At 24.8% G+C, this 72,089-nt stretch overlaps 3 pseudogenes; 1 reads left to right on the plus strand and 2 right to left on the minus strand.

The window, feature by feature from the left end:
• Window positions 1-26,687: 26,687 nt before the first annotated feature.
• Window positions 26,688-27,866, plus strand: LOC124931158 (annotated as a pseudogene).
• Window positions 27,867-32,208: 4,342 nt separating this feature from the next.
• LOC124931168 lies at window positions 32,209-42,590 on the minus strand (annotated as a pseudogene).
• Window positions 42,591-65,372: 22,782 nt separating this feature from the next.
• On the minus strand, window positions 65,373-68,905 carry LOC124931178 (annotated as a pseudogene).
• Between the last annotated feature and the right edge of the window lie 3,184 nt (window positions 68,906-72,089).

Below are 72,089 nucleotides of genomic sequence, written 5' to 3' on the forward strand. Positions count from 1 at the left end.
AACAAGAATTCCAATTTTTTAATTTTGGTAAAAAAAAAAAACCAATATCATATCTTTAATATCAAAATTTATAAATTAAAATTTAATTTTCACATAAAATTATATTATTCATTTTTATTTTCTATAAAAACGTTTTTCTAAAATAAAATATAATTTAAATTTAAATTTAATTATTACTTTAATTTTGTTAAATTATATTTATTTACATATTCATTCTTTGTTTTAATAAAATATAATTTAAATTTTAAAATACATAAAATATTATTTTATTATATTTATTTAATTTTTATATTAAAAGTATTTTTAAAATTTATATCATCTAAACTTTGAAAAAAAAAATTATCACTATTTTTTTTATCAAATATAATTCAAATATTTTTAAAATAATTATAATTATTTTTATATAAATGTAATTTCTCTATAAAAAATTATAATTTTAGTTTAAATTTGTATTAAAATTGTATTTTTTTCTATTTAATCAAATATAATTTAAATTTTACATTAAATTTATTTTTATTAAATTTGTATTAAACTTATTAAAATTGTATACATATTCTATATAATCAAATATAATTTAAATTTTACATTTTAAACTTATTTTCATTAAATTTAAATTTATATTAAATTTTGAATATTTTATTTAATAAATTAAAATTTATATAAAAATAAAATAATTACTTTAATTAATATTATGTTCAATTATTTTTTATATATAATACTAATTTCTTAATAACAAAATATAATTTTAGATTAAATTTAAAATACATAAAATAATATTTTTTTTCATAAAATACTTAAAATTTTGAATCTGGAAACGATATAATATAGTCGCTCGATATGGATAAGGGACAACTTAGGCTTCAAATATAGTTGTCGTCAAGCGCTACGTAAAGAGTGATTTTTTTGCCTGCAAACTTTCCGGTTCCGCTCGTGGATATCTCGGTCAACATCGTCGTGGACACAAAATTAATCGTCTTCAATATAGTAGAACCTGGTTATTCATAGTCATTCCGTCATATTCAAGGACTAGTCTTGATCCAAGATAATTTCATTATCTAATTCAAATTCATATATTTCTTAACATGACAAATTGATGTTCTAAAGGTTCTCAATTCTCAAAGTTGTGGATGTCGAACTATCATAGTGATGCTGTATTGCTTATGACTTAAAAAAAATCCTAAAATCCTAAATGAATTTTTTTTTACCGAAAGTGTTATTTCCTTATTTTACCTTTCATTAGACCACTACTATAAATTATGAGTAACCTTATCTTGTTTAAGAAATACAAAATATTTGTTTCTCATATATATATATATATTTATTGTTGTTAATGTCATCACATATGAATCATAGTAGACAAATAAATATTTTACAATTCATGTCCTATATTCTCTTAGGATATTTATAGGTAAATAATAATAGAATAGGAAAAACATCACTTGATGTCGATCCAATAAAATTTGATGATGCATTATGCAATTTATTGATTATCAATATTTTCTTCACTGATTTCAACTTTCTGATTCTGAATTTTGATTTCATTTGTAGCCAATGATTCAAGATTTGAAGAATGTATTATATATGGTGTAAAGAGGATGATTGTAAATTTTATTCCACTCATTCTTGGGAAAGCTAAAGGTATAAATGATTATAGTCTATTTTTAGATGAAACTTTATTTTTTTGATGCCTTAATTTTAAACCCCTGTTTACATTAATAAGTGTGACTTTGTCTTTTGTTTTTTATCTTGTTTTGTAATTGGCCTTATTTCGGTAATGCTGAAGGAATCGATCTTTTACAGAAATTTGAAGATCTTGGGTCGACGAAAGGAGTTGTCGATATTTGTCAAGAATTTGGTTTCACCTCTATAGTCTGAATTCAAAATGAATTTATTTAGGTATAATTATAATTCTTTCCGCTTTCTTTCTTAATCTATTATATATAATTGTTTGAATAACATTACAAACACATATTTTTATTACAGTATATTATTCATCTTAGAGATCGACATTCATGAGTTCAAGTAAGTTTTTTTTTTCTTACTTAACTTTATATTATCTTTCTATATAAGATGCAATACGTTTTTAGATAGATGATAAATTTATTTTTATGTACGTTAGATTGTGCAAATTATAAGAATTCCAACTTGTTAAGTTTGTAAAAAAAAATAAACAATATCATATCATTAATATCAAAATTTAGAAATTAAAATCTAATTTTCACAATAAACTTTTATTATTTATTTTTATTTTTTATAAAAACGTTTTATTAAAAACAATATAATTCAAATTTATATTTTGTATTAAATTTATTAAATTAAATGTATTTACATATTTCTTATTTTCTTTAATAAAATATAATTTAAATTTTAAAATATATAAATTTTTATTTTATTATATTTACCTAATTTTTATATTAAAATTATTTTTAAAATTTATATCAACTAATTTTTTTTAAAATTTTTTTATTACTTTTTTTAATCAAATATAATTCAAATATTTTTGAAATAATTATAATTATTTTTATATAAATTTAATTTCTCTATAACAAATTATAATTTTGGTTTAAGTTTTAAATACATAAAATATTATTTTTTTTACATATATATTTCTTATAATAAAATTAATATATATATTTAAATATTCTTATAAGGTTTAAATTTACCTTTTAAATTAAATTTTATATTCTATTGTTAATTGTTTTATATTTAGTATTAAATTATTTTCATTAAATTTATTAAGATTTCATTTTTTTAATCAAATATTATTTAAATCTAAGTTTTTAATTAAACTTATTTTCATAAAATTTAAATTTGCATTTAAATTATTAAAAACTTATTTTGCATTATATTTTATATGTTTTTCTACTTAATAAAATATAATAAAAATTTAAAATACCTTAAATTTAAATCAAATTTGTTACTTTAAATTTTTTTATTTTTAACATAATTATTATTTATTTTATATAAATATGATTTTCCTATAAAAAAATATATTTTAATTTAATTTTTAAATAAATGAAAATTATTTTTTAATTTTTTACTATTAAGTATATTATTTATTTTGTTTAAATAAACTTATAATATTTATAATATTTTTAAGTTTTGAATTAAGCTTATATTAATCATTAATTAATAAAACAATATATATTTTAAATTAAACATTAAATTTAATTTTTAATTAAAAAACTCTTATTTAATTTTAATTATTTTAACATAATAATTTTTTTATATAATTATAATTTATCTATAAAAAATATTTATTAGTTTTTTAATTAAATATTTTTTATATATAGAATATATATATTATAATATTCTTTATAACTAATTTTAAACTATGAATTAAAGTCGTATTTACATTAAATTTGTATTAAAATTATATTTTGTCTATTTAATCAAATATAATTTAAATTTTAAACTTATTTTTAATAAATTTAAATTTATATTAAATTTTGTATTTTTTTATTTAATAAAACAATTTCTTTAATTAATTTTTATATATAATAATAATTTTTTCGTAACAAAATATTATTTTAGATTAAATTTTAAATACATAAAATAATATTTATTTTTTTTACGTAAAATACTTAAAATTTTGAAAACGAAGTAATATAGTACCTCGATATGGTTAAGGGACAATTTAGGCTTCAAAAAGTAGTTGTCGTGAAGCTCTACGTAAAGAGTGATTTCTTCGCCTGCAAACATTCTGGTTCCGCGCGTGAATATCTCGGTCAACATCGTTGCGGACACAAAGTTAATCGTCTTCAAAGTAGTAAAACCTTGTTATTCATAGTCATTCCTTCATATTCAAGGACTAGTCTGTATCCAAGGTAGTTTTATTATCTAATTCAAACTCTACTGACTATTTGTGGTTATATCATATGTTTCTTAACATGACATAATGATGTTCTAAAAGGTTCTCAATTCTGAAAGGCGTGGATGTCGAACTATCATGGTGATGGAGTATTGGCTATGTTTTTCTAAAGTATCTTAAATGACAAAATTATTTTTTTTTACCAAAGGTGTTATTTCCTTATTTTGCCTTTATTCGAACACTACTATAAATTATGAGTAATCTTATCTTGTGTAAAGAATACAAAATATTTTTTTCTCTTTTGTTAATGTTATCACATATGTATCATAATCAAATATTTTTCAATTCATGTCATATATTCTCTTATGATATTTGTAGGTAAATAATGATGGGATAGGAAGAACATTACTTGATGCTGATGCAATGAAAGTTGTTGCTGCGGTATGCAATTTTTTGATAATCAAAATTTTATTCACTAATTTCAACTTTGTGATTCTGAATTTTGATTTCATATGTAGCTGGAGGACAAACAATGATTCAAGACTTATGAATTGGTTGAAGAATGTATTATATATGGTGTAAAGAGGATGATTGGAAATATTATTCCACCTTGAATCTTAAACCCTTGTTTACATTGATAAGTGTGACTTTGTCTTTTGTGTTTTTTCTTGTTTTGTAATTGGCCTTATTTCAGTGATGCTGAAGGAATCGATCTTTTTCAGGAATTTGAAGACTTTGGATCGACGACGAAAGGAGTTTCGATATTTGTCAAGAATTTGGTTTCACCTCTCTCTAGTCTGAATTCCAAAATGAATTTATTTAGATATAATTATATTTATTTCCTTTTTATTTCTTAATCTATTATATATAATTGATTGAATAAAATTATACCCATCTATTTTTATTGCAGTATATTATTCATCTTAGAAATCGACTTTCATGAGAGTAAGTTTTCTTTTCTTACTTAAATTTATATTATCTTTCTATATAAGATGCATGATACATTTTTAGATGGATGATAAATTTATTTTGATGTAGATTAGATTGTGCAAATTATAAGAATTCCAATTTGTTAAGTTGGTAAAAAAATAAACCAATATCATATTTTTTATATCAAAATTTATAAATTAAAATTTAATTTTCACAATAAACTTATAAAGTTATATTATTTATTTTTATTTTCTATAAAAATATTTTTTCTAAAATAAAATATAATTTAAATTTAAATTTTGTATTAATTTTATTAATTATTTCTTTGTATTTAATAAAATATAATTTAAATTTTAATATATATAAAATTTTATTTTATTATGTTTGTCTAATTTTTATATTAAATATATTTTTAAAATTTTTATAAATTAAACTTTTCAAAAAAAAAAATTATTACTTTTATTTTTAATCAAATATAATTCAAATATTTTTCAAATAATTATTATTTTATATAAATGTAATTTCTCTACAACAATTTATAATTTTAGTTTAAATTTTAAATACATAAAATATTATTTATTTTTCTTACTTATATATTTCTTATAATAAAATTAATATATATTTTTAAATATTCTTATAATGTATATCAATAATTTTACCTTTTGAATTAAATTTTATATTCATCTTTTATAAATAAGCTATTATATTTAGTATTAAATTATTTTCATTAAATAATATTTTTATTAAATTTGTTAAGATTTAATTTTATTTAATCAAAATATAATTAAAATTAAAAATAAATAAAATTTAAATCAAAATTATTACTTTAAATTTTATGATTTTTACATAATTATTATTTATTTTATATAAAATATGATTTCTCTATAACAAAAAGTATTTTAATTTAATTTTTAAATACATGAAAAGTATTTTTTATTTATTTTTAATTATACTTATAATATTTTTAATTTATTTTATGTTTTGAATTAAACTTATATTAATAATTAATTCATAAAAAAATATATTTTTCATTAAATATTAAATTAAATTTTTAATTAAAAAACTCTTATTTAGTTTTTATTATTTTAACATAATTATTTTTTATATACATAATTTATCAATAACAAATATAATTTAATTTGTAATTATATAATTCTTATATTTAGAATATTTTTTATTTGATATTATTTATAACTAATTTTAAACTATAAATTAAAGCATATTTACATTAAATTTGTATTAAAATTATTAAAATTTTATTTTTTCTATTTAATCAAATTTAATTTAAATTTTACATTAAAATTATTTAAATTTAAATTTGCATTAAACTTATTAAAATTGTATATATTTTATTTAATCAAATATAATTTAAATTTTACATTTTAAACTTATTTTCATTAAATTTAAATTTGTATTAAATAATATTTATTTTTTACATAAAATACTTAAAATTTTGAATCTAACTGGAAACAAAGTAATACAGTAGCTCGATATTGTTAAGGGACAACTTAGGCTTCAAAAAATAGTTATTGTCAAGCTCTACGCAAAGAGTGATCTCTTTGCCTGTAAATTTTTTCGGTTCCGCACGTTGATATCTTGGTCAACATCGTCGCAGACACAAAGTTAATCGTCTTCAATGTAGTAGAACCTTATTATTCATAGTCATTCCGTCATATTCAAGGACCAGTCTGGATCCAAGATAATTTAATTATCTAATTCAAATTCTACTAACTATTTGTGGTTATATCATATGTTTTTTAACATGACATGTTTATGTTCTAAAAGGTTCTCAATTCTCATAGTCATGGATGTCGAACTATCATGGTGATGGAGTATTGCTTGTGGCTTTCAAAAGAATCCTAAACGACAAAATGAAAAAAAAATACCGAAGATATTATTTCCTTATTTTACTTTTCAAAAGAATCCTAAACGACAAAATGATTTTTTTTTTACCAAAGGTGTAATTTCATTGTTTTACCTTTCATTCGACCACTTATATAAATTATGAGTAACCTTATCTTGTTTAAGGAATACAACAAATAATATATATATATATGGTTGTTAATGTCATCACATATGGATCATAGTACACAAACAAATATCTTACAATTCATGTCATATATTCTCTTATGATATTTGTAGGTAAATAGTGATGAGATAGGAATAACATCACTTAATGTCGATGCGAAAGTTGCTGGTGCGGTATGCAATTTATTGATAATTAAAATATTCTTTATATTCTGAATTTTGATTTCATCTGGAGGATTCCAAGCCAATGATTCAAGATTTATGAATTGGTTAAAGAATTATTATATATATGGTGTAAAGATGATGATTGTAGATTTTATTCCACTTATTCTTGGGAAAGCTAAAGGTATAAATGATTCTAGTCTATTTTTAGATGAAACTTTATTTTTTGATGCTTGAATTTTAAACCCCTGTTTACATTAATAAGTGGGACTTTGTCTTTTGTGTTTGTTCTTGGTTTGTAATTGACCTTATTTCGGTAATGCTAAAGGAATCGATCTTGTACAGGAATTTGAAGATCTTGGATCGACGAAAGGAGTTGTCGATATTTGTCAAGAATTTGGTTTCACCTCTATAGTATGAATTCCAAAATGAATTTATTTAGGTATAATTATAATTCTTTTCACTATTTTTCTTAATCTATTATACATAATTGTTTCAATAACATTACACATATATTTTTATTGCAGTATATTATTCATTTTAGAGATCGACCTTCATGAGTTCAAGTAAGTTATTTTTCTTATTTAACTTTATATTATCTTTCTATATAAGATGTATGTATGATATGATTTTAGATAGATGATAGATTTATTTTGATCTAGGTTAGATTGTGCAAATTATAAGAATTCCAACTTGTTAAGTTTGTAAAAAAATAAACAATATCATATCATTAATATGAAAATTTATAAATTAAAATTTAATTTTCACAATAAACTTATAAAATTAAATTATTTATTTTTATTTTCTATAAAACATTTTTATAAAAACAATATAATTCAAATTTAAATTTTGCATTAAATTTATTAAATTAAATTTATTTACATATTACTTCTTTGCTTTAATAAAATATAATTTAAAATTTAAAATATATAAAATATATAAAATTTTATTTTATTATATTTACCTAATTTTTATATTAAAATTATTTTTAAAATTTATATCAACTAAATTTTTTTTTAAAGATTTTTTATTACTTTTCATTTTAATCAAATATAATTCAAATATTTTTGAAATAATTATAATTCTTTTTATACAAATGTAATTTCTCTATAACAAATTATAATTTTAGTTTAAATTTTAAATACATAAAATATTATTTATTTTTTTAAATATATATTTCTTATAATAAAATTAATATATATATATATATTTAAATATTCTTATAAGGTTTAAATTTACCTTTTGAATTAAATTTTATATTCTATTGTTAATTTTATAAATAAGTTATTTATATTTAGTATTAAATTATTTTCATTAAATTTATTAAGATTTCATTTTTTTAATCGAATATTATTTAAATCTAATTTTTTAATTAAACTTATTTTCATAAAATTTAAATTTGCATTTAAATTATTAAAAACTTATTTTGCATTATATTTAATATGTTTTTCTACTTAATCAAATATAATAAAAATTTAAAATACCTAAAATTTAAATCCAAAATTTTACTTTAGAATATATATTTTTTAATATTCTTTATAACTAATTTTAAACTATGAATTAAAGTCGTATTTATATTAAAATTATATTTGTTCTATTTAATCATATAATTTAAATTATATAATTTAAATTGTAAATTTTAAACTTATTTTAATTATATTTAAATTTGTATTAAATTTTGTATTTTTTTTATTTAATAAAACAATTTATTTAATTATTTTTTATATATAATAATAATTTTTTCTTAACAAAATATAATTTTAGATTAAATTTTAAATACATAAAATAATATTTATTTTTTTACATAAAATACTTAAAATTTTGAATCTACCTAGAAACGAAGTAATATAGTAGCTCGGTATGGTTAAGGGATAATTTAGGCTTCAAAAAGTAGTTGTCGTGAAGCTCTACGTAAGGAGTGATTTCTTCTCCTGCAAACTTTTCGGTTCCGCGCGTGGATATCTCAGTCAACATCGTTGCGGACACAAAGTTAATCGTCTTCAAAGTAGTAGAACCTCGTTATTCATAGTCATTCCTTCATATTCAAGGACCAGTCTGTATCCAAGGTAATTTTATTATCTAATTCAAATTCTACCGACTATTTGTGGTTATATCATATGTTTCTTAACCTGACATATTGATGTTCTAAAAGGTTCTCAATTCTCAAAGGCGTGGATGTCGAACTATCATGGTGATGGAGTATTGTCTATGGCTTTCAAAAGTATCTTAAACGATAAAATAATTTTTTTTACCGAAGGTGTTATTTCTTTAACTTTATTCGACCACCACTATAAATTATGTGTAATCTTATCTTGTTTAAGGAATACAAAATAATTTTTCTCATATATATATATATTGTTGTTAATGTCATTACATATGTATCATAGTAGATAAACTAATATCTTACCATTCATGTCATATATTCTCTTATAATATTTGTAGGTAAATATTGATGGGATAGGAAGAACATAACTTAATCGCATTCACACCCAACAGTTTGAGATTGGGTTGAAGGATATAAGTTATCTTCACCAATAAGCGTAGATCTGTCTTCTGTTTCTTCATTAATCCTCTTGCTTTTATTCTCTGCTTCTGCTGCTACTGGAGGAAGAAGAAAGTCGCTGCCGCCTCTGGAGATGAAGTCGTTGTTGTCTTGTTCAACCGTTGTCGGTGTCGCGTTTGTCGTGACCATTGAAAATCAAAGTCGTCGACGTGCCGCTATCGTGCCGTTGCCGTGCCGCTACCGTGCCGCTGCCATGTCGCTGCCGTGCCGCTGTTGTGCCACTGCTGAGAAGACGAAGCAACAAATCCCTGAGCGGGGTGGGTAAGTCAAAACTTTCTTTAAGTTTCACAAGGTATCATAGCTTGAACCCTCCTATTAATTTCTTCCAATTGATTGTTGATTGCTTTTAATTTGTTTGATAGCATGTCTGGTGTTAATCAATATGGTATGGTTCTGTTTGATGGAAAAACTGATTTTAGGGAAGTCATGCATGTGAGGGGTAGATCTCAAGGTAGGTCTAGTGCCCAAAAGTGTTATAATTGCCATGAGTCTGGTCATTTTATCAAGGACTGTCCTAAGCCTAAGAGAAATCAGCATGTTGAAAATGCTAATGTGTCTGTTTGTGAGGGCAATATGGGTGATATTTTTATGATTAATAATCTATGTGATTATGCTAGCTTGAACTCTGTGTTATCTGATTCTTTGTACAAATCTGATTGGCTAGTTGACTCTAGTTGTACTTTTCATGTGACTCCATTTAGAGATTTGTTTTCTAACTGTAAAGAGATTGAACATGGTTTTGTGTCTATGGCAAATTCAAAAAATTGCAAGGTGTTAGGAATAGGTGATGTATGTCTTAGGTTCTCTTGTGGTTCTGTGTTTACTTTAAAGAATGTGAGGCATGTTCCTGATTTGCGTTATAATTTGTTGTTTTGTGCATCTCTTGAGAATGATGGTTTGGAGGGAAAGTGGGGGAAATTTGTTATGAAAATTTTATGTGGGTCTATTGTTATCTTTACTGTTAAAAAGATGAACAATTTGTATTTGTGTCATGCTGAGACTGCTTGTGACTCTGTGAACTCTGTGATTGGAGATAAATTTGTTCTTTGGCATAATAGATTAGGTCACATGAGTAACAAAGGTCTACAAATTTTGCATAAAGGTGGTCACTTTGGTAGTGATAAATTGTCCCCCATCCCCTTCTGTGAATCATGTGTGCTAGTAAAACAACATAAGGTGAGTTTTCCCATCTCCTCTTACCCAAATGTGTCTAAGTGCACTGATATCCTTGAATATTTACATGTTGATGTGTGGGGTCCTTCTAGTGTTGTTACACATGGAGGGAACCAATATTTTCTATCCATCATTGATGATTATTCTAGAAAAGTTTGAGTGTTACTTTTGAAACATAAGTCTGATGTTTTTGAAAAGTTTAAGGAGTGGAAGATTTTGATTGAGAATCAAACAGGTAAGAGAATTAAAACTTTAGGACAGATAATGGTCTTGAATTCTGTAATAAACAGATGAATGATTTATGTGTTACTTGGGGTATTAAAAGACATAGGTTTGTGTCGTACACACCACATCAGAATGGTGTTGTTGAGAGGATGAATAGGACACTTCTAGAGAGGGTGAGAGCTATGTTAGCGTCATCTAGGTTGTCTAAGAAGTTTTGGGGGGATGTTTTGCATACTACTGCTTATTTAATAAATAAGTCCCCTAGTGTTCCCTTAGGAGGGAAATGTCCCGAATCTGTGTTTTCAGGTAAACCTCTTGATTTGAGCAATTTGAAAGTTTTTGGTTGTGTTGGCTATGTGCATATGAAGGTTGACAAGTTGGAGCCTAGGTCCAAGAAATGTGTGTTCTTAGGCTACCCTGAAGGGGTAAAAGGTTATAGGCTTTGGGATAGGAGTGAACATGGACTTAGTATTGTGATAAGTAGAGATGTTGTCTTTAATGAGAATGATTTTCCTTGCTTGTCTATGTCCCCACTCCTGTTACTGATGCTCCTAATAAGGTGGAGCATATGCCGGTAGTTTTTGATCAACCTGTTAAACATGATGTGATTGTTCCTAATGAGGTGGAGCATGATAATGTGCATGACATTGATGATTTGCATGATTCAAATGTTTTGTCTGATTCAAATGATTTGTCTGATGATTTGCATGACTATCAACTTGTTAGGGATAGAAGTAGAAGAACTGTTATAATGCCTGCTAGATTTAGGGATGATAATTTGAATGATTGCAATATGTCTGAATTTGCTTATAACATGTTTGAATCCCTAGACTGTAATGAGCCTAACTCTTACAAAGAAGCTTTGAGGTCTAAGTTTTCTATTTAATGGATTGTTGCTATGAATAATGAGATAAATTCCCTAAGAATCAATGATACTTGGAAATTTGTTCCTAAATCTCATAATTGCTCCTTAGTGGATTGCAAGTGGTTGTATAAGGTGAAGCAAGAGTCTGAAAAAGTTAGATTCATGGATAGGTTAGTAGCCAAGGGATTTACTCAAAAGGAGGGAATAAATTATGCTGAAATTTTCGCTCTTGTTGTCAAATTCATTACTGTTAGAATTATGTTTGCTTTAGTTGTTCACTTTGATTGGGAATTGAAGCAAATGGATGTTACTACTGCTTTCTTACATGGTGAACTTGATAAAAATATTTATATGCATCAACCTGAGGGGTTTGTTGACCCCCAGTTGCCTGATCATGTTTGTTTGTTAAAAACAGCCTTGTATGGTTTAAAACAATCTCATAGGCAATGAAATATCAAGTTTGATAAGTGCATGCAATCTTTGATGTTTAAAAAAAGTTCTTCTGATCATTTCCTTTACTTCAAGAATATAGACTCTGTGCCTATATTTTTTTATTGTATGTGGATGACATGTTGATTGTTAGCCCATGTATGAAGTCTGTTATGCATGTGCAAAAATCGTTTTGTGAAAATTTTGACATAAAAGACTTATGTGATGCTAAGAAGATTTTGGGCATGAATATCATTAGAGATAGAACAAAATTTTCTCTTGTGATGAATCAAAGTGCATATGTTGCTAAAATTTTGAGTAAATTTTCTATGTCTGATGCTAAATCTGTGAATGTGCCTCTTGCTTCCCACTTTGTGTTAAGTAAGGATCAGTCTACTAAGACTAAAACTGAAATAACTGAAATGAAGAATGTGCCTTATTCCAATGCAATAGGGTCTGTTATGTATCTAATGATTAGTACTATGCCTGATATTGCATATACAGTTAGTTACTTGAGTAGATTTATGTCTAACCCTGGTATGCCTCATTGGAATGCTTTGAAATGGTTTTTGAGATATCTAAAAACCATTGTTGATGTTGGCTTGACTTTCTCTAAGTGTTCTATAGGTACAAAGTTAGTTGGTTATATAGATTCCAATTATGCTAATGATAGGGATAATAGAAAGTCTAATATTTCCTATGTGTTTACTTTGTGTGGCTCTTACATAAGTTGAAAGTCTCAACTTCCACCCATTGTTGCTTTATCTACTACAGAATCTGAGTATGTAGCTGTCACTGAAGCTTTTAAGGAAGCAATTTGTCTTAGGGCTGTTTTGTCTGAAATTGGTTTTCTTGACAAAAATGTGGTTGTGTTTTCTGATAGTCAATCTGCTATTCAACTATGTAAAAATCATGTTTTTCATGATAGAACTAAACATATTGATGTTAGGTTTCATTACATTCGGGATATTGTTGAAAAGAGCATTGTTAAGTTAGAGAAAATTCCTTTAGAATTTAATCCTACTGATATGGGTACTAAGTGTCTACCTGCTGAAAAATTTATTTCGTGTCAACAGATTTTAAACTTTGACTTAGGGAAAACTCTTTGAGGTTCGTCCTTTGTGGACATGGCATGCTTTGTGATTTTCCCATGCTTTGTGCTCTTGCGTTTGATCTTTGTGATTTTCGCATACTTTGTTCTCTTGAATTTGATCTTTGTGATTTTCGCATGCTTTGTACTCTTGCATTTGATCTTTGTGATTTTCCCATGCTTTGTGCTCTTGCGTTTGATCTTTGTGATTTTCGCATGCTTTGTGCTTTTGCATTTGATCTTTGTGATTTTCGCATGGTTTGTGCTCTTGCGTTTAATCTTTGTGATTTTCCCATGCTTTGTGCTCTTGCATTTGATCTTTGTGATTTTTGCATGCTTTGTGCTCTTACATTTGATCTTTGGAATTTTCGCATGCTTTGTGCTCTTGCGTTTGATCTTTGTGATTTTCCCATTCTTTGTGCTCTTGCGTTTGATCTTTGTGATTTTCGCATGCTTTGTGCTCTTGCATTTGATCTTTGGAATTTTCGTATGCTTTGTGCCTTTGTCCCTGGTCTTTATGACACGAGTTTACCTTGGGTATTCTCTTTGTTGCGTCGGTGATAATAAATTGACGATGATGTGTCTTGTGATTCCGTGATTATGTTTTGCATTGTTTTGGGCCAAAGGTGGAGATTGTTGGGTATTGGTTGGCCCAATATTGTGGTCCAATCTCTAATAACCCGCTTATTGGACTTGACCTAATAATATAAATAGATATTACTCTCTTGGTGGGAGGCAGATGTCAAATTCCTTTGTGGTGTTTGGATGCTAGTGAGAGGGTTGCCTTCTTTGTGTGAGATAGTGGTGCAACGGAATCGATAAACAAGAGGACTGAACCAAACTTTAATCGCATTCACACCCAACAATTCTCTTATGATATTTGTAGTTAAATATTGATGGGATAGGAAGAACATCACTTAATGCCGATGCAATGAAAGTTGTTGTTGCAGTATGCAATTTATTGATAATCAAATTTTTTTCACTAATTTCAACTTTATGATTCTGAATTTTAATTTCATCTGTAGCCTGGAAGATTCCAAGCCAATGATTCAAGACTTATGATGTATTATATATGATGCAAAGAGAATGATTGTAGATTTTATTCCACTCCTCTTTGGGAAAGCTGAAGGTATAAATGATTATAGTTTGTTTTCAGATGAAACTCCATTTTTAATATTTTGATGCTTGAATTTTAAACCCTGTTTAAATTGATAAATGTAACTTTGTCTTTTGTGATTTTTCTTGTTTTATAATTGACCTTATTTCGTTGATGCTGAAGGAATCGATATTTTTCAGGAATTTGAAGACCTTGGATCGACGAAAGGAGTTGTCGATATTTGTCAAGAATTTGGTTTCACCTCTCTAGTCTGAATTCCAAAATAAATTTATTTAGGTATAATTATAATTCTTTCCTCTTTCTTTCTTAATCTATTATATATAATTGTTTGAATAACATTATACACACATCTATTTTTATTGCAGTATATTATTCATCCTACAAATCGACCTTCATGAGTTCAAGTAAGTTTTCTTTTCTTACTTACATTTATATTATTTTGTATATAAGGTGCATGATACATTTTTAGATGCATGATAGATTTATTTTGATGTAGGATAGATTATACAAATAACAAGAATTCCAACTTATAAATTGGTAAAAAATATAAACCAATATCATATCTTTAATATCAAAATTTATAAATTAAAATTTGATTTTCACAATAAACTTATAAAATTATATTATTCATTTTTATTTTCTATAAAAACGTTTTTCTAAAATAAAATAAAATAAAATATAATTTAAATTTAAATTTTACTTTAATTGTGTTAAATTATATTTATTTACATCTTTATTCTTTGTTTTATTAAAATATAATTTAAATTTTAAAATACATAAAATTTTATTTTATTATATTTATTTAATTTTTTATATTTAAAATATTTTAAAATTTATATCATCTAAACTTTAAACAAAAAAAAATTTCACTTTTTTTTTTTATCAAATATAATTCAAATATTTTTAAAATAATAATAATTATTTTTATATAAATGTAATTTCTCTATAAAAAATTATAATATTAGTTTAAATTGTAAATATATAAAATATTATTTATGTTTTTTACTTATATATTTCTTATAATAAAATTAATATATATTTTAAAATATTCTTATAAGGTTTATCATTAACTTTATCTTTCGAATTAAATTTTATATTCATTGTTAATTTTATAAATAAGCTATTATATTTAGTACTAAATTATTTTCATTAAATTTATATTTTTATTAAATCTAATAAGATTTTATTTTTTATTTAATCAAATAAAATTTAAATTTTATTTTTTAATAAAATTTATTTTCATAAAATTTAAATTTGCATTTAAATTATTAAAAACTTATTTTGCATTATATTTAATATGTTTTTCTATTTAATCAAATATAATTAAAATTTAAGATACATAAAATTTAAATCATAATTATTATTTATTTTATATAAATATAATTTCTCTATAAAAAATATATTTTAATTTAATTTTTAAATACATAAAAAGTATTTTTTGTTTTTTTCCTAATACGTATATATTTTTTTAAATATTCTTATAATGTTGATAATTAATTTTAAGTATTGATATATTTTACATTAAATATTAAATTTAATTTTGATTTAATTTTTTTAATTTTGTTCTTATTATTTTAACATAATTATTTTTTCTATAAATATAATTTATTTATAACAAATATTATTTTATTTTTTAATTATATATTTCTTATATTTAGAATATATATTTTTAATATTATTTATAACTAATTTATACTATGAATTAATGCGTATTAACATTAAATTTTATTAACATTAAATTTGTATTAAAATTATATTTTTTTTATTTAATCAAATATAATTTAAATTTAACATTAAAATTATTTTTATTAAATTTAAATTTGCATTAAACTTATTATAATTGTATACATATTCTATATAATCAAATATAATATAAATTTTATATTTTAAACTTATTTTCATTAAATTTAAATTTGTATTAAAATTTAATTTTTTTTATTTAATAAAATAAAATTTATATTAAAATAAAACAATTCCTGATTAAAAATTATTTAGGTATAATTATAATTCTTTCCTCTTTTTTTCTTAATTTATTATATATAATTGTTTGAATAACATTATACAGATCTATTTTTATTGCAGTATATTATTCATTCTACAAATCGACCTTCATGAGTTTAAGTAAGTTTTCTTTTCTTACTTACATTTATATTATCTTGTATATAAGGTGCATGATACATTTTTAGATGCATGATAAATTTATTTTGATGTAGGATAGATTATACAAATAACAACAATTCCAACTTTTTAAGTTGGTAAAAAAAATAAACTAATATCATATCATTAATATCAAAATTTATAAATTAAAATAAACTTATAAAATTATATTATTCATTTTTATTTTCTATAAAAAATGTTTTTCTAAAATAAAATAAAATAAAATATAATTTAAATTTAATTTTAAATTTTACTTTAATTTTGTTAAATTATATTTATTTACATCTTCATTCTTTGTTTTAATAAAATATTATTTAAATTTTAAAATACATAAAATTTTAATTTATTATATTTATTTAATTTTTATATTTAAAGTATTTTTAAAATTTATATCATCTAAACTTTAAACAATAAAAATATCACTTTTTTTTATCAAATATAATTCAAATATTTTTAAAATATTTATAATTATTTTTATATAAATGTAAATTCTCTATAAAATATTATTTATGTTTTTTACTTATATATTTCTTATAATAAATTTAATATATATTTTAAAATATTTTTATAAGGTTTATCATTAACTTTATCTTTTGAATTAAATTTTATATTCATTGTTAATTTTATAAATAATACTAAATTGTTTTCATTAAATTTATATTTTTATTAAATTTATTAAGATTTTATTTTTTATTTAATCAAATATAATTTAAATTTTATTTTTTAATAAAATTTATTTTCATAAAATTTAAATTTGCATTTAAATTATTAAAAACTTATTTTGCATTATATTTAATATGTTTTTCTATTTAATCAAATATAAATAAAATTTAAGATACATAAAATTTAAATCATAATAATTATTTTAAATATTATTATTTTTAACTTAATTATTATTTATTTTATATAAATATAATTTTCCTACAAAAAAATATATTTTAATTTAATTTTGAATGATGGGATAGGAAGAACATCACTTGATGCTGATGCAATGAAAGTTGTTACTGTGGTATGCAATTTTTTGATAATCAAAATTTTATTCACTTATTTCAACTTTCTGATTCTGAATTTTGATTTCATCTATAGCCTGGAGAACAAGCCAATGAATCAAGACTTATGAATTGGTTGAAGAATGTATTATATATGGTGTAAAGAGGAGGATTGTAAATTTTATTACACTCCTCCTTGAGAAAGTTGGAGGTATAAATGATTATAGTATGTTTTTAGATGAAACTCTATTTTTTTGTAATGCTTGAATCTTAAACCCATGTTTATATTGATAAGTGTGCCTTTGTCTTTTGTATTTTTTCTTGTTTTGTAATTAGCCTTATTTCAGTGATGCTGAAGGAATCAATCTTTTTCAGGAATTTGAAGGCCTTGGATCGACGAAAGGAGTTTCGATATTTGTCAAGAATTTGGTTTCACCTATCTCTAGTCTGAATTCCAAAATGAATTTATTTAGGTATAAATATATTTCTTTCCTCTTCTTTCTTAATCTATTATATATAATTGTTTGAATAACATTATACACATCTACTTTTATTGCAGTATATTATTCATCTTAGAGATCGACTTTCATGAGTTCAAGTAAGTTTTCTTTTTTTACTTAAATTTATATTATCTTTCTATATATATAAGATGCATGATAAGTTTTTAAATACATGATAGATTTATTTAGGTGTAGATTAGATTGTTAAGTTTATAAAAAAAATAAACCAATATCATATCTTAAATATCAAAATTTATAAATTAAAATTTAATTTTTACCATAAACTTATAAAGTTATATTATACATTTTTATTTTCTATAAAAATGTTTTTTCTGAAACAAAATATAATTTAAATTTACATTTTGTATTAATTTTATTAAATTATATTTATTTACCTCTTCATTCTTTGTTTTAATAAAATATAATTTAAATTTTACAATATACAATATTTTATTTTATTATATTTGCCTAATTTTTATATTAAATGTATTTTTAAAATTTATATAAATTAAACTTTTCAAAAAAAAAAATTATTACTTTTCTTTTTAATCAAATATAATTTAAATATTTTTCAAATGATGATTATTATTTTTATATAAATGTAATTTCTCTACAACAATTTTTAATTTAAATTTAAATTTTAAATACATAAAATATTATTTATTTTTCTTACTTATATATTTCTTATAATAAAATTAATATATATTTTTAAATATTCTTATAATGTATATAAATAACTTTACCTTTTGAATTAAATTTTATATTCATCTTTTATAAATAAGCTATTATATTTAATATTAAATAATTTTATTTATTAAATTTATTAAGATTTCATTTTTTTTATTTAATCAAAATATTATTAAATTAAAAATACATAAAATTTAAATCACAATTATTACTTTAAATTTTATGATTTTTACATAATTATTATTTATTTTATATAAATATGATTTCTCTATAAAAAAAATGTATTTTAATTTAATTTTTAAATACATAAAAAGTATTTTTTATATTTTTTTAATTATACTTATAATATTTATAATAAATTTTATGTTTTGAATTAAACTTATATTAATAATTAATTCATAAAAAAATTATATTTTGCATTAAATATTAAATTAAATTTTGAATTAAAAAACTATTATTTAATTTTTAATTATATATTTCTTATATTTAGAAGATTTTTTTTAATAATACTTATAACTAATTTTAAACTATAAATTAAAGCATATTTACATTAAATTTGTATTAAAATTATTAAAATTTTATTTTTCTATTTAATCAAATATAATTTAAAATTTACATTTTAAAATTATTTACATTTAAATTTGTATTAAACTTATTAAAATTGTATATATTTATTTAATGAAATATAATTTAAATTTTACATTTTAAACTTATTTTCATTAAATTTAAATTTTGAATTTTTTATTTAACAAAATATAATTTTAGATTAAATTTTAAATACATAAAATAATATTTATTTTTTACATAAAATACTTAAAATTTTGAATCTAACTGGAAACAAAGTAATACAGTAGCTCGATATTGTTAAGGGACAACTTAGGTTTCAAAAAATAGTTGTTGTCAAACTCTACGTAAAGAATGATTTCTTTGCCTGCAAATTTTTTCAATTTTGCGCGTTGATATCTTGGTCAACATCGTCGCGGACACAAAGTTAATCGTCTTTAATGTAGTAGAACCTTGTTATTCATAGTCATTCCGTCATATTCAAGGACCAGTTTAGATCCAAGATAATTTCATTATCTAGTTCAAATTCTATTAACTATTTGTGGTTATATCATATGTTTCATAACATGACATATTCTAACATCACATATTAATGTTTTAAAAGGCTCTAAATTCTCAAAGTCGTGGATGTCGAACTATCATGGTGATGGAGTATTGCCTATGGCTTTCAAAAGAATCCTAAACGACAAAATGAAAAAAATTACCGAAGGTATTATTTCCTTATTTTACCTTTCAAATGAATCTTAAACGACAAAATGAATTTTTTTTACCAAAGATGTAATTTCCTTGTTTTACCTTTCATTCGACCACTTATTTAAATTATGAGTAACATTATCTTGTTTAAGCAATACAAAATATTTGTTTCTCTTATATATATATATATATAAATAAGGTTGTTAATGTCATCACATATGGATCATAGTACACAAACAAATATCTTACCATTCATGTCATATATTCTCTTATGATATTTGTAGGTAAATAATGATGGGATAGGAATAACATCACTTAATACCGATGCAATGAAAGTTGCTGGTGCGTATGCAATTTATTGATAATCAAAATTTTCTTCACTAATATCAACCATCTGATTCTGAATTTTGATTTCATCTGAAGGATTCCAAGCCAATGATTCAAGATTTATGAATTAGTTGAAGAATGTATTATATATGGTGTAAAGAGGATGATTATAGATTTTATTCCACTTATTCTTGGGAAAGCTAAAGGTATAAATGATTATATCTATTTTTAGATGTAACTTTATTTTTTTGATGCTTGAATCTTAAACCCCTGTTTATATTAATAAGTGTGACTTTGTCTTTTGTATTTATTCTTGTTTTGTAATTGGCCATATTTCGGTGATGCTGAAGGAATCGATCTTTTACAGGAATTTGAATATCTTGGATCGACTAAAGGAGTTGTCGATATTTGTCAAGAATTTGGTTTCACCTCTATAGTCTAAATTCCAAAATGAATTTATTTATGTATAATTATAATTTTTTCCGCTTTCTTTCTTAATCTATTATATATAATTGTTTGAATAACATTACACATATATTTTTATTGCAGTATATTATTCATCTTAGAGATTGACCTTCATGAGTTTAAGTATGTTCTTTTTCTTACTTAACTTTATATTATCTTTCTATATAAGATGCATGATACGTTTTTAGATAGATGATAGATTTATTTTGATGTAGGTTAGATTGTGCAAATTATAAGAATTCTAACTTGTTAAGTTTGTAAAAAAATAAACAATATCATATCATTAATATCAAAATTTAAAAATTAAAATTTAATTTTCACAATAAACTTATAAAATTATATTTTTTTTATTTTTATTTTCTCTAAAAACGTTTTCTAAAAACAATATAATTCAAATTTAAATTTTGCATTAAATTTATTAAATTATATTTATTTACGTATTCCTTCTTTTCTTTAATAAAATATAATTTAAATTTTAAAATATGTAAAATTTTATTTGATTATATTAACCTAATTTTTATATTAAAAGTATTTTTAAAATTTATATCAACTAAATTTTTTTAAAATTTTTTTTATTTCTTTTCTTTTTAATCAAATATAATTCAAATATTTTTGAAATAACTATAATTATTTTTATATAAATGTAATTTCTCTATAACAAATTATAATTTTAGTTTAAATTTTAAATACATAAAATATTATTTATTTTTTTACATATATATTTCTTATAATAAAATTAATATATATATTTAAATATTCTTATAAGGTTTAAATTTACCTTTTAAATTAAATTTTATATTCTATTGTTAATTTTATAAATAAGCTATTTATATTTAGTATTAAATTATTTTCATGAAATTTATTAAGATTTCATTTTTTTAATCAAATATTATTTAAATTTATTTTTTTAATTAAACTTATTTTCATAAAATTTAAATTTGCATTTAAATTATTAAAAACTTATTTTGCATTATATTTAATATGTTTTTCTACTTAATCAAATATAATAAAAATTTAAAATACCTAACATTTAAATCAAAACTATTACTTTTAAATTTTATTATTTTTAACATAATTATTATTTATTTTATATAAATATGATTTCCCTATAAAAAAAATATATTTTAATTTAATTTTTAAATACATGAAAAATATTTTTTAGTTTTTTACTATTAAGTATATTATTTATTTTGTTTAAATATTCTTATAATATTTATAATAATTATGGGATATGAATAACATCACTTAATGTCGATGCAATGAAAGTTGCTGGTGCGGTATGCAATTTATTAATTTATTGATAATCAAAAAAAATTTCACTGATATCAACTTTTTGATTCTGAATTTTGATTTCATCCAAGCCAATGATTCAAGATTTATGAATTGGTTGAAGAATGTATTATATATGGTGTAAGGAGGATGATTATAGATTTTATTCCACTTATTCTTATTCTTGGGAAAGCTAAAGGTATAAATGATTATATCTATTTTTAGATGTAACTTTATTTTTTTGATGCTTATATCTTAAAACCCCTGTTTACATCGATAAGTGTGACTTTGTCTTTTGTATTTTTTCTTGTTTTGTAATTGGCCTTATTTCGGTGATGCTGAAGGAATCGATATTTTTCAGGAATTTAAAGACCTTGGATCGACGAAAGAAGTAGTCGATATTTGTCAAGAATTTGGTTTCACCTCTCTGAATCTCCAAATTGAATTTATTTAGGTATAATTATAATTCTTTCCTCTTTCTTTCTTAATCTATTATATATAACTGTTTAAAAAATATTATGCACATCTATTTTTATTGTAGTATATTATTCATCTTAGAGATCGACCTTCATGAGTTCAAGTAAGTTTTTTTTCCTTACTTAACTTTATATTATCTTTCTATATAAAATACATTTTAAGTTTTTGATAGGTTTATTTTAGGTTGGTTAGATTGTGCAAATTATAAGAATTTCAACCGATTAAATTTGTAAAAATATAAACAAATATCATATCATTAATATAAAATTTTATAAATTAAAATTTAATTTACACAATAAACTTAGAAAATTATATTATTAATTTTTATTTTCTATAAAAACATTTTTCTATAAAAAATATATTTTAAATTTAATTTTTTCATTAAATTTATTAAATTATATTTATTTACACATTCCTTAATTATTTTAATAAAATATAATTTAAATTTTAAAATACATAAAATTTTATTTTATCACATTTACCTAGTTTTTATATTAAAAGTATTTTTTTAATTTATAACAATTAAACATTTCAATTTATTTTTATTACTTTTGTTTTTAATCAAATATAATTCAAATATTTTTGAAATAATTATAATTATTTTTATATAAATGTAATTTTTGTACAACAAATTATGATTTTAGTTTAAATTTTAAATACATAAAATATTATTTATTTTTATTACTTATATATTTCTTATAATAAAATTAATATATATTTTTAAATATTCTTATAAGGTTTATAATTAAGTTTACCTTTTGAATTAAATTTTATATTCATCTTTTATAAATAATCTATTATATTTAGTATTAAATTGTTTTCATTAAATTATTTTTTTAAAAAAATTTATTAAGATTTCGTTTTTTATTTAATAAAATATAATTAAAATATAATTTTTTTAATAAATCTTATTTTCATAAAATTTAAATTTGCATTTAAATTATTAAAAACTTATTTTTAATTATATTTAATATGTTTTTCTATTTAATCAAATATAATTAAAATTTAAAATACATAAAATTTAAATAAATTTATTATTTTAAAATTTATTATTTTTAACATAATTATTATATATTTTATTTAAATATGATTTCTCCATAATAAAATATATTTTAATTTAATTTTTAAATACATAAAAAGTATTTTGTAGTTTTTTATTATTAAGTATATTATTTATTTGTTTAAATATACTTATAATATTTATAATTTATTTAAATTTTTTAATTAAACTTATATGGGCATATAATTTTGAGTAAGTGACTTTATTATAAAAGGAGAGAGCAAATATGTATTAAAAATTAGAGTAGAGCGGGAATTTGGTGTAATTAATGGTGTCGAGAATGATGTGATAACACGTGATTCGACTTGGAAAATGAAAATTCCCTCTCCTATTAGATTTAAGTTCAATAACGTGTTAACATATCATTTTTAATATCATTCATAACACCAAAGTATGCATTTACTCTTTTATATATATCCAAATTAACCATAACTCTTGACCCGACAATCCGGACACTTTGAAAATTAAGTATCATTATATTATATATATATATATATATATATATTAGTTAGTTAAAAACTTGAACTTGTCTTTTTTTTGTTAGGTTGCAAGTTCGAAACATACCTATAGTATTTTTTATTTTATTTTAATCGTTTTATGTGTATGGGCAGGGTCAAGCCACTATCCGACCTAAGTATCAATTTACTCTCAAATATATATATCAAAATTAATATATATTATCGAAAAAGAAAAAGTAACCGCCCTAGCCACTTAGAGCGAACTATCAAGCCACATAGAGCAAACTATAGGCAGCCCAAGCCCACCGGCCCAACACCCGACCACGCAGAGGCCAAGACCAAAGTATTAACAAACCAATCAAATTAAGTGACTTCCATAAGTGACTTATTTTTTTATTTTAACCTTAACAACTATATAAAAAAAAATTGTATATAAATATGTTTGATAGAAGTATTATGATAAGTATTATAAAAATGAAAAATTAATTTTGTCTTTTAATATTTTAATTAAAATGATAATCTTAACTTTATTTATTTTTTGTTATTTTTATTTACTATTATCATTTTTTCTTAATATTTTATATTATTTTATTATTAATATTATTATTATTATTTTTTTAATTTTAAAAGGTTAATATAAACTCTTATCTCTTGATTTATTTAATATTTTTAAATATTATAATAATTATATTTTTATTGTAATATGAATTTTAACTATTTTAATTTATAATATTATTAATGGATTGTATATAAATAAATATATACTAGTTATTTAATTACATTATTATGTTATTATTTTATTTTATTTTTTTATTAAATAATATTAATTAATAAAAAAAATATTTAATACTTAAAAATCTACATTAACATAAACTAATGAAAGCATGTCAATGGTTATGTGGAATAATTTTATTAAAAAAATTACATATAGTTTCTCTTTAAATTTATAATATTTTTATTACAAAAATACTCTTTAAATAAAACTTATTAAAAATATTTAAAGAAATAATTAAATCAAAGTTAAAAAAGAAAGATAAGATAATTAGGAATTATAAATTATTTGTGCCATAGTTTGTAAGGGGAGAATGGGTAAAAGATTATACTTACCTTCAAATGAGATTATTTAACTTTGCATAAAGAGTGAACACTGTATGTATAATACAATTTTAAATCAAATAACAAATAATAAATTATCCTAACTTTTCAATCAAATAATTCAGCTTTATATTTTACACGATAACGATTATATATTGCTCTCCTGTAAAACGCGCTTTACACGATAGTTAGCGTTTTACAAGAGAGTTGTTTTACAATAGTTTTTTTGTAATGTGTATTACACGATATTTGTTGTACAACGCTCTACTGTCAAATAATACACAGATTCGTGTGAAAAGTTGGTTTGAAGTTTATTTAAAATCATATAAATCGCGTTTTACGGGATATTTGCGGTATAGAAAACATTTATTATAATATTTATAATTCAACACTTATTATAATGTTCAAATTTCAAGATAATCTTTAGTTTACTTATAATTCAACACTTATTATAACAGTTATAATATTTATTTAACAATAAGAATATTTTAATATATTAAATAGAATTTATAGGCATTCTTATAATTATAATATTTATTTAACAATAAGAGCACAATGTCTTTTTGTTTTTAGATTCACTCACTAATATTAAAAACAATTTAAATAAAAATAATAAAAAGAAGACAAGAACAAAATGGGTTAAATATATTAATACAAGTGAAATATAAAAACTATAATATTTGTATAACTCTTTACATAATTGAAACTTAACTAGGGATGTAAATGAGCTGAGCCGCTCAGTCAAAGCTCGATTCGAGTTCGGTCAAAATCGAATTTGAGCCGAGCTCGAACCAGCTCGTTTAATATTCGAGCCGAATTCGAGCTTAGGTAAGACTCGCTTGATGGCTCGTCAAGCTTTTTCGAGCCTAATCATTTTTTTTATTATATTTTATTTTTAATGAAAAATTAAAACACCCATAAGACTATTTATGGACTTATTGTTTATTATACCGATACTAAAGTTATTGGTACATAAAAAGAATGAGATTTTCAATATTTAGGTATATCAAGATATGCCAGAGTAATATTTAGACTATTCACAGCAGGGAGTCAAATAAGGTATCAAATGGGTGTTAACATAATATCAAATGGTGCAGCAGAGTATCAAAATTAAGTTTTAAAATATGGGTATCAAATTTTGATACGGGACCAAATTTGATGTGGCCCAATCACAGCGTGCCAAATGGCAGCGCGGGTGGTTACTTTTTTGTTTTTGTTTTCTTTTTTAAATACACTTTTGCATAATAATTGATAAAAATATTTATATATATATATATATATCATTATTTTTTTATTTTTCGAGATCTATAAATAGAGACTTGGTTTGTGTCATTTGGACACCAAAAAAATTCTGAAATTTTCCACCATATTATCATCCTTGTTTGTATCACCTTTCTTCATATCATCATATGGATATTCCCCCAGACCCTTTCAATCTCGAAGAGATTCAACAACAATGGGAGCTGGAGGAATCTTTACTCAAAAGGCAAAAAGAACTTCTCAAAGAGCTTCAAAGGCGAAACAATTGATCACGTAAAAGAAATTCTATAAACATGGACCATGGAGCTGCCCATCAGAGGCTCATGGCCGACTATTTCGATGAGCCATGCACTTATACTGAAATGCAATTTAGACGTAGATTTTGTATGAGAAGGCAATTATTTCTCCGAATTGTAAAAGTCGTAACAAATTACAACCATTAATTCACCCAAAGGTGGAATAATGCAGGAAAGCTTGGATTGACACCGATCTAGAAGTGTACAGTTGTCATGCGCATGCTTGCATATGGAGTAGCCAGGGATGCCTGTGATGAATATGTGAAAATTAGAGAAACCACTACACTTGAGTGCACTCGTATTTTTTGCGAAATAATAATTGCCTTGTTTCAAGATGAATACTTAAGACGACCAAATGGGGAAGACTTGCAGAGGTTACTCCAAGTTGGACAAGAGCGCGGTTTTCCTGGAATAATTGGAAGTATTGATTGCATGCATTGGGAGTGTAAGAATTGTCCTAAGGCTTGGCAAGGGAAGTTTACTAATGGACACAAGGGTACAGCAACAATTATCCTCGAGGCAGTGGCATCTTATGATTTGTGGATATGGCATGCTTTTTTTGGCATGCCCGGAACATTGAACGATATTAATGTATTAGATAGGTCGCCAATTTTTGACGACATTGAGTCTGGTGAAGCTCTTACTGTGAACTTCACTGTGAATGGTCGACAATACAATCTTGCAAACTATCTTGTTGATGGAATCTATCCTAAATGGCCCATCTTTGTCCAATCGATTCAAATGCCACAAGGAGACAAAGCGCAGTTGTTTGCACAACAACAAGAAGCATGCATGAAGGATGTAGAACGTGCATTCGGGGTACTCCAAGCACGGTTTGCTATTATTTGCCAACTAGTTAGGATGTGGAATATTGATGGCCTAGGTAAAATAATGAGGGCATGCATAATTTTACATAATATGATTGTGGAGGATGAACGAGATTCGTATTCACGAAATTGGGAAAATATCGACTTCGAACGTTCGAATAATTTTGGGTCTAGTTCCTCAGTTAATGTCCAAAGAGAAGTGCTACCTCAATTTCAAGTGCATGTTCAAGGCCGATCTGAATCAAATATTCATACTATGGTCGATCTACGTGACAAAGCACAACATATTCAATTGAAGAAATATCTTATCATGCACATTTGGAATAAATTTGGAACAACTCTCGATTAGAGTTTTAAAAACACTACTTAACAAATTACTAATGTTTAAAGTGTTTGTTTTCTTCTTCGTTTTAAATAATATTTGTATGTTTGATTTACCAAATGATGAATAATATTGTTTGTGGTTAAAAAAAAATGAAATTATGTATAAATGATGTGGAATTGAGAGAAAGTGAAAAAATAATTTTGATACCTTGAATAACACTCTGCTGTAGGATATACTAAAAAGTGAGTGTTAAAATAGGTGTTAAGCTGACGTGGCAGGGTGTTAAATTAAAAAATTTGATACTCTGCTGTGGATAGTCTAAATTAAAAAATATATATTGTTTAATACTTATAAGAAAATAAATATATTGATATTAATTTAATTACGGAAATATAATTTTTAAAAAATATAATTATATTTAATATTATTTAATATATGTAATCTCAATATATTATATTTTATAAGATATAAAGGTATTTTTATTATACTATAAAGTATTTTATTTTTCAAAATTATTTTGCAAAAAGACTCAAGAGACTGTCCATTGATACTTCTTCAACAAGCTTACATCTCGTTTCGAATCCCTAAATCTCTCTTCGGTAAAACCCTAAATCTTGTTCAGTTATTGCTCTCTTTAAGCACTAAATTTATATAGTAGTTGTTGACATAACTCATTGTGTTTGTTTTGATTTTATTTATTTATCTATTAATATATTAATATATGTCTATGGAAGAGACATCAATTCCACTTAATATAAATATCGGTGTAGTTGAAAGTAATGAGGTTCTTCCTAACTACACCCAACAAGACACACAAGAAAATGACGAAGAAAAATAGGATAAGGGGTTCCAAACAAAGAAAAGGAAAAAAACTTCAGAAGTTTGGAATGATTTTGACATATTGGAGGGATCAAAGGGTTCCAAACAAAGAAAAGGAAAAAAACTTCAGAAGTTTGGAATGATTTTGACATATTGGAGGGATCAAATAAGGTACGTTAAGTTTCATTATTAGTTATCTAAATTAGAAACTAAATTTTAATCACTTATATGATTATTTCTTTTTACAGAAGGAAAAAACTTAAGGTAAATTATATTTTAGTTATTTCTAATTTGTTTAATTTGATTTTCTAGTGTAATTATTAAATTATTATTTGAGCATACTATAACTTTATGTTAATGAATGTATTTAGTAATACAGGTGGTATGATCGAGAATTTTTTATTGAGATGACCATGCATATTGCTGAAATTTGAGATGAACACGCATGACGCATGCTGATGAAATTTTATGTTTTATGAGCTATATTTTGATTTATGGTTGTCATTTTTTTATTAAAATATAACTAAGGATATGAAATATTATTTTTGTGAACTAGTGATTTATGAATGGTGATTTATATTTTTTTAATATAAGATATTTATAACCTAAAGAAGCATGAAAGAATGAATGCAATGAAGCAAACCAAAATCAATGGAGGGGATATATTTAAATTCGAGCTTCGAGCTTATCGGGCCTATCGAGCCGAACTCGAGCCTATGGTTATTTGATCGAGCCGAGTTCGAGCTTAATATTAAAAGCTCGATCGAGCTCGAGCCGAACCAATAAAAATCGAGTTGAGTCAAACTCGAGCCAGGGCTAGTTCGAGCCCGGCTCGGCTCGTTTACACTCCTAGACTTAACTACTAGTCAAAGTTTGTAGAACTCTTTAGATAAATTCAGTATTGATAAAAGTCAAGTGAAGGCCTTTCACATTCGCACGTAGTCAATATCCATGATCAAACTTTTATTCCAATATTGTCGAATTGATACTATAACCGTGGTTGACATTGAAATTGAATACTAAAATAGTAAAACAATTAAAAGTTATTAGTAAATAATGACTTCAAATTAATACCAAAACTACTGTAGCTGGGTTAAAATAGTGAAATATTGTAATTATTTTTGTTTGACTTATTTTTTTGTTATTTTTCTTTTCCTTAATTTCTTCTCTAAGACAACTTTCAATCGTTTACTAGTGTATGTTTTCTTCTTCGATTTTAGTAAAAAGAACTCAATACCGACTATATATGCTGACCATAACAAAAATCGTCGTCATTTAGCATATCAACGCCGACTAGAACAAAATTGTCGGTATATGAGTTATTATTACCAACCACATACATAGTGATCGTTATTGGTATCTCTATGATTTTAATGCCCTGTATATACATCTTTAGATGAAAGTATATCAAGCAAATCTGATGTCCACCCCGCCTCATATTGTGCCGGAATGGATACTAATATTAATTTGTTAAAATTATCCTGAATGGGTTTGTATTTATTTTTTAACCCAATTTTTTTCCTACTTTTAATCAAAGAAGCTCCTAAAGAGTGATGGTATATGACCCCTTCTCAAACACACAAAGTTAATTTTCATTGACGTTTTTCTCTAATGGGCAGATGATGACGATGATGATTCATATTCTTCATGCCGTTCCAAGAGAGTAAACTATCCAATAAGGTTATAAATCTCTCCCAAATAAACAAATTAACCTGTTACCAATTTCGATAACTATATCTTGTTGATGTTATTATATACAATTAGGTTAAGAAAATAAACGAAGATAAAAAAGGAGATTGTACAAATTCTTGATAATGAGGACAACGAAGAGGAGGAGCTGGATTGGCTACCACCACCGCTTAAGATCAAATGTCATTGAAGAAGATGCCACAATAAAGGAGTTTCTGTAAGAATTTTATTGGATGATTTGTAAAAATTATTTTTATTCATTGGACTTTGTATATTAACAGAACCAACCGTTGGAATCATTTGCTCAATCATTAAAAGATGTCATTAAAGTTGTAGAAGAAGATCTTGTTGAAAGAGGTCATGATGCAGATCACAAACTAGGACAGGGAAGGACTTAAGTAGGTTCGAGTTTACAAGGTTTAGTCATCTTGATTTTTGTTTTGATCGTTACTTCATTTGATATATATATCACGCTTTAGTAGAATATGGAATGCTTCATGATATTAATCTTAGTGACTTCTTTTGTTGTGATTATGTAACGGATATATATATATATATATATATATATATATATATATATATATATATATATATATATAGTATTAATCCAATAGTATAGATAAATCCTTCAAGTTTTATAGTTGTAACAATTAAATCCTATTAGTATTAATTCGAATTTTTAATATAGTTAATTAGATCTACTTTTATAAATAGTTTTTTTATTAAATTTATGGATTACGTTGGAAGAAATAATAGTTTCATTACTTTGAGTTGTGTTCTAAAATTCTCATCTTATTCTTCTTGGTCGCACCTTATTCTTCTATTGACATTGCATCCCCTTCTTGATCATTCTTCATTCTTTTTTCGATCATTTCTAATACAAACTTTGGAAGTGGCGTAACTAAGAAAACGAATTGTAACAATGGTACTAGAGTTGTCAATTCTCTAATTGTGGTTTGAAAAATTCGACAAATTAATCTTTTCTCTCCATCAACTCCTTCCGCAAGCATCGATACGATTTTTTTTCTCCCTCTTATGCAAGATACGTAAAGTAGTTCTTATAACACAAAGATTGGATATAAAATTGACAAGACAATATTCATGTGTTATTTTACGCACGGAAGTAAAATAGAATTCCCAGAATTCGACAGCAAAAATGTAGATGAATGGATATGTGCAGCAGAGCGGAAGAATATTTCAGGATTAACGACATACCAACCGTCATTCAACAAAAAAATTGCCAGATTTTATTTCAGAGATAATGCCAGGTTATGGTATACAAATTTTAAAGCTTGTTTAGATCCTAATATGGTGATTACATGATATTTTCTTAAAACTGAAAGCATAAAACAATTTGGGTTATGTTTGGAAGAAGAACTATTGCTCGATCGTCAAATTGTAATAGAAGAAAATTCAGATGGTGTACATGGTGAAGAACTTTTTTCAGAAATTACGGTACAAATTCTTGAAAATGAATCAAGTTGCTACAAATACAACATTATATCTGAACAAAGACTTCAAAATGACCTTTCGACTCATTTATTGATTCTACCAAGAAAATACCACTATAGAAGCTTCAAATTGTAATAGAAGAAAATTCAGCAAATTGTTTAGACAGTGAAGATGTTGATGCTTTGACAAATGAACAAGTGCCCGATCGTCAAATTACAATAGAAGAAAATTCAGAAAATCATTCAAATGTTGTACATGGTGAAGAATGTTTTTCAAAAGTTCTGGTACATGGTGAAGAATATTTTTCAAAAGTTGCGGTACAAATTTTTAAAGTCGAATTGAGTTGCCACAAATACAATATTATATCTCAACAAGGACTTCTAGCACAATCTCTAGACTCCATTGTTTATTCATTAGCAGATTTTACCGAGAAAATACCACGAGATAAACTTTCTAACGAAACTGAAGAAACATTAATCTCTTCTTCCTTGACAAAAGACCCAAATGGATAATGTACTAGCATTATATGCCAAAAGAAAACCAAGTTCAAGTCCCAAAATAGTAATTGATAAACATAACACGCGATGGACGCACCTAGTATACCTCCTACTGCCACATCTTGCTAGTGGTGCTAGTAGTCGTCAACTCGAGAGACACCAACAAGTGATGCAACGAGTAGCAGGGTAAAAGAGATACACAATTTTGCTACATGTCCTCTTCGGTCAAACACCTTGATCATTCCATATAAATATAACGACATAAATCCTAGACCGGCAAAGAATACTGGCAAAGAATACTACAACAAGAAATTAATAAGATTTTGAGTAAAGTATTGGAGGACTATTTTCGTTGAATATCAATAAGATACTTACCCAAAGTATGTCCACTTGGAAAAATTTTATGCCCTTCCTTTATCACATGTTTGTTTCCATGGCAAATAACATTTCTAATCAAATCATAATCCTAACAGTAAGACATGAGACACCACACTTAGCATACTTTTAAGATAAAACAGCAGATTCTATAAAAAAATTAAATCGGGATTTGTTCCATGGTGTTTAAGCTAGCACGATCCCCACAAACCTACCTTCACTTCAATCAAGGATTCTTAGTGGGAAAACGTATATTCCATATTCATTTCATTTAAAATTATTTATGTCCTATTATTTAGATCTGAACTGTAAACTGAACTTGGTATTTATAAATGAAGCCATTATCTAAAGAAATTGAGTAAAACACATACATCCTTTCCATCTGGGAAGCACCGCCAGAAGAAGTCGGGTCTAGGCCGATCAACAACATCCTTTATCGCATTTGTTAGAACAGACGTGATGAGGACAGAAAAAAGTAGTCCTGTATTTTTTCTCAAAGCTTATAAACATAACATTTCACACAAGGAACATAAAGTAAGGATTTCAGTTTTACCTAAAGTTGCATGATGAAGATCGTATACATCCTTCCTACGTAAATAAACTCTTAGAAAAATCAAGATAGGAAAAATAACTGCATATATCTAGCAATGGAAAGGAACACTATTCATAAGTTAAACGGCCTATAACTATTTCTCTAAATAAAAATAATAGAAAAAGAACCTACCGGAACAGCCCATGGAGGAACTGTATTATCTTTCAAAGAATACTTGAGGTCAGACATCATATCCTTCTCAACAAACCGATAGAACGGACTGATTGTATTCAAAACATAGTATATCACACCAAGAAGCAGTAAAATGAGTCAATCATGCAATTGGATCCTCGCCACTGTAATCCCATGGGACCTTACAGTATGTGAACCGAGCTCAGCTTCTCTGATTCTTTCGTGTCGATGACAACAAAATAAATTCGATCACAAAATGAGATGGCATTATATGACATTGCTTAATGAAACACAAAGAAAAACGGTACCTCTTGATCCATATCTGTCAGTTGAAAGTAGAATCTGTCATTATCTGTCTTGATGCACTCTGTATATGAGACCCAATGGACACGGCATTAAACCACATATGATTCTTTGGCAAATAAAAGCCTATTTAAAAAATGGTAATCTAGTTATCAATGCAGATAAGATAATTGTGATATATAATGAAAGTTTCATTCAAACCATAATCATAGTAGGCTGATAGAAATACAATCAATTATGTACAACTCATGTCATTTGTGGTAATGAATTCAGAAAAGACTAAACTTAATGGACATTTAGCCTCTTTCCTCACATTTGGTACGAGATTAAATCCCCATTTGCAAGTAAGTCTTTCCTCCCAATCAATCATCAGACATCTGTCTCTGAATCATTCATTTCCTCAACTTCATTGTTGTCCTCACCTAGTGGAGAACAATGGATGTATCAATTTGGCTCGATGGGAAGAGACTTGAGCCCAAACGTGATATTCATAGCCTAATTGCGTGATATGTTTGTTTCTATCGATTAGATTGTTTCTGAATCTGAATCAGAATCATACAAATAAACTGCCAATGAATTTTTATAATCTCTCAAGGCAAAGTTCAGATTACCTATGTTTCTCAATGTCATCTCATATGGATTACAAATAAACTCAATATGTTGTTAGACATCCGCCACAAAAACAAACAAAGAAATAGATTCACAGCACAAACGGAGGATTAATTCATTCATTTGTAACTGGATTTGAAATCTCCTAATATAAAACCTAATATAATAATTAGCCACTCAAATTAATACGGAAAGTAATAGATATCGTTACATAGAATCAAGAGATTCAATCAAGCAAGTATAATGCAGAATGAACTCCAAATCTAGACTCGATTGAAGCAAATGTTTACAAACCTGAAAAAGACATTTGGAATTCACAACATGCCACGAAGAGTTAATGATGAATAAAAGTCACAACGATTGCGAGAGATAAGAGAGAAAAGAAGTATGTATACGTACAGATAATTTAAACGAGGATGAAGACTTTTCTTTCACATAACGGCCAACCATGTGCAGTAAGTGTTGAATACTAAAATATATAATAGCGGTAAACAGTATGAAAAGATAAATAAATAGTGGAGGAAATCCGTAAAGGCGTTTGGATGTGATTGTTTCACCTTTCCGGTTTTTTACGGCAAAATTGGAAAACCTTTCTCTCTGAGAAATAAGGACCGGTCTCCAGCCACGACGAAGAAGGAGAGATCTGTGTCTCGATGATGAGCGTGATCTTCGTTGAACATGCTCTATAATCATACAAGCCTGCCACGTTCAATCTAGAAGGATTGAGACCAACAACAATGTGCATTTTTTTAGTACAATTAGGTGAGACAATTAATTGAACGTTTTGGTTCGTGGTACTAGTATATAGATGTAAGTTGTTTGGGTATAACTTGTATAAATCATTTAGAGACGTATATGAGGTATAAAATTGTAACAGGTATCACAAGGTATAAATTTCTAACCTTTACTAATTTCTATTTTTTTTTAAACTCATTCTTGTCTTTAATCAAAATTATTGTCTTTTTCATCCTCGGACGTGGAAGTGGACTTAGTTACCCCATTGATGAAAGCTATCCTTTATCCTTTAAAATGTAAACAGATTTTTTAATTTTTCATTCTCTTGACCAATAATCTCTGAAGTTAAAAAAATAAAATAATTATTTATTTAAGAAATGTTTAACAAAAAAATATATACAAATAAGTTAAAACAATAAGTTATTAAACTAATCTTTCATTTGGACGCTATTTTATATGTGTCCATCATTGATTTTTTTTTTTTCAATTTATCATTATTTCGGCGATGGTTAGTTATGATTTTAGATAATAAAAAAATTTGCGTCATTTATCAACACAAAAATAATTTTCACTATACCACAGAATATTTTGTAAACATTTTATCGACTCGTTTTTTCGACACCACCGATTAGTTTGTTCAGTTTATTATACATTCTTATTCATTGTTATAGACCTTAAACGACTTTGTATTTGAAGTCACATCAACAAAAATTTCAAGAAGTTTAAATTTTAAACCTAAGAATTTTAGTTTTAGTTTTTATTTTTATCATATTATTTAACGTTTTATTTTGTATTATTTATAAATTATTTTTTTCATATATATAATTATTTTTTTGAATGAATAAGAATTAACTATTTATAAATAAAAATAATAATTTTTTTTTTAAAGTTGAACCATTTACTAATAGATGATTTAATATTAAAATTAATAATTTTTAAATAATTTAATTAGTTAGACATGATAGTTATTTATCTAATATATTATAAATATTGTATTATTATTATGATTTTATTATTTATTATAATAATTAATAATTGAAATATATATTATTAAAAATAAAGTATGATGCCTAAATTTTGATAAAATCGTAAGTATAATTTTAAGTTAATATTAAAATTATATAATAATATACTTAGTTGATTATATATATATATATATATATATATATATATATATATATATATATTTTTACAAATTATTATTATTATTAGATAATTTGAATTCATAGGAATTAATATTATAATAATAGATAATAGATAATAGATAATTTGAATCCATTGGAATTCGAAATCCTAAACCGTAGCCGTTTGTCGATTTATATAGGAACTATATATATCCAAATCCTAAAACCCCTTAAACCCCCTTCCGCAAATCGGATTCAGATATTTCCCATTCTTCAAGAACACGTCCACACCACCGACAACGGCTTCTCTCCTCCTCCGAAGCATCTAGAGAAATCGAATCATTTGCTTGGCGGTGTAAAAACTTCCAGAAGCAGGGGAGTTACCGGTGGAATTAGTAATCGGAAAATGCTTACGGAAGAGTAAAATTTACATAGACAGATCGTCGTACAACAGCATCGGCAGCGGCTCACATCTCAGAGGTTTGATAATGGATGCATGTCCCGTCGTATTGGATCCGCTACTGGTTCACGGCGCCGTGATCTTTCTGATTCGTTCTCGAATGGAAAACCGGTGAGTTGTGATTCTTGTCTATAATGTTCGACTGAATTAGGTTGAAAATGAAGGTTTGAATAAGAAATCAATCATATAAGAACTGACATGATCAACTTTTTACTTTCTGGGATTTCAACTTTTAGGGTTACCTTTTTTTCTGAAAAAGAGAATTTCTTTGTTTATCTGGTAAAATTCATGAACTGTTTCTTCTAATTACATCAATTATATTGGATTAGTTGGAAAAGGAGATCTGTTGTAATATCCGATTGTTTAGGGTTTATGATGTTTCAATTGGTACGGGTGTTCCTTTCGGAAGCGATGCCTGTCGTATTTCTATTCAGTTGTAATAATGGTTTTCTTTAGGTTCATCTGAATCGTTTTATCTAAATGCATACTATTTCTTATAATATATATGCATATGCCTTGACTTATTGTATTAATTATTCTATTAGTTTTTCAGATGATGTTTGAATCGGCTGGTGTCGGTACATTTTTCTTTGGAAAAAGGAAAGATTATTTCACCTGTCCTATGCCCGGGACACTGAAACGAAGAGGTATGAGAAGGTATGAGAAGATTCTTTCTTCCTTATAACAAACAAGAAATTACAATGTATAATTTATTCTATTTAGTTAATCGTTGATTGAAAACCTAGAGAAATTACAATGCATTTGATCGTAACAGGGCGAACAGAGGAATTGAATTAGAAATATGCAGACAGTTAACTTTCGAAGGCATAACGGTGATTCTGACCGTTAGAGATGAAAAAAGAGGAATCTAATCTTAAGGAGAGTACTTACCGGAGGAGGATATGAACTACTTGTCATCTTCCATCAGCTTGATGTTGCAGATCTGTCTACTATTCATGTCCTTGTTGATTTAGTCAAATCCAAGTTCGGAAAACTTGATATATTGGTATATTCTTCGTTTCTCTCTCAAAAATCTGAATCAAAACAGGACAAATAGGTATCGGTTATTTTTTATGATATTTGCAGGTGATCAATGCTGGGAGAATAGGCTTGATGCCGATGCAATGAAAGTTGTTGCTACTGCAGTATGATTTTGTTTTAACGAAAATCAAAATCTTATTTACTGATTTCATCTTTCTGATTCTGTTTTTTATTTCATTGATAGCTTGGAAGAAAACATTCAGATAAAGTATTATATATTGTGTAAATAGGATGATTGAAAGCATTTATTCCAATCCAGCTTTCTGATTCACCAAGGATATTGACAATGTTTCTTATTTCTTGGGAAAACTGAAGGTATAAACTTATTACAGTCTGTTTTTAGCTGCTGGAAATTCCAATTATTTATATTTTGATGCTTGAATTTTAACCCCTGTTTCCATTGATATGTGTGACTTTGTCTTTTGTGTTATTTCTTATTTTGTAATTGGCTTTATTTCGTTGATGTTGAAGGAGTCGGTATTTTTCAGGAATTTAAAGACCTTGGGTCGGGCGTTGAAAGGAGTTGTATATTGTTTTTCATCTCTTTCCAGAATTCTCAAATGGATTTATTTAGGTATAATCATAATTCTTTCATTTTCTATCTTAATCTATTACATATAATTGTTTGAATAATATTATAAACATCTATTTTATTACAGGATATTATTCATCTTAAATATCAACCTTGATGAGTTCAAGTAAATTTTTTTAACTTATTTAAATTTATATTATCTTACTATTTATGATATTGGTTTATTATTTTTATTTTTTATTGATATCTAAATTAAAATTTAATTTCTACATTAAACTTAAAAATTATATTATTCATTTTTATTTTTTATAGAAATATTTTTTTCTAAAACAAAATATAATTTAAATTTAAATGTTACATTAAGATTATTAAATTATATTTATTAAATACTCATTCTTTATTTTAATAAAATAAACATAATTTTTAAATACATAATTTTTTTTATTTACCTAATTTTTATATTAAACATATTTTTAAAATTTATATCAATTAAAATTATTATATTATTTTTATATTAAACATATTTTTAAAATTTATATCAATTAAAATTATTATATTATTTTTATAATATTTATAAATAATTTTAAAGTTTGAATTAAAATTATATTAATCATTAATTCATAAAAAAATTTATATTTTGCATTAAATATTAAATATGATTTAAAATTAGTTTTTATTATTTTAACAAAATTATTATTTTAAATAAATGTAATTTATCTATAACAAATATTTTTTTTATATTTCTTGTATTTAGAATATTATTTATTTTTTAAATATTCTTTATAAATCATATTTACATTAAATTTGTATTAAAATTTTTAAATATTTATTTTTTAAATATTCTTTATAATTAATGTAAATTATAAATTAAAGCATATTTACATGAAATTTGTTAGTATTGTATTTTTTTATTTAATTAAATATAATTTTAATTTTTCATTAATTATTTTATTTAATTAAATATAATTTAAATTTTAAATACATAAAATTTAAATCAAAATTATTATTTTAATTTTTATTATTTTTAATATATTTATTATTATTTTTTATATAAATATGATTTTTCTATAACAAAATATATTTTAAATTCATTAAATATTATTTAGATTTGTAATTATATATTTCTTATGTTAAATATTAATTATTTTTTAAATACCTATTTCTTATATTAAGAATAATATACATTTTTTAAATCAAAATTATTACTTTAAGTTTTATTACTTTTATTATAATAATAATTTTTATATACAAATATGATTTCTTTATAAAATAAAACAAAAATACAATTTTAAATTTAAATTTTAAATTCATAAAATATATTTTTTTTTGTATATCTTATATTAAAAAGTATTATTTTTTTTAAATATTCTTAAAATATTTATAAACAATTTTAAATTTTGAATTAAACTTATATTTTTTTGAATTAAAGTATTTTCATTAAATTTAAAATATCATTAAACTTATTAACATTATATTTTTTTATTTAATCAAATATAATTTTTTTCAAATTTTTTATTAAACTTATTTTCATAAAATTTAAATTTTTGTAAAATTTATTCAAAACATATTTTTTTATTAAATATAAATTTTAATTTCAAAATAAATATAATTTAAATCAATTACTTTAATTTTTATTATTTATAATATAATTATTAAATATTTAAGCATAAATAATTTTAAATTAAATTAATATTTATCATTAATTCATAAACACATTTTTAAATTTTTTAGATTAAATTTAAATTTGTATTAAACTTATTAAAATTATATTTTTTTAATTTAATCAATGTAATTAAATTTATCATTAAACTTATTAAAAATTTATTTTTCATTTTATCTATTTAATAAAATTTATTAAAATTAAAATTTAATTTACATCAACTTTATTATTTTTTTTAATTATTCTTTTAATGTTTATAAATTATTTTAAAATTTGAATTAATTTTTTATTTATATGTTAATTCATAAACAAACTTAAATAATTATTAAAATTGTATATTTTTTTCTAATTCATTAAATATAATTTAAATTTTATATTTAACTTATTTTTATTAAATTTAAATTTGCATTAAACTTATTAAAATTGTATATATTCAATTTAATCAAATATAATTTGAATTTCATATTTTAAACTTATTTTCATTAAATTTAAATTTTTATTAAATTTTGTATTTTTATTTAAAAAAATAAAATTTATATTTAAATAAAACAATTCCTTTATTAATTATTATTTTTAATTATTTTTTATATATAATAATAATTTCTTCATTACAAAATATAATTTTAGATTAAATTTTAAATACATAAAATAATATTTATTATTTTACATAAGATACTTAAAATTTTGAATCTAATTGGAAATAAAGTAATATAGTAGGTCGATATGGTTAATGGACAAATTAGGCTTCAAAAAATAGTTGTCATCAAGCTCTACGTAAAGAGTGATCTCCTCTTTGCTTGCAAACTTTCTGGTTCTACGCGTGGATATCTCGGTCAACATCGTGTAGTAGAACCTTGTTATTCATAGTCATTCTTTCATATTCAGGACTAGTCAACATCGTAGTAGAACCTCTTTACCAAAATGAATTTATTTAGGCATAATTATAAATCTTCTTTCTTTCTTAATCTATTATATATAATTGTTTGAATAACATTAAACACATATATTTTTATTTCAGTATATTATTCATTTTAGAGATCGACTTTCATGAGTTCAAGTAAGTTTTCTTTTCTTACTTAAATTTATATTATCTTTGTATATAAGATGCATGTTACGTTTTAGTTGCATGATAGATTTATTTTAATGTAGGTTAGATTGTGCAAATTATAAGAATTCCAATTTTTTTGTTTGAAAAAAAATAAACCAATATCATATCTTTAATATCAAAATTTATAAATTAAAAATTAATTTTCACAATAAACTTATAAAATTATATTATTTATTTTTATTTTCTACAAAAACGTTTTTCTAAAACAAAATATAATTTTAATTTTAATTTTGCATTAATTTTATTAAATTATATTTATTTACATCTAAATTATTTGTTTTATTAAAATATAATTTTAATTTTAAAATACATAAAATTTTATTTTATTATATTTACCTAATTTTTATATTGAAAGTATTTTTAAAATTTATATCAACTAATTTTTTTTTTAAAAAAAAATTATCACTTTTCTTTTTAGTAAAAAATAATTCAAATATTTTTCAAATAATAATTATTATTTTTATATAAATGTAATTTTTCTATAAAAAAATTATAATTTAAATTTTAATTTTAAATACATAAAATGTTATTTAATTTTCTTAATTATATATTTTTTATAATAAAATTAATATATATATTTTTAAATATTCTTATAATGTATATCAATAACTTTACCTTTTGAATTAAATATTCAAAAGGTTAAGCTAATATATTTAGTATTAAATTGTTTTCATTAAATTTAAAATTTTATTAAATTTATTAAGATTTCATATTTTTAATTTAATAAAAATATAATTAAATTTAAAAATACATAAAATTTAAATCAAAATTATTACTTTAAATTTTATTATTTTTAACATATTTATTATTCATTTTATATAAATATAATTTCTCTATAACAAAATATATTTTAATTTAACTTTTAAATATATGAAAAATATTTGTTTAGTTTTTACTATTAAATATATTATTTATTTTGTTTAAATATACTTATAATATTTATAATTAATTTTATGTTTTGAATTAAACTTATAATAATCATTAATTCATAAAAAAATATATATTTTGAAGTAAATATTATATTTAATTTTTAATTAAAAAACTCTTATTTAATTTTTATTATTTTAACATAATAATTCTTTATATAAATATAATTTATTTATAAAATATATTATTTAGTTTTTTAATTATATATTTCTTATATATAGAATATATATTTTTTAATATTCTTTATAACTAATTTTAAACTATGAATTAAAGTCGTATTTATATTAAATTTGTATTAAAATTGTATTTTTTCTATTTATTCAAATATAATCTAAATTTTACATTCAACTTATCTTTATTAAATTAAAATTTGTATTCAAATATTTTTTTTTTAATAAAATATTTTTTTTATTTAAATAAAACAATTCCTTTAATTATTTTTAATATATAATAATAAGATCTTCATAAAAAAAATATAATTTTAGATTAAATTTTAAATACATAAAATAATATTTATTTTTTACATAAAATATTTAAAATTTTGAATCTAACTGGAAACGAAGTAATATAGTAGCTCGATATGGTTAAGGGACAACTTAGGCTTCAAAAAGTAGTTGTCGTCAAGCTCTCATAAAGAGTGATCTCTTAGCATGCAAACTTTCCGGTTCCGCGCATGGATATCTCGGTAAACATCGTGGCGAACACAAAGTTAATCGTCTTCAATGTAGTAGAACCTTGTTATTCATATTCATTCTGTCATATTAAAGGACCAGTCTGGATCCAAAGTAATTTTATTCTCTCTTTAAAATTTTACCGACTATTTTTAGTTATATCATATATTTCTTAACTTGACATTAATTTTCTAAAAGGTTCTCAATTCTTAAAGACGTGGATGTAGAACTATCATGGTGATGGAGTATTGACTATGGCTTTCAAAAGAATCCTAAACGATAAAATGAAAAAAATTATCGAAGGTGTTATTTCTTTATTTTACCTTTCATTCGACCATTACTTTAAATTATAACTAACTTTATCTTGTTTAAGGAACACAAAATATTTGTTTCTCTTTATATATATATATTTTTGTTAATATCATCACATATAGATGATAGTACACAAACAAATATTTTACCATTCATGTCATATATCCTCTTATGATATTTGTAGGTAATAATGATGGGATAAGAAGAACTGGATGCCGATGTAATGAAAGTTGCTACTTTGGTATGCAATTTATTGATAATTAAAATTTTCTTCACTGATTTCAACTTTCTGATTTTGAATTTTGATTTCATTTATAGCATGGAGGAATTCCAAGCCAATGATTCAAGACTTATGAATTGGTTGAAAAATGTATTATATATATGGTGTAAAGAGGATGATTGTATATTTTATTCCACATTTCTTGAGAAAGTTGAAGGTATAAATGATTATGGTATATTTTTAGATGAAACTCTATTTCTGTGATACTTGAATTTTAAACCCCTGTTTATATTGATAAGTGTGACTTTGTCTTTTGTGTTTTTTCTTGTTTTGTAATTGATCTTATTTCGGGGATGCAGAAAGAATCGATATTTTTCGGGAATTTGAAGACCTTGGATCGACGAAAGGAGTTGTCGATATTTGTCAAGAATTTGGTTTCACCTCTCTAGTCTGAATTCCAAAATGAATTTATTTATGTATAATTATAATTCTTTCCTCTTTCTTTCTTAATATATTATATATAATTGTTTGAATAACATTATACACATCTATTTTATTGCAGTATATTATTCATCTTAGAGATCAACCTTCATGACTTCAAGTAAGTTTTATTTTCTTACTTACATTTATATTATGTAAGTTATATAAGGTGGATGATACATTTTTAGATGCATGATAGATTTTTTTTTTTGGGAAAACACCTTAGTGTCATTTCATTAAAAAAACCCAAAAGAGGGAAAAAAAATAGAAAAGTTTAAGATCAGATCTAAACAATTTTTAGATTTGACAATGAAACAATAATTGAATTACAGACAATAACAATAATCAATTAGCGCCTACAGCGTTTTTACTTTTATTCTACTTGTGACCTTCTCAAACGAAATATCCCATATATGGCAGAGCTTTCTATTCTCTTCATTCCTTTCGATTCCTCTTCAGGATTGAATGAGTGCATTTCCATCTAAAGTTCTATCTCTCCAAATATCTTCAGCGGTTCTACTTCTTCCACTGTGAGTTCTTGAATTTATTTCTTTCCAGATATTGTAGATTACTGCTCCAAAGTAGCATTTCAACATACTTACATAGAAGGATCTTCCTTTTGCTTTATTCTTCATCCATTCTTGGATTTCTTCCCATATTCTTGGAAAGTTGATGATGTTCATGTTTGCAGCATACATCCTCCAGATTTGTATTAAAAAGAGCATTCCCCAAATAAATGGTTTATGCTTTCCTCAACTCCCGAACATAGGACACAGTTGATATCAGGAATGTTTATATATTTTCGAATTCTGTCTTTTGTTGTCAACCTTTTCCTGTATACCAGCCAGAGAATAAATTGGTGACGAGGAATAATCTTTGGAGACCATACCACATTATGCCAATCTACCTCCTGTCCTCTTGTTCTAACAATTTCCCATGCCTTTCCTGTAATAAACTTCTCATTGCTTTCTGTTTTCCAGCTTATTTCATCATTATTTTCATTGAGTTGATTCTGCCTCATTAGGTTTAGGATTCTATCACCTTCTGGAATACGCCTCAAAAGTGAATCACATCTACCTTCATATACGTCTCTAAATGAGTACTTGATGTATTCTCTTCTAACTCTGTTTCCTTGCATTTCTTCTTTGAATATAATGGGAATATTATCCAGCCAAGGATCATGCCAGAATAGTACCCCTCTTCCATTTCCAATTGTGGTTTTCACCATTTGAAAGACATTTTTTCTTGTTTTTAGGATTTTCTTCAATGACCATGCCATTCTTTCGTTGATGCTTAGTGTCCAGATACTCTGCTCTTCTTTCATAAATCTTGTATGCACCCATTTGACCCATATGGAGTCCGCTTTTTGCTCCAACTCCCATAAGCTCTTGATGGTGAGGGATTTGTTCCATTCAACACAACTTTTTATTCCTAGTCTTCCTTCTTCTATTGGAGTGCAAACAATCTCCCATTTGACTTTTTTTCCTCCTCTGCCTTGTGTTCCCCATATGTAGTCTCTCATGATTCTATCGAGTTCAGCCATTACTTTCTTTGGGATGACTATCTGTTGTTCCTAGTAGCCAATAATTCCAAAAATGACTCTTTTAACGAGCTCGATTCTACCTGCATAAGACAGTTTTTTCGTAGCCCAACCCAAAACAAAATTTCTAACCTTTTCTACCAGTTGTCTAAAGTGATTGTATCAGAGTTGTTTTGATGACAGGGGTACTCCAAGGTATTTCACTGGTAGTTCACCTTCCTTGATTCCCATAATATTGAAAATGTTTTCTTTCCTTTCTTCATTAACCCCTCCATAGAAAGCCTGACTTTTGTCCTCATTGATGTATAGACCTGTAATACTCGAAAAGATTGTTAGAGCTTCTTTGATTATACTAACAGATTTAACATCCGCATAAGCCACAAAAAATAGATCATCTGCAAAACATATATGGGTTATTGCTTCTTCTTTGCAGTACGGGTGAAATTTGAAATGATGACTTCTCAGAAGCATTTTTAAAATGCAGTCAAGAATTTCCATTATTAAGACGAATAAGTAAGGAGATATAGGGTCTCCTTGCCTTACTCCCCTTTCACCCTTGAAAAAGCCTCCATGAATACCATTCACGCTCACAACAAAGTTAGGAGTGGAAACACATTACATAATCCAATCAATGAAAATAATTGGAAAACCTGCAGCAAGGAGGAATTCGTGGATTGATCCCCATCTGATCGAGTCAAAAGCTTTTTTAATGTCAATTTTGAAAGTCACACGTGGCGATATGTTTTTCTTTCCATATCCATTCAATAAGCTCTGCATGAGTAGGATGTTATGGGAAATAGAGCGTTTGGGAATAAATGCTGATTGCCCTAATCCTATAAGTTTATCAATAACTGTTTTCAAACGTTGCGAAATAATTTTTGAAATAATTTTATAAATAACATTGCAACATGAAATAGGACGAAAGTCCTGAATTTTTCCCAGAATTGAAATCTTAGGAATCAAATTCAACATTGTGACGTTCCTTGCTTCAACATTTTCCTGTTTTGGAAGAAAAACCCCTTCGCTTACATCTTTACCCACTATTTCCCAGTTTTCTTTGAAGAAGTTCGCGTTGAAACCATCTGGCCCTGGGCTTTTATCCCTTTTCATCGAAAACACAGCTTTTCTAACTTCTTCCATAATAACTATTGTAATCAATTTGTTACCACTTTCTTCACTGATTTTCCTTTACACAATCTGTTGAAGCAATCTTCGGTTGTCCTCTATTATTGTGCTAGTTTCTGTTCCAATCAGCTCTTTGTAGAAACTTATTGCTTCCTCATGAACTGCTTTTTGTCCCTGTAAAACATCTCCATTTGAGTTTGTGAGCCTTAGGACCAGATTTCTGAAATTCCTTGATGAACATTTTTTATAGAAGAAAGAAGTATTCTTGTCTTCTAATGAAAGCCAATTTTCTCTAGATTTTTGCTTAGCAAAACTTTCCTCTTTAGAACAGAGGTCTCTGAATCGCGTAAGAGCCTCTTTTTCCTCTTCCCTGTTATAAGGTAGATTTGGGGCTCTTAGTGCCTTGCTTTGTATTTCCTCTAGTTTCATTCTGGCTTCCTCTACTCTTTTAGAAATCCCACTATATTTTTTCCGGTCTAGTTTATTCAGCTTCCCTTTCAGTAATCTTAGTTTCTCACAAACTCTAAACATCTTTGTTCCATTAATTCTGATGTTCCAAGTTTAATTAAGGATTTTATTAAATTTTTCATCTTTCATCCAGAAGTTGATGAACTTAAAGGGTCTTTTCTGTTTTTTCTCCTTTTCCCAAAAGAATTTCAAAGGGCAGTGATCAGAGATACCTGGTTGCAAAACCTGTATTTGGCTTCTTGGGTAAAATTCCACCCATTTTTCATTCACTAGGCCTCTATCAATTCTGTTCTTTCTCATGTTGTCCGCCCCTCTTGTAGTTGACCATGAAAATAGATTACCTGAGAAAGACGGTTCAATGCAGTTTATGTCTCGAATGCATTCATTGAAATCTTGCATGTCTTGTGTTATGTCTGTCTCAGGCTCTCTTTCATTCCTGAATCTTGTAACGTTAAAATCTCCCATAATAACCCATGGTTCGTCGTCCGTAATGCTTCTTCTTAAATCAATCCAAAGTGTCTTCCTCTCTGTCCCAGAGTTGCTTGCATAAACTACCGCAAAAAATATTTTTACCCTTGTCATCAGATTGATAACCTCTGTCAAAATAACTTGCTTGCTTTCAAAAATTTTCTTGATTTCAACTCTTCTTTTATCCCATCCTACCCAGATTCTAATTTTAATCCCATCAGAGTTATGAATAAATTCCCATTCTTCTTTGAAGCAACCTTGGGCAACATTCTCTATTTGACTTTGTCTGACTTTTGTTTCAATAATTCCAAATACTGTGATTTCATTCTTCTCTGCTATTCTTCTAACTTCTCTTCTTTTTATGGGGTCATTTAACCCTCTAATATTCCATGTCATTAAGTTCATTAATGAAAAGAAGATGTTCCAGCTTTACTTCCCCTTTCTTTACTTTTTCTTCCTTTCTGTTTTTCCCATATAGCATGGCTATAAGGAATTGTATTTTCCTTAATTTTCTTACCTTCTTGTTTTGGAATTTTTGTGTTTCTTTGGTCAACTTTTTTTTGAATTGGAGATTGTACAGTTTCAATCGATTCAGCTGTCTCTTCTTTATCTTTCCCATTTCCTTCACCCACTTCCCTTTCTTGCTTTCTCCCACACTTTCCCTTTCCACATCCTCTTCGGTATTGATTCTTGCTTCCAATTTAAGTTTCTTTGTTACCTCTTCATTCTCAGCCTTTGATTCTGAATCTCTTACCACTCTGTCTTCCTTCCCCTGTTCTTCAAAACCATGTTCTAAATTTCCTTCCTTATCTTGATCCTTCTGTTTACTCAATACTGATTCTTTAGTAACCATTTTCTGTCTTCATTCTCAACCTTATCCTTTTCCAACATTTCTTGTTCTTCTTTTTGTTTCTTTTCTGTCTCTGTCTCTGTCTTTGTCTTTTTCTCGATCTTCTTCTTCCTTTCTTCTTCAATTATTTTCGGGCACTTTTAACAGACATGTTCGAATGTATTACAGTCAAAGCATCTATTCGGCCTCCACTCATATGAGATTCTCATAATTGTGGGTTCACCTTTTCTGTCTGTTACCGTCATCTGGTATGGAAGATTTGATCTCGGGTGTATCTCAATGCACATCCTAGCATAAGTCATAAGCTCACATTTTTCTGTAGTTGGGTCCATGTAGAGTGGACTCCCCAATAGGCTCGCAAAGTGACTTAATGCTTCAGGGTTATACATGTGGGGAGGGATGTTGCGCAATTGGAACCAGATTTGCGCAGTTTCTTTGGGCTTGCTGAAGAGGTTCATACCTTCTGTCCATTTTTCGAGTTTCATGTAGTTTTTTCCAACAAATGTGTGCCCATTGATCAGAATACTTTCGAGATCTGATCCTTCTTTGAATTTGAGAAAGTACAAGTCATGAATGTTTGATGTTACCTTTTCTAGACCATTTTCCCCCAATTGTTCCATTAGAGTTTTTTTGGATACTAGAAATGACACCTTATTTCTTCCGATAAAGTTTCCCACTATGACATTCTTCCATGAATTTACGCAGTTTTCCTCAACTTCTTGGGATAGTTTGAATTCAAACGGGGAACCGATAATTTCAACTTTTGGCTTAAATGTTCCAAGAAAAATTTTTCCCCTCTCTTGAACTGGATTGTCAGCTTTTGTTTCCCCTATGTTCTTCTGCCCTACATTCTGTTTCTGTTGTTTATTCTGCTCGTTACTCTGGTTTTGCCCTGTTTTCTGATCCTTCCCTTGAGTTTTTCTTTGTTCTTCAGCTTTCTTCCAAACCTGGTCTACATTCCAATTAGAATTGTTCTTGATGAAGTAGACTCTGGTTTTGGGGCATTTAGAGAGCTCTCTCAAAGTTTCAACAGACCAGCTCACAATAGTATCGTACTCCTCTTTTTTGAGGAGATTCCAGTCTTGTAGGTAATGTAGGTTGAGCTACTCTGTGTACTGTTGGCTTTTCTCTGTGCTTAAAACGATTTGGCCTTTCTTTCCCAGTATCAATAATTTCGTTATCTGATTTCTAAGTCCTTTCAGATTGGCCCTTTCATTAAAACCAACCCTCCATTTCCTCGGGTCTGTTTCTTTACCCAATACTTTCGCTGCCATTCTTTGAATTTTTCCTGTTTCACCCAGATTTTCTGCATTAATTCTTTCTCTTTTCAATTCTTTCTGAATTATTTTCTCTGCTTCTTCGTCTGAGTCAGGTATCTCAATAGTCTCAAGTTGAATTTGATTCCCATTAGAATCCGAGTTAATGACCTGTGCATTTTTATTTCCTAGACTATTTTCTAGAACTACTCTATCTTTTCCTAGAGCATGTCCTAGACTATCACAATCTAGGCTATCAGCATGTATACCACTAACAGTTCTATTATCATTTTCATTCATCTCATGAGTGTTATTGGGATTGGTAAAAAACATACCTGGCGTGTTGATTGCAAAATCTTTATTATTGCTCTTGCTCACGTCAATCAGATTTCCACCATTTCCTCCTGGCTTTGGAGACCCATGATTTTCAAAGAGGATATTCGTGTGATTCTCTCCTAAGCCTATGTGGAGGTTAGTTGCATTCGAATTTTCTATCTTAGGATCAGGGGAGCATGTGCTGGATTCACCCATTGCCCGATTAAGAGAGTTGGCCGGGCATTTACCAACTGTTGACAAAGAGGGAATTTCCCGTACTGTTGAAGCTACAATGTTTGCAAAAGTCATATTTAAAGTGGCCGACACGGACGGATTCGTGTCAGCGAAGCTTTTAACAACTTTACAGTACACATAGGTTTGAAATTGATTTCCTGATGTACTCTAGTCTTGACCGAGAGATCGATGAGTAGATTTAGTAGATTTCTGCGAAAAGACGACCCTTACGACCGAGAGATGAAATCACGACGCACACGGAACACGGATCGCACAAATCGCACAGATGGCACAGTTCGCACGGCAACGAATGGTGTGTGATTTCTTTGCGACTGCAATCGAGGGTTTCTTCAACGACGATTACGACCGCGGCGGCATATCGCGGCACACACGGCACGCTGATCGCACAGTTCGCACTTCACCTAGGGTTTTGCCGTCGTGTATCTCTTTGTGTAAAAATTAATTAAAAAAATGTGGCAACGGATTAAGTATGTAGCCCACAAACACACTTAATCATTTAACCAGGCGCAGAACTTGCCGCCTGATGGGCTCGAACCAATGACCTTAAGGTTAATATCCAACTCTTGTGACCTTAAGATTTATTTTGATGTAGGATAGATTTTACAAATAACAAGAATTCTAACTTTTTAAGTTTGGTTAAAAAAATAAACAGATATCATATTTTTAATATCAAAATTTATAAATTGAAATTTAATTTTCACAATAAACTTATAAAATTATATTATTCATTTTTATTTTCTATAAAAACATTTTTCTAAAATAAAATATAATTTAAATTTAAATTTTACTTTAATTTTGTTAAATTATATTTATTTACATCTTTATTCTTTGTTTTAATAAAATATAATTTAAATTTTAAAATACATAAAATTTTATTTTATTATATTTATTTAATTTTTTATATTAAAAGTATTTTTAAAATTTATATCATCTAAACTTTAAAAAAATTATCACTTTCTTTTTATCAAATATTTTTAAAATAATTATAATTATTTTTATATAAATGTAATTTCTCTATAAAAAATTATAACTTTAGTTTAAAATTTAATACATAAAATATTATTTATTTTTTTTACTTATTTATTTCTTATAATAAAATTAATATATATATTTAAATATTCTTATAAGGTATATCATTAACTTTACCTTTTGAATTAAATTTTATATTCATTGTTAATTTTATAAATAAGTTATTATATTTAGTAATAAATTATTTTCATTAAATTTAAATTTTTATTAATTTTATTTTTTATTTAATCAAATATAATTTAAATTTTAATTTTTAATAAAATTTATTTTCTTAAAATTTAAATTTGCATTTAAATTATTAAAAACTTATTTTGCATTATATTTAATATGTTTTTCTATCTAATCAAATAATATTCTTATAATATTGATAATTAATTTTAAGTTTTGAATTATATTTATATTAATCATTAATTCATAAAAATAATTTTATATTTTACATTAAATATTAAATTTAATTTTAAATTAATTTTTTTATTTTGTTTTTTTTTTATTTTAACATAATTATTTTTTCAATAAATATAATTTATTTATAACAAATATTATTTTGTTTTTTAATTATATATTTCTTATATTTAGAATATATATTTTTTTTAATATTATTTATAACTAATTTATACTATGAATTAAAGCGTATTAACAATAAATTTGTGTTAAAATTGTATTTTTTTTATTTAATCAAATATAATTTAAATTTTACATTAAAATTATTTTTATTAAATTTAAATTTGCATTAAACTTATTAAAATTGTATACATATTCTATATAATCAAATATAATTTAAAATTTACATTTTAAACTTATTTTCATTAAATTTAATTTTGTATTAAATTTTGAATTTTTTATTTAATAAAATAAAATTTATATTAAAATAAAACAATTCCTTTAATTATTATTACGTTTAATTATTTTTTTATAAATAATAATAATTTCTTCATAACAAAATATAATTTTAGATTAAATTTTAAATACATAAAATAATTTTTTTTACATAAAATACTTAAAATTTTGAATCTGGAAACGGTGTAATATAGAAGCTCAATATGGTTAAGGGAAAACTTAGGCTTCAAAAAATAGTTGTCGTCAAGCTCTACGTAAAGAGTGATCTCTTTGTCTACAAACTTTCCGGTTCTACTCGTGGATATCTCGGTCAACATCGTCGTGGACTTCAAGTTAATCGTCTTCAATGTAGTAGAACCTTGTTATTCATAGTCATTCCGTCATATTCAAGGACCAGTCTGGATCCAAGATAATTTCATTATCTAATTCAAATTCTACTGACTATTTGTGGTTATATCATATGTTTCCTAACATGACATATTGATGTTCTAAAGGTTCTCAATTCTCAAAATTGTGGATGTCGAACTATCATAGTGATGGAGTATTGCCTATGGCTTTCAAAAGAATCCTAAATGACAAAATGTATTTTTTTTACTGAAGATGTCATTTTCTTATTTTACCTTTCATTAGACCACTACTATAAATTAAGAGTAATGTTATCTTGTTTAAGGAATAAAAAATATTTGTTTCTTTTATATATATATATATATATTTTGTTGTTAATGTCATCACATATGAATCATAGTAGACAAACAAATATTTTACAATTAATGTCATATATTATCTTATGATATTTATAGGTAAATAATGATGGAATAGGAAAAATATCACTGGATGCGGATGCAATGAAAGTTGATTATGCGATATGCAATTTATTGATAATCAATATTTTCTTCACTGATTTCAACTTTCTGATTCTGAATTTTGATTTCATTTGTAGCTTGGAGGATTCCAGACCAATGATTCAAGACTTATGAATTGGTTGAAGAATGTATTATATATGGTGTAAAGAGGATGATTGTGGATTTTATTCCATTCCTTCTTGGGAAAGAAGAAGGTATAAATGATATAGTCTGTGTTTAGATGAAACTCCATTTTTGTGATGCTTAATCTTAAACCCTTGTTTACATTAATAAGTGTGACTTTGCCTTTTGTGTTTTTACTTGTTTTGTATTTGGCCTTATTTCGATGATGCTGAAGGAATCGGTATTTTTCAGGAACTTGAAGATCTTGGATCGCCGAAATGATTTGTTGATATTTGTCAAGAATTGGGTTTCACATATCTAGCCTGAATTCCAAAATGAATTTATTTAGGTATAATTATAATTCTTTCCTCTTTCTTTCTTAATCTATTATATATAATTGTTTGAATAACATTATACACATATATTTTTATTGCAGTATATTATTCATCGTACAAATCGACCTTCATGAGTTCAAGTAAGTTTTATTTTCTTACTTACATTTATATTATTTTGTATATAAGGTGCATGATACATTTTTAGATGCATGATAGATTTATTTTGATGTAGGATAGATTATACAAATAACAAGAATTCTAACTTTTTAAGTTTGGTAAAAAAAATAAACCAATATCATATCTTTAATATCAAAATTTATAAATTGAAATTTAATTTTCACAATAAACTTATAAATTATATTATTCATTTTTATTTTCTATAAAAACGTTTTTCTAAAATAAAATAAAATATAATTAAAATTTAAAATTTTCATTAATTCTATTAAATTATATTTATTTACATCTTCGTTCTCTATTTTAATAAAATATAATTTAAATTTTAAAATACATAAAATTATATTTTATTATATTTACTTAATTTTTATATTAAAAGTATTTTTAAAATTTATATCAACTAAACTTTTCAAAATTTTTTTTATCACTTTTCTATTTAATAAAAAATAATTCAAATATTTTTCAAATGATTATTATTATTTTTATATAAATGTAATTTTTCTATAATAAATTATAAATTAAATTTAAATTTTAAATACATAAAATATTATTCATTTTTTTTACATATACATTTCTTATAATAAAATTAATATATATTTTAAAATATTCTTATAAGTTATATCAATAACTTTAACTTTTGAATTAAATTTTATATTTATAGTTAATTTTATAAATAAACTATTATATTTAGTATTAAATTATTTTCATTAAATTTAAATTTTTATTAAATTTTTTTTTTTATTTAATCAAAATGTAATAAAATTAAAAATACATAAAATTTAAATAAAAATTATTACTTTAAATTTTATTATTTTTAATATAATTATTATTTATTTTATATAAATATGATTTCTCTATAAAATAAATAGATTTTAATTTAATAATTATTTTTAATATAATTTTTATTTATTTTAATTTTTATAAAAATACATGAAAAGTTTTTTTAGTTTTATAATATTAAGAATTTTTTTTTTAATTATACTTATAATATTTATAATTAATTTTATGTTTTAAATTAAACTTATATTAATCATTAATACATAAAAAAATAAGATTTTGCATTAAATATTAAATACATAAAATAATATTTATTTTTTAAAATAAAATACTTAAAATTTTGAATCAAACTAGAAACGAAGTAATATAGTAGCTCGATATGGTTAAGGGACAATTTAGGCTTTAAAAAGTAGTTGTCGTGAAGCTCTACGTAAAGAGTGATATATTCGCTTGCTAACATTCCGGTTCCGCATGTGGATATCTCGGTCAATATCGTTGCGGACACAAAGTTAATCGTCTTCAATTTAGTAGAACCTTATTATTCATAATCATTCCATAATAATTAAATATAATTCAAATTCTACTAATTATTTGTGGTTGTATCATATGTTTCTTAACATGACATATCGATGTTCTAAAAGGTTCTCAATTCTCAAAGGCGTGGATGTCAAACTATCATGTTGATGGAGTATATTCTATGGCTTTCAAAAGAATCTTAAACGACAAAATGAAATTTTTACCAAAGGTGTTATTTCCTTATTTTACATTTATTCGACCACTACTATAAATTATGAGTAACCTTATCTTGTTTAAAGAATACAAAATATTTTTTCTCTTTTATATATACACATATATATTGTTGTTAATGTCATCACATATGTATCATAATCAAATATCTTACAATTCATGTCATATATTCTCTTATGATATTTGTAGGTAAATAATGATGGGATAGGAAGAACATCACTTGATGCTGATGCAATAAAAGTTGCTGCTATGGTATGCAATTTTTTGATAATTAAAATTTTATTCACTAATTTCAACTTTCTGATTCTGAATTTTGATTTCATCTGTAGCCTAGAGGACAAGCCAATGATTCAAGACTTATGAATTGATTGAAAATTGTATTATATATGGTGTAAAAATGATGATTGTAAATTTTATTCCACTCCTCCTTGAGAAATATAATTTTAGATTAAATTTTAAATACATAAAATAATATTTATTTTTTACATAAAATATTTAAAATTTTGAATCTAACTGGAAACGAAGTAATATAGTAGCTCGATATGGTTAAGGGACAACTTAGGCTTCAAAAAGTAGTTGTCGTCAAGTTCTACGTAAAGAGTGATCTATTAGCATGCAAACTTTCCGATTCCGCGCATGGATATCTTGGTCAACATCGTGGCGAACACAAAGTTAATCGTCTTCAATGCAGTAGAACCTTGTTATTCATATTCATTCGTCATATTAAAGGACTCGTCTGGATCCAAAGTAATTTAATTATATCTTTAAAATTTACTGACTATTTTTAGTTATATCATATGTTTCTTAACCTGACATTAATTTTCTAAAAGGTTCTCAATTCTTAAAGACGTGGATGTCGAACTATCATGGTGATGGAGTATTGACTATGGCTTTTAAAAGAATCCTAAACGACAAAATGAAATAATTTATCGAAGGTGTTATTTCTTTATTTTACCTTTCATTCCACCACTACTATAAATTATAAGTAACTTTATCTTGTTTAAGGAATACAAAATATTTGTTTCTCTTTATATATATATATATATTTTTTATTAATGTCATCACATATAGATCATAGTAGACAAACAAATATCTTACAATTCATGTCATATATCCTCTTATGATATTTGTATGTAATAATAATGGGATAGAAAGAACATCATCGGAATGAAAGTTGCTGCTGCGATATACAATTTATTGATAATTAAAATTGTCTTCGCTGATTTCAACTTTCTGATTTTGAATTTTGATTTCATCTATAGCTTGGAAGAATTCCAGGCCAATAATTCAAGACTTATGAATCGGTTGAAAATGTATTATATATGGTGTAAAGAGGATGATTGTAAATTTTATTCCACTCCTTTTTATAGCTGAAGGTATAAATGATTATAGTATATTTTTAGATAAAACTCCATTTTTGTGATTCTTGAATCTTAAACCCCTGTTTACATCGATAAGTGTGACTTTGTCTTTTGTATTTTTTCTTGTTTTGTAATTGGCCTTATTTCGGTGATGCGGAAGGAATCAATATTTTTCAGGAATTTGAAGACCTTTGATCGACGAAAGGAGTTGTCGATATTTGTCAAGAATTTGGTTTCACCTCTTTGAATCTCCAAATTGAATTTATTTAGGTATAATTATAATTCTTTCCTCTTTCTTTCTTAATCTATTATATATAACTGTTTGAAAAATATTATGCACATCTATTTTTATTGTAGTATATTATTCATCTTAGAGATCAACCTTCATGATTTCAAGTAAGTTTTTTTTCTTACTTAATTTTATATCATCTTTCTATATAAAATACATTTTACGTTTTTGATAGGTTTATTTTGATGTAGGTTAGATAGGTTTATTAAATTGGTAAAAATATAAACAAATATCATATCATTAATATGAAATTTTATAAATTAAAATTTAATTTTCACAATAAACTTAGAAAATTATATTATTAATTTTTATTTTCTATAAAAACATTTTTCTATAAAAAATATAATTTAATTTTTTCATTAAATTTATTAAATTATATTTATTTACACATTCCTTCATTAGTTTAATAAAATATAATTTAAATTTTAAAATACATAAAATTTTATTTTATTTTACCTAATTTTTATATTAAAAGTATTTTTTTTAATTTATAACAATTAAACATTTCAATTTTTTTATTACTTTTGTTTTTAATCAAATATAATTCAAATATTTTTAAAATAATTATAATTATTTTTATATAAATTTAATTTTTCTACAATAAATTATAATTTTAGTTTAAATTTTAAATACATAAAATATTATTTATTTTTATTACTTACATATTTCTAATAATAAAATTAATATATATTTTTAAATATTCTTATACTTTTATAATTAAATTTACCTTTTGAATTAAATTTTATATTCATCTTTTATAAATAATTAATATGTTTAATTTATAACAATTAAACATTTCAATTTTTTTATTACTTTTGTTTTTAATAAAATATAATTCAAATATTTTTGAAATAATTATAATTATTTTTATATAAATGTAATTTTTCTACAATAAATTATAATTTTAGTTTAAATTTTAAATACATAAAATATTATTTATTTTTATTACTTATATATTTCTAATAATAAAATTAATATATATATTTAAATATTCTTATAATTTTTATAATTAAGTTTACCTTTTGAATTAAATTTTATATTCATCTTTTATAAATAATTTATTATATTTAGTATTAAATTGTTTTCATTAAATTAATTTTTTTTAAAGTTTATTAAGATTTCGTTTTTTTATTTAATAAAATATAATTAAAATATAATTTTTTTAATAAATCTTATTTTCATAAAATTTAAATTTGTATTTAAATTATTAAAAACTTATTTTTCATTATATTTAATATATTTTTCTATTTAATCAAATATAATTAAAATTCAAAATACATAAAATTTAAATAAAATTATTATTTTAAAATTTATTATTTTTAACATAATTATTATTTATTTTATTTAAATATGATTTCTCTATAACAAATTATAATTTAATTTAATTTCTAAGTACATGAAAAGTATTTTGGAGTTTTTTATTATTAAGTATATTATTTATTTGTTTAAATATACTTATAATATTTATAATTTATTTTAATTTTTGAATTAAACTTATATGGGCATATGATTTTGAGTAAGTGACTTTATTTATAACTGATTATAAAAGGAGAGAGAAAATATGTATTAAAAATTAGAGTAGAGCGAGAATTTGGTGTCATGAATGGTGTCGAGAATGATGTGACAACACGTGATTCGACTTGAAAAATGAAAATTCTCTCTCCTATTAGATTTAAGTCCAATAACATGTTAACATATCATTTTTAACATCATTCATAACACCAAATTTCCGACCAAAGTATGCATTTACTCTTACATATATATCCAAATTAACCATAACTCTCGACCCGACAATCCGGACACTTTGAAAATTAAGTATCATTATATATATATATATTAGTTAATTAAAAACTTGAACTTGTTTTTTTTGTTAGGTTGCAAGTTCGAAATATATATTTTTTATTTTATTTTTAATCGTTTTAAGTTTATGGATAGGTCAACCCACAATCCGATCTAAGTATCAATTTACTCTCAAATATATATATCAAAATTAATATATTATCGAAAAAGAAAAAGTAACCGCCCTAGCCACTTAAAGAGAACTGTCAACCCACTTAGAGCAAACTGTAGGCAGCCCAAACCCACCGGCCCAACACCGACCACGCAGAGGCCAAGCCCAAAGTATTAAAAAACCAATCAAATTAAGTGACTTCCATAGGTGACTTATTTATTTATTTTAACCTTAACTTCTTCCACCCACCTCTTTCCCCTTCTCCATAAGTGACTTTTGAATTCAATTGATATATTTTTTTCATTTGATAAAAAGCTAATTATTGAGTAAAAAGTAATTTTGAAACTTAATTCAGAATTATTGCTTGTTCCTTGAGATGTAACCCAAAATAAAGGAAAAAAAATAAGTTTAGTTGTCTAGGATGTGAGAATATGAAATTGCTTCATTTGAAAAGAAGAGGAACATCATTTTGTAAAGAAAGAGGAATTATTTAAATAAAAAACAAGTTAATAAAATTAGGCTCCCTATTATATATAGGAGTAATGATAGGGGGAGCGAAAGATTTGCAGCGAATGTGTAGCGAACTGTGGAAGGCTGACTAGGCATGATGACTCAACATTTCAAATTTTATTTACCTCTCTCTTGGTCATTAATAATTTCTCTCTCTTCTCTTTATTAATAATTTATTTTTTTATCCTCTTCTTCGATCCTTATTAATAATTTATTTTTATAGTTAATTTGTAAATATATATTTATATATTTTATTATTTAACTTATTTATTTATAAAAAATTTAAAATAATTATAATAGGGACAATAACAAACTAAATAAAAATATATATATTATATTTGATAAATTAAGATAATAAAAAATTAAATATAAATATTCTTAATTTTTTAAATTAATTATTTATCTCCTCTCCCTATATATAATTTATATATTTATTTATTTTTAAAACGAATTATAATATGGAAAATATATAAATTAAATATATAAATATATAATTTTTAAAATTATATATTTTTTTTTACTTAAACTCTTTAATAGTTGTTTTTCCTATTTTCTCTCTTTAATTTTTTTTATATTTTTTTCTGGTAAATTATATTATACACTTAATTAATTAACTCTCTTATTATATTATGGGTTAACTCTTATAAAAAAAAATTATTTACAATTGAATATTAATATATCATAGTTTGAGTTATATTTAATTTGAATATTAGTATATTTGATTTGAGTTAGTTCATCTTGATAAATCTTTAATTTTCATTATAACTCATTTTAAAAACTAATAAATAAATTATTAACATATATATATGTATATATATTAATAGAGGAGAGAAATAATTAATTAAAAAAATAAGAATTTTTATATTTAATTTTTTATTCTTTTAAATATATATTTATCAAATATAATATATATTTGAAAATATATATTTTTTTATTTTTTATTTAATTTATTACTGTCTCTATTATTATTTTAAATTTTATAAATAAATAAGTTAAATAATAAAATATATAAATATATATTTACAAATTAACTATAAAAATAAATTATTAATAAAGATTAAAGAAGAGAGATAAAAAAATAAATGATTAATAAAAAGAAGAGAGAAAAATTATTAATGACTCGAAGAGAGAGGTAAATAAAATTTATGTTGAGTCATTATGCCTAGTCAGCCTTCCACATAGATTCGCTACACATTCGCTGCAAATCTTTCGCTCCCCCTATCATTTCTCTATATATAGTTTGATGGAAAATAGGAACCAAGAAAAACTTGTCAAAGCACATCAAACAATTTTAAACATTTTTTATGTTTAATTTTATAGTGTTTGTTTATGATATTAAATTGAAAGTTATTGAATATTATAAAATTTATCACTATTCACATTCATCCCTTCTCTCATCCCACACTAAAATACTTGAGTGAAAATCGAATTTGTAACGTTTTTATCTTGTAAACTAGGTTATAAATAAAGTACAACTATATAAAAAAAATTGTATATAAATATGTTTGATAGAAGTATTATGATAAGTATTATAAAAATAAAAATTAATTTTGTCTTTTAATATTTTAATTAAAATGATAATCTTAACTTTATTTATTTTTTGTTATTTTTATTTACTATTATTATTTTTTCTTAATATTTTATATTATTTTATTATGAATATTATTATTTTATTATTTTTAATTTTTAAATTTTAAAAGGTTAACATGAACTCTTATCTTTTGGTTTATTTAATATTCTTAAATATTATAATAATTATATTTTTATTGTATTATGAATTTTCACTATTTTAATTTATAATATTATTAATGGATTGTATATAAATAAATATATACTAATTATTTAATTATGTTATTATGTTATTATTTTAGTTTATTTTTTTATTAAATAATATTAATTAATAAAAAAAATATTTAATACTTAAAAATCTACATTAACATAAACTAATGAAAGCATGTTAATGGTTATGTGGAATAATTTTATTTAAAAAATTACATATAGTTTCTCTTTAAATTTATAATATTTTTATTACAAAAATACTCTTTAAATAAAACTTATTAAAAATATTTAAAGAAATAATTAAATCAAAAGTTAAAAAATAAAGATAAGATAATTAGGAATTATAAACTATTTGTGCCAGAGTTTGTAAGGGGAGAATGGGTAAAAGAATATACTTACCTTCAAATGAGATTATTTAACTTTGCATAGAGAGAGTGAACATTGTATGTATAATACAATTTTTAATCAAATAACAAATAATAAATTATCCTAACTTTTTAATCAAATAATTCAGCTTTATGTTTTACACGATAACGATTATACATCGCTCTCTTGTAAAACGCGCTTTACACGATAGTTAGCGTTTTACAAGAGTTGTTTTACAACAGTTTTTTTGTAATGTGTTTTACACGATATCTGTTGTACAACGCTCTACTGTCAAATAATTCACAGTTTCGTGTGAAACGTTGGTTTGAAGTTTATTTAAAATCATGTAAATCGCGTTTTACATGATATTTGCAGTATAGAAAACACTTATTATAATATTTATAATTCAACACTTATTATAATGTTGAATTTCAAGATAATCTTTAGTTTACTTATAATTCAACACTTATTATAACAGTTATAATATTTATTTAACAATAAGAATATTTTAATATATTAAATAGAATTTATAGGCATTCTTATAATTATAATATTTATTTAACAATAAGAGCACCTATGTCTTTTTGTTTTTAGATTCACTCACTAATATTAAAAAAATTTTTAAATAAAAATAATAAAAAGAAAACAAGAACAAAATGGGTTAAATATATTAATACAAGTGAAATATAAAAACTATAATATTTGTATAACTCTTTACATAATTTAGACTTAACTAGGGATGTAAATGTGCCGAGCCGCTCGTGAGCCGCTCGGTCAAAGCTCGATTCGAGTTCGGTCATAATCGAATTTGAACCGAGCTCGAGTCAGCTCGTTTAATATTCGAGCCGAATTCGAGCTTAGGTAAGACTCGCTTGATGGTTCGTCGAGCTTTTTCGAGCCTAATTATTTTTTTATTATATTTTATTTTGTAATGAAAATTTAAAACACTCATAAGACTATTTATGGGATTATTGTTTATTATACCAATATCAAAGTTATTGGTACATAAAAGGAATGAGATTTTCAATATTTTGGTATATTAAGATATACTAGTAATATTTAGACTATCCACAGCATGGTGTCAAATAAGGTATCAAATGGGTGTTAAAATAATATCAAATGGTGCAGCAGAGTATCAAAATTAAGTATTAAAATATGGGTATCAAATTTTGATACGGGACCAAATTTGTTGTGGCCCAATCACAGCGTGCCAAGTGGCAGCGCTGGTGATTACTTTTTTGTTTTTGTTTTCTTTTTTAAATACACTTTTGCATAATAATTAATCAAAAAAATATATATTATTATTTTTTATTTTTCGAGATCTATAAATAGAGATTTGGTTTGTGTCATTTGGACACCAAATAAATTCTGAAATTTTCCACCATATTATCATCTTTGTTTGTATCACTTTTCTTCATATCATCATATCGATATTCCCCAGATCCTTTCAATCTCGAAGAGATTCAACAACAATGGGAGTTGGAGGAATCTTTTGCTCAATCATCAAAAGATGTCATTAAAGTTGTAGAAGAAGATCTTGTTGAAAGAGGTCGTGATGCAGATCACGAACTAGGACAGGGAAGGACTTAAGTAGGTTCAAGTTTACAAGTTTTAGTTATCTTGATTTTTGTTTTGATCGTTACTTCATTTGATATATATATCACGCTTTAGTAGAACATGGAATGCTTCATGATATTAATCATAGTGACTTCTTTTGTTGTGATTATGTAAAGGATATATATATATATATATATATATTGTATTGATCTAATAGTATAGAAAAATCCTTCAAGTTTTATAGTTGTAACAATTAAATTCTATTAGTATTAATTCGAATTTTTAATATAGTTAATTAGTTAATTAGATCTACTTTTATAAATAGTTTTTTATTAAATTTATGGATTACGTTGAAAGAAATAATAGTTTCATTACTTTGAGTTGTGTTCTAAAATTCTCATCTTATTTTTCTTGGTGGCACCTTATTCTTCTATTGACATTGCATCCCCTTCTTGATCATTCTTCATTCTTTTTTCGATCGTTTCTATGACAAACTTTGGAAGTGGCGTAACTAAGTAAACGAATTGTAACAATGGTACTAGAGCTGTCAATTCTCTAATTGTGGTTTGAAAAATTCGACAAATTAATCTTTTCTCTCCATCAACTCCTTCCGCAAGCATCGATACGATTTTTTTCTCCCTCTTATGCAAGATCCGTAAAGTAGTTCTTATAACACAAAGATTGGATAAAAAATTGACAAGACAATATTCATGTATTATTTTACGCACAAAAGTAAAATAGAATTCCCAGAATTAGATAGCAAAAATGTAGATGAATGGATATGTGTAGCGGAAGAATATTTCAGGATTAACAACATACCAACCGACATTCATCAAAGAATTGCAAGATTTTATTTCAGAGATAATGCCAAGTTATGGTATACAAATTTTAAAGCTTGTTTAGATCCTAATATGGTGATTACATGAGATTTTCTTAAAACTGAAGGCATAAAACAATTTGGGTTATGTTTGGAAGATGAACCAGTGCTCGATTGTCAAATTGTAATAGAAGAAAATTCAGATGGTGTACATGATGAAGAACTTTTTTCAGAAATTAAAGTACAAATTCTTGAAAATGAATCGAGTTGCTACAAATACAACATTATATCTGAACAAAGACTTCAAAATGACCTTTCGACTCCTTTATTGATTCTACCAAGAAAATACCACTATAGAAGATTCAAATTGTAATAGAAGAAAATTCAGCAAATTGTTTAGACAGTGAAGATGTTGATGCTTTTACAAATAAACAAGTGCCCGATCCTCAAATTATAATAGAAGAAAATTCAGAAAATCATTCAAATGTTGTACATGGTCAAGAATGTTTTTCAAAAGTTCCGGTACATGGTGAAGAATATTTTTCAAAAGTTGCGGTACAAATTTTTAAAGTCGAATTGAGTTGCCACAAATTCAATATTATATCTCAACAAGGACTTCTAGCACAACCCCTAGACTCCCTTGTTTATTCATTAGCAGATTTTACCGAGAAAATACCACGAGATAAGCTTTCTAACGAAACTGAAGAAGCGACTCACCACTATCTTAAATTCTACAAAATCAAACACAAAGACCGAATCAAAATTTTGAGAAAACTTTTTCGGATTAGCAAGTTAACTAACTAACCAATCCATAAAATTTAGTGTTTGATCAACAATATTTTATTTGATTAATCTTTAAATTCTTATAATAATTTCACCTTTTTTTTAGATTGAAAATATTTTCTCATATGACTTTGTTCTCTTAATTTTTTTTATAAAACGACATAATGTCATTAAATAAAAAGACCCGAAAAGGGTGAAGAATTTTAAGAGCTCATGATTTAGGCGGCAAAACAATTTTTTTTTCAAAAATGAATGAATCAACAAAATGAAAACAAAAAAAAACAACCAGAATAAGAACAAAATTGAAGGAAGCAATCAATGAAACTTAGAGTGCCTTGAAATCATACGTAGGAGTAAATTTCTCATATGCAATATTTCATCTTTGACAAATCAACCAATTTCTTTCACAAGTGAGAATTCGTCTTCACATTCATCCAAATATGATAAATAATATTTGTAATGAAGCACTTAAGATATTTTAACTAAAGTCATTACCTTTTGTCTTTACAATTACCTCAAATTCCTTTATTTCCATATCAACTAATCAAAAAAATTTATCATATTTTGTAGAAGAAAAAATTATTATTTCAATATTTCTCAATTTCTTGAAAAGAGGTGATAACTTGTTAAATTTAACCAAAAATTTTGTTGTCAAATTTTTAATAATATTATTTAGTTTTTAAGATGCAAGTTCCAATAATGAAATTAAATTATTTTTTTATAAACTATTACCTATAAGAATATTAAAACAAAATTTGTTTATATATTATGACATGTGAGTATAATTAAGATTATCAAAAAGTATATTAATATTCCCATTATACCGTTCATTAACAATAGTAATAATTGAACCATGTCTTGTCCAATAAAATAGTTTCCTAATCTTAAAATTTAATTTGAACACCTAACAATTTGATTTGAATTATAAATAATAAATAATAAAATAAATGCTGGATAATATAATTACCCATAGAAATATATTAACATGCTTCATAGTTAAACTAATAACTCTGGCTAACTATAAAAACCAAATAAACTAATAACTCTAAATAAAAATCATATGTTAACCTAACTACCAACGAGTTCATCTGTTTTGGATCTCTTGGCCTCCATTGATGTGAAGCGGCTGTGAATTCCTGCCATCACTACGATTCATTGAACAAAAAACAATAAAAAAACACTTAGCTATCAATTGACCATCAAATAATGCACGTATATAACTAACTATACATTATTCCCTATTCTAAGTCATCAACTGCCAAACTAGAATTTCCCGATAAACCCATCCCTAAGAAATTATGGTGATGATCATCTTCAACTAGAGTATTTCCCGATACTTCATTTTAATTTTGTGTAAAAACAGTATTGACTGAGCGATTACGACTGCGTGATTCCTCCCTCATTTTGGAGTAGGCATAAGAACCTGAACTTGTAATGGGATGATAATATATTCACGAAGAAAATGCTCTGTTTTAGTTGTGAATACTTATGTGGTAGAACAACAACCCTAATTAGACATACCTTCAACATGGTATGGAGGCGGGTAAAACTGAAGATAGCAGAATGTAGCCAATACATACCTGAAGATAAATAACCTTTTTACTATCTAAGACAATTAACATTTTCTTTTTTGAAAATAATCTCTGGCAGGGGTGTGAGGCTAGTAGAGAAACTCACCACTGTCGTCATATGGACACTTCAACCGTAAACTATTGAAAACTCGGTTAGTTGGGTAAAAGGACATTAGTCTTATGGTTATAATTTAATGAATAAAGAGTATATTGATGATGAGATATTCGGTTATTTTATATTAATCTCAAAAACCCATATTGAACAAGGACTAAATAACACCTCATCAAACAAGTCTCAAAGCTATTAAAATTGGGGCTTGAACTTGGACCTCTTTTAACATATGGTGTTTGAACTTTGAACTGCAAGATGATGTTCAAACTTTTAACATGTGTGCGATTTGGGGCGCTTTTTCCTAACAGACATTCTTTTTTCACAAAACTATTTAGTGTTATATATTTTATTAGTTTAGAAAAAGAAACATTAATCTCTTCTTCCTTGACAAAAGCCCCAAATGGCTAATGTACTAGCATTATATGCCAAAAGAAAACCAAGTTCAAGTCCCAAATAGTAATTGATAAACATAAAACGCAATGAACTCACCTAGTATACCTTCTACTGCCACATCTTGCTAGTGATGCCAGTAGTCGTCAACTCGAGAGACACCAACAAGTGATGCAACGAGTGGTAGGGTAAAAGAGATGCACAATTTTGCTAAATGTCCTCTAGTCAAACACCTTGATCTTTCCATATAAATACAACAACATAAATCCTAGAACGGCAAAGAATACTAACAAAGAATACTACAACAAGAAATTAATAAGATTTTGAGTAAAGTATTAGAGGACTATTTTCGTTGAATATCAATAAGATACTTACCCGAAGTATGGCCACTTGGAAAATTTTATGCCCTTCCTTTATCACATGTTTGTTTCAATGGCAAATAACATTTATAATCAAATCATAAGCCTAACAGTAAGAAATGAGACACCACACTTAACATACTTTTAAGATAAAACCACAAATTCTATAAAAAAAATTAAATCGGGATTTGTTCCATGGTGTGTAAGCTATAACGATCCCACAGACCTACCTCCACTTCAATCAAGGATTCTTAGTGGGAAAACCGTATATTCCATATTCATTTCATTTAAAATTATTTATGTCCTATCATTTAGATCTGAACTGTAAACTGAACTTGGTATTTATAAATGAAGCCATTATCTAGAGAAATTGAGTAAAATACATACATCCTTTCCATCTAGGAAGCACCGCCAAAAGAAGTCGGGTCTAGGCCGACCAACAACATCCTTTATCGTATTTGTTAGAACAGACGTGATAAGGACAGAAAAAAGTAGGCCTGTTTTTTTTCTCAAAGCTTATAAACATAACATTTCACACAAGGAACATACAGTAAGGATTTCAGTTTTACCTAAAGTTGCATGATGAAGATCGTATACATCCTTCCTACGTAAATAAAACTCTTAGAAAAATCAAGATAGGAAAAATAATTGCATATATCTAGCAATGGAAAGGAACACTATTCATAAGTTACACGACCTATAAATATTTCTCTAAATAAAAATAATAGAAAAAGAACATACCGGAACAACCCATGGAAGAACTGTATTATCTTTCAAAGAATACTTGAGGTTAGACATCATATCCTTCTCAACAAACCGATAGAACGGACTGATTGTATTCAAAACATAGTATATCACACCAAGAAGCAGTAAAATGAGTCAATCATGCAAGTGGATCCTCGCCACTGTAATCCCATGGGACCTTACAGTATGTGAACCGAGCTCAGCTTCTCTAATTCTTTCGTGTCGATGACAACAAAATAAACTCGATCACAAAATGAGATGGCATTATATGACATTGCTTATTGAAACACAAAGAAAAACTGTACCTCCTGATCCATATCTGTCAGTTTAAAGTAGAATCTGTCATTATCAGTCTCGATGCACTCTGTATATGAGACTTAATGGACAAGACATTAAACCACATATGATTCTTTGGCAAATAAAAGTCTATTTAAAAAATGGTCATCTAATTATCAATGCAGATAAGATAATTGTAATATATAATGAAAGTTTCATTCAAACCATAATCATAGTAGGCTGATAGAAATACAACCAATTATGTACAACTCATGTCATTTGTGGTAATGAATTCAGAAAAGACTAAACTTAATGGACAATTTATCCTCTTTCCTCACATTTGGTACGAGATTAAATCCCCATTTGCAAGTAAGCCTTTCCTCCCAATCAATCATCAGACATCTGGCTCCGAATCATTCATTTCCTCAACTTCATTGTTGTCCTCACCTAGTGGAGAACAATGGATGTATCAATTTGGCTCGATGGGAAGAGACTTGAGCCCAAACGTGATATTTATAGCCTAATTGCGTGATATGTTTGTTTCTATCGATTAAATTGTTTCTGAATCTGAATCAGAATTATACAAATAAACTGCTAATGACTTTTTATAATCTCTCAAGGCAAAGTTCAGATTACCTATGTTTCTCAATGTCATCTCATATGGATTACAAATGAACTCAAATATGTTGTTAGACATTCGCCACAGAAACAAACAAAGAAATAGATTCACAGCACAAACGGAGGATTAATTCATTCATTTGTAACTGAATTTGAAATCTCCTAAGATAAAACCTAATATAATAATCAGCCACTCAAATTAATACGGAAAGTAACAGATATCGTTACATAGAATCAAGAGATTCAATCAAGCAAGTAGAATGCAGAATGAACTCCAAATCTAGACTCGATTGAAGCAAATGTTTACAACCCTGAAAGAGACATTTGGAATTCACAACATGCCACGAAGAGTTAATGATGAATAAAAGTCACAACGATTGCGAGAGATAAGAGAGAAAAGAAGTATGTATACGTACAGATCATTTAAACGATGAAGACTCTTCTTTCACATAACGGCCAACCATGTGCAGTAAGTGCTGAATACTAAAATATATAATAGCGGTAAACAGTATGAAAAGATGAATAAATAATGGAGGAAATCCGTAAAAGCGTCTGGATGTGATTGTTTCACCTTTCCGTTTTTTTACGGCAAAATTGGAAAACCTTTCTCTATGAGAAATAAGGACCGGTCTCCAACCACGCGAAGAAGGAGAGATCTGAGATTGATTGTCTCGATGATGAGCATGATCTTCGTTGAACATGCTCTATAATCATACCAGCCTTCCACGTTCAATCTAGACGGATTCTAAGCGGTGAGATTGAGACCAACAACCATGTGCATTTTTTAGTACAATTAGGTGATACAATTAATTGAGCGTTTTGGTTCGTGGTACTAGTTATATAGATGTAAGTTGTTTGGGTATAACTTATATAGGGGTATTAAGATGTATAAATTATATAGATTATTGGTGTTTGGTTGAAATAATATAAATGATATAAATTATATAAATTTTATAATTTTGTGTTTGGTTCGTGGTATAAAAAAATAGTTAAAATAATTAAATACTATTTTATTCTTTTATTTATAAATTATTTTAATATTTATTATTAATTATATTTAAACTAATAAAAAATATTAGTTTTAAAATATTTAATAATGCTATATGATAATATAATTTCTTTTTAAATATATTTTATTTCCTATAATTAAATAAATTGTTTATTAATAATTAATACTATTAAATATATAATAACAAAATCACAAATAAACGAATCTCAATAGATTGTTATATGTTGTGGAGACTTAATAAGAATTTAGGTAACTACCAAGATAAAAATAAAAGTTTGTTATATTACTTTAAAATAAGACTATCTAAAAACAAAACCGACTAAAACAAATCTGACTTAAATAATGTAATCTAACATAATAAAAAAATGCATTTAAATATTCTGTGCTTACTACCAAAAAAATTGTAGTGAAACGTTTTCATCGAAGAGTTAACTAAGAAACTTATTGTTTTAACTTATTTGTATATTTTTTTTTGTTAAATATTTCTTAAATAAATAATTATTTTATTTTTGATATCTCTTTTCACTTCAGAGATTATTGGTCAAGAGAGTGAAAAATTAAAAAATTTGTTTACATTTTACAGGATAGCTTTCATCAAAATAGGGTAACTAAGTCCACTTCCACGTTCCGAGGATGAAAAAGACAATAATTTTGGTTAAAGACTAGAATGAGTTTAAAAAAAAATAGAAATTAGTAAAGGTTAGAAATTTATACCTTGTGATACATGTTACAATTTTATACCTCATTTTAGGTATAAATTATACCCTTAATAACACTGTAGATATAATTATTTTAACCAAACATTAATTTAATTTTATTGTAGATATCTTTATCCTATATCTATAGTACTATAGTACTGTACCTCCAACCAAATAGAGGCTTAAGGATCTTAATTTAAGTTAATTAATTTTATTTCCTTTTAAAAAAATAAACAATAGTTATTTTCTTTCTCGTTTTCACAGCTTCTTTATTAATTTTTTTTAGTACTTATATTTGAATTTATGTTTTATTTTGTTTAATTTGGTATATTATTTAGTTGTATCGGATTTGTCATCCCGAATTTTTCTAATTCAAATAATATTCTACATTTTTGTTAGGTCGTTTGATGCTCATATTTCTTCATTATCTTTGATGGTCATTTTTTTGAGTTTGTGTCAGTCTTCTTTTAAGGACAAATGAGATAAAATTGTCAGATCTATAGTTATTTCTTTTTTTATTTAATTAAAAGTTATTAAACTAATCTTTCTTTGGACGCTCTTTTATATGTGTCCATCATTGATTTTTTTTTTCAATTTATCATTATTTCGTCGATGGTTAGTTATGATTTTAGATAAAAAATTTTGACGTCATTTATCAACACAAAAATAATTTTCACTATAGCTCAGAATATTTTGTAAACATTTTATCGACTCGATTTTTCGACACCGCCGATTAGTTTGTTCAGTTTATTATACATTCTTACTCATTGTTATAGACCTTAAACGACTTCGTATTTGAAGTCACATCAACAAAAATTTCAAGAAGTTTAAATTTTAAACTTAAGAATTTTAGTTTTAGTTTTTATTTTTATCATATTATTTAACGTTTTATTTTGTATTATTTATAAAATTATTTTTTTTCATATATATAATTATTTTTTGAATAAATAAGAATTATCTATTTATGAATAAAAATAATAATTTTTTTTAAAAGTTGAACCATTTACTAATAGATGATTTAATATTAAAATTAATAATTTTTAAAATAATTTAATTAGTTAGACAGTTATTTATGTAATATATTATAAATATTGTATTATTATTATAATTTTATTATTTATTATAATAATTAATAATTGAAATATATATTATTAAAAATAAAGTATGATGCCTAAATTTTGATAAAATCGTAAGTATAATTTTAAGTTAATATTAAAATTATATAATAATATACTTAGTTGATTATATATATATATATATATATATATTTATTTATTTATTTATTTTTATAAATTATTATTATTGTTAGATAATTTGAATTCATAGGAATTAATATTATAATAATAGATAATTTGAATTCATAGGAATTAATATTATAATAATAGATAATAGATAATAGATAATTTGAATCCGTTGGAAATCGAAATCCTAAACCGTAGCCGTTTGTTGATTTATATAGGAACTATATATATCCAAATCCTAAAACCCCTTAAACCCCCTTCCGCAAATCGGATTCAGATATTTCCCATTCTTCAAGAACACGTCCACACCACCGACGACGGCTTCTCTCCTCCTCCGAAGCATCTAGAGAAATCGAATCATTTGCTTGGCGGTGTAAAAACTTCCAGAAGCAGGGGAGTTACCGGTGGAATTAGTAATCGGAAAATGCTTACGGAAGAGTAAATTTTACATAGACAGATCGTCGTACAACAGCATCGGCAGCGGCTCACATCTCAGAGGTTATATAATGGATCCATGTCCCGTCGTATTGGATCCGCTATTGGTTCACGGCGCCGTGATCTTTCTGATTCGTTCTGGAATGGAAAACCGGTGAGTTATGATTCTTGTCTGTAATGTACGACTGAATTAGGTTGAAAATGATGGTTTGAATAAGAAATCAATCATATAAGAACTGACATGATCAACTTTTTACATTCTGGGATTTGAACATTTAGGGTTACCTTTTTTTCTCAAAAGGAGAATTTCTTTGTTTATCTGTTAAAATTCATGAACGGTTTCTTTTAATTACATCAATTATATTGGATTAGTTGGAAAAAGAGATCTGTTGTAATATCCGATCGATTAGGGTTTATGATGTTTCAATCGGTACGGTGTTTCTTTCGGGAAGCGATGCCTGTCGTATTTCTATTCAGTTGTAATAATGGTTTTCTTTAGGTT

The sequence above is a fragment of the Impatiens glandulifera genome, chromosome 1 (genome assembly GCF_907164915.1).
Source record: "Impatiens glandulifera chromosome 1, dImpGla2.1, whole genome shotgun sequence".
Taxonomy (NCBI): domain Eukaryota; kingdom Viridiplantae; phylum Streptophyta; class Magnoliopsida; order Ericales; family Balsaminaceae; genus Impatiens; species Impatiens glandulifera.